The sequence below is a fragment of the Perognathus longimembris genome, chromosome 9 (assembly GCF_023159225.1).
Source record: "Perognathus longimembris pacificus isolate PPM17 chromosome 9, ASM2315922v1, whole genome shotgun sequence".
Classification (NCBI taxonomy): Eukaryota; Metazoa; Chordata; class Mammalia; order Rodentia; family Heteromyidae; genus Perognathus; species Perognathus longimembris.
In genome coordinates this window covers 19564055-19636143 of record NC_063169.1, presented here as the reverse complement: position 1 = coordinate 19636143, position 72089 = coordinate 19564055, and positions in this window count along the sequence as shown.

Genomic DNA, 72089 nt, shown 5'->3' with positions numbered 1-72089 from the left:
AAATTGCACAGCAATATTCACAAGACAATGTGTTGGAAATTAACTGTACAACTTGGGGGGTTTGGGAGGAGGGTAAGTGGGAGAAAAATGAGAGAGAGGGTAACAAGTTTGACAAGAAATGTTTACTACCTTACTTATATAACTGTAACCCCTATGTACATTACCTTGACAATAACTTTTTTAAAAGTAGAAATATGGCTGTAGCTCATGTGGTAGAGCTCCAACCTGGAACACAAAAGCTCAGGGACAGTGCTCAGACCTTGAGTTCAAGCCTTAGGACTGACACCAAAAAGAAGAAAGAAACAGTTAAATGGAACATATAGCTATACATGTATATTCAAGAAATTAATATGTCCACTCATATAATTAAAATACATAAGCTTCACAGACAGAACTATACAAAAGACTGACAAATCACAGCTTGAAAATATTTTAACACATTTTTCTTAGTAACGGACAGAGGCTACATTTGTTGAGACCCTTTAGAAATACATAGACATTTATTTTCAAGTACTCATTTAATAGTTTGGCTGAGTGAGAAACATGGAACATTACGTAGAAGAGACACTGAGCTAATGAACAAAGAACAAAAAGGAAGAACATGGCTAATATGTATAGAGGTACAGGGAAACCAAGGCATTCAGGCCCAAGCTGAGAAGAGCTGGACATGAGAATGGAAGCTTTCAGTGTGGGACGCACTGAATCAGTCTCTTTCAGGAAGTTCATCTGGATAAGAATTTGGAAACTGCTATGAGTGCATTGAGAACACCATTTGGGAGACCATTTTAGTAGTTGAGGCCTTTAGTGAGGTCCTAAATTAAGATAATTAAGAGAGATTATTTGGTTTGGTCAATATTATAGCTACAGAATTGTTGAAACAGTGACTCATTGAATGGGAAAGTAGCTAGTTGGCTCTCTACTGTCTGAGATAAATGGTTGATAGTGTGGAGGACAGCTTCAAGGAGATACCAGTGATACTTGAGTAATATGATACATTTTGACTAAAAATTACTATTATGGGTCTAGGCATGCTAGATTGCCAGCTACCTGAGGGTGGAGTGAGAGGATCTCAAGTTAAGGCCAGCCCCAGAAAAAAAAAAAAGTTAAGACCCTGTCTGCATCTGAAAAATGAACTAAAGATAAGAACAACAACAACAACAAAAACAAAACAAAACTGTAGAGTGGCCCAAACAATCCAGCACTTACCTAGCAAGTGTGAGGCCTTAAGTTCAAACCCAGTACTACCAAAAACCCTTAGCATTATCATTTAAAATAACATATAGGTTTCTGTCTCATATAAGCATGATATCCCTGATTGATGTATGTTAAATACGATCAGCAAGATACCTTTACCTGGAATTCACAGATATGAAGTTAAGTCTGGATATAGAGCGTTCATTATGTGCTAGTTTATGTGATGCTGTCTTTTTGTTAAACAATGCCCAATATGTAGCAGAATCCCTTTCTCTCCTCCCTTTTCTTTGCTTTCTTTTCCTCTCCTTTCTCCCCTCCTCTTCCCTCTGTTCCCTTTCCCTCCTCTGTTTTTCTTTTCTTTCCCACTAGAGAGGTACTGTACTGATTAAACTACATTTCCAATCCTGTAGTAAATTTCTTTCTGTAATTCTTTTTTTTCCATGACTTCAAACTGATGTACAGAGAGGTTACAGTTTCATACGTTAGGCATTGGATACATTTTTGTACTGTTTGTTCCCTCTTCCCTCATTCCCCCCTCCCCATTTCTGTATTTCGTAAAGAATATTTTCTATAAACCATCTCGATTTAGGTTGTCTTCTGATATACAAGATTTGAATCAGTGAGTGTGTGTTGCTTGTACTGGTTGCTTGTACTAAGTTTAATACAGTTCTACCAATATTTAGTATGTCAAACTTTCCTGTTTTACATGTCATATTTTTTGTAAGAATTGATCTTCATAATGTAAAACAGTTTGACCATATTGTAGGCAACTATAAAGATCATGTGGATTGATAAGAGTAGAGTTTTCTTATGGCTGATTAAGTATTTTAAATGTAATCCTTACAACAACATTATATTATATACATGACTAGGTATGTCTCATTGTGAGGATACTGAGGGTCTGATAAGCTAAAACCTTTTTTAGAGCTTACTTAGCAAGCAAAAGATGAGAGTAAAATGTAATTTCAGTTCTCAGTCCCTAATACTTGCATTTTTACTAATTGTGCAACAAACTGTGAGAGATTTGATTTGGATTTAATTGATCAAAAGATATTTATATGGGCCGGGAATGTGGTTTAGCAGTAGCAGTGCCTAGCATGCATGAAGCCCTGGGTTCGATTCCTCAGGACCACATAAACAGAAAAAGCCAGAAGTGGTGTTGTGGCTCAAGAGGTAGAGTGCTAGCCTTGTGCAAAAAGAAGCCAACGACAGTGTTCAGGCCCTAAATCCAAGCCCCAGGACTGGCCAAAAAAAAAAAAAAAAAAGCTATTTATAAAGTATCTTTCAAATTTTTCAGAATATACTTTCTGACTTGAGTTTTTCAGACAACATGCTGTATTCTTATATTTCAAACCATAATTGTGTAGCTCCTTTCTGCTATAGGAGATTAAAAATAGTACAAACTTCTTCATAATATTGATCTCTTTCATTAGTATGAAAATGTCATAATAAATTTACAAAGAAATAATAATTTTGGCTTTTGTGCCTTTTTAAAAGTGGTGATGTGTGGCTTACACCATGTAAGTTTCTTGATAGGAACAACCCCAAAATCTTATATTTGTTATTAGGACTAAAACAAATAGACACTGATGGTGATCATTGTTTAGTGTTCAGTTTAATATTGTACTTATACAAATCAGCCGTGGTAATGTATATTCTAGGGTGCCAGAAGAATATGATGCTTTGTAATTACCATTAAGTCTTAAGTTTTCTAATACTGACCTTCCTGAATATCATAGCTATGTTGGGGTTTATGTCAAACAAGGGTCAAGTTCTGAAAATCTATTTACACATTTTTAATGTTATAAAATTAAAAACCTCTTGTAAATTGTCTTTCGCTCTTGCCATATTCTGGGAAAGGGTCCAAAATTCTGTCAGATCATATGGTACATTTTTGCTTAGTATTAATAACATTAGCCATAATAATAAGAGTTATGGCAGCTAACTATGTACCATGAACCTGGAATGGTGGTGAGTGGTAAAGACGCCTTAACCACTAGGTCCACAGGACAGCATTTCATGCTAGATACAGTGGACTGTAAACTACAAAACAAAGTAACTTGTCCAAGGTCACCCCATTGCATTGGGCTGGACTGGTATTTAGTCAATAATTTGCTCAAGGATGTTCAGAGGCTCTGTGAATGGAATCTGCGCACTTTCAGACAGCAGTGGAGGCAGGAAGCAGGACTGTTGTTTTCCATGGGCATGACCTGGCTTATTACTCAGGACAATTTGATGCTCACTTACCTGATTCCAAGTGTCAGTTGAGAATGGCTGAAGCCATGGTCTCACAACATTCACACTCGTTGGATGATTTTACATTGATCTTATTTTAAAAAATAGAAAAAGGAAAAGCACAGTTGCTTAAGCTTCCGAGGTTGGCTTTTTCGGTCATGGTGCATAATTCTGAGAGTTGAGGAACTGGCATGCCTGAGGTGTGAAGGTGATGATGTCCCCACTTCCTGTAGGCACGGAGGCACTCAGAAATAAAGCAAGGCCTTCGAACTGTCATTTGTTGTTCTTCCTACTCGGGCTTTTAAAAAAGCAATTAAGGTCAATTAACTGGGAAGCTTAACCTTTCTTAGCACGTCTTTTATTTTTTTTCCATAGGCTTTTAGCCTTTTACATAAATCAGTATTCTCTCCTTTCTCTCCTTCCCAACCCCCTATCCGTTTCGAACACGTTCTTGGATTTCTCATGCTGGGCCTAAGGAGCAGACTGCTTATATTCAAGAATTATTTGGAGGGGATAAAGTGTGCAAGATTTTGAATTCTTGCCATAAGTCCCTGGCAGACAGCCAGGCAGCCTCAGAGGAATAAGGCTAATGAAGGGAGAGTAAGGAAGATCCGGGAGTGCGGCTGGTAATGCAGTATTCATTTAATTGGGAGCAGGTACTGGTGCAAACTTCTCCATTTTAATTGGAAAAAAAAGGGAAGGGGATTGTTAAGGAAGAAGGGAAAAAAGAATGCATAAAGTTTTCAAGCCGAGGAGCCAAAGGCAGCCCTGTCTATGCCAGAGAAAGAACTCAATTTAGGGCAATTTGCTCTGCAAGCTGGGCTGCAGCCTCCCCTGGGAATAGGGATGAGGAAGAAAATGAAACCAAAAGAGAACTTGATAAAATCACCTAGCACAGACAATCTCAGTAGAATAGGTTTTACTGAGTTAAATCTGCCCCAATCAATATGATTCTTTTCATATAAGTTACAAATAAAAAGCCACAAGATTACAATAAAAATCGAGACTGGAGCTCTGCTGATGTTGCACCTGGGAGTCTTAAGAACTTGTTATGGAATATATGTTTTTTGTTTTTTTTTTTTTGCGACGATAATGTTTGTTTTTCTTTTCACCCTGGTCACCACAATCAAAGTCTTTGCTTTCCTTCCCCTCCACCCCCTATCCTTTCAATCTTAGATATTGTTTTGAAAAACCAACAGAAGCAAGCCTTTGTGCTTAATTTCTCTTGAACTAGCAGTTGGGAATCGGTAGTTTTTGTTTGCCTTCACATGTATTGGATCTAGCATGGGGCTGATTTCCCATACTCGTGATAAACAAAGAGATTTCTTCCTATGGTGCATTTTGTGAATGAGGACCTATAAATGTTAATATATGAGACATATATTAATGATGACAATATATAACTAATGTACACAATACAATAACTAATATATAACTTATATAATACATAATTTATGTATTAAGACAATGAAAGAGGTGGAATTTCATGTGAGAAAACAATGCTTTTGTGTGTACACAGCAATGTATTAAAAATAAAGCATCTTGTATAATAGCGGTCAGTTCTTAATAATAGTTAGTTGTGTTGTAGAAATAGCACTTCTAAGCAGCTAATCGGTTTCATGTGATTACTTTAATTTTGATCTTTAATAAGTAAGAAGTTAGAAGTCCAGACAGAAGTCCTTCCAATACTGTTGACTAATTGACTGAGATCTTGGAGATCAGTCTCAGTCTTATTTCAGTGCATTTATTTATATGTTCATTGAATGTAAATATAAAGGATTTACTTAGATTTATATTTTCTGGTAATCTTTTAAATTAAATTTCTTTAAAATGTTGCACAAATGAGAATAAAAGAAGACTATGGGCCTCTGATGAGATAGAATCAATTTTAAGTCTGATTAGTGATATATTCACTATTGATAAACCAGAAAGAAAAGTTGAGTATGAACATCTTGTCTCACTGACACTTATGTATGTGGGATGGGAATCTTTCCTCCATTAAATGAGAGTAGATGGTGATATGAATCTTAAATTTTGTCCCAGTCATTAGAAATGTAGAAAGTGGAAATGTAGAAGTAGACACAGGTAAAAGGACAACATCTCAAAATATGATGCCACTGTCACCCTAAATAGCCCATCTAATTTTTATTAACACTTGTTGGATAAATGGATCAACTGATTTTACTAAGAATACTTATATAGAGAGAAACTCCCCTATGTTTAGTATTGTGGAAGCTACAACAAGGTACCCATCATCAAGAAACTTACTACCTCAAGGAGAAAACCAGACAGAAAATACAAAATTAAAGAAAGATGTTCTTAAACAATACAGACTCTGTAAAGTTTCGAGTCCTAGTTTTACAGTTTGAAATGCATATACCTGAATAGCTGAATATGGCAAATCTGTGTCATATACATATATATGTATGCAGGAACATTTATTCACTACCCCACAAGTCCTCATTTACTTGCTTGTGGGTATTCTTTTTTATTTCAATTATCTGTATTCTTTTTGTGTTTTTTTTGTTTACATATTCTTTTTTATTGTAAAGGTGATGTACAGAGGAGTTACAATTATGTAAGTCAGATACTGAGTATGATCCACATAGTCTTTGAAAACTTAGGGGGAATCTATGGAAGCAATGACATGTCACTTACCTCATATAGAAAAGGCAAGAGATGATATGGATGTTATACCAAATTCAGGAAATGATATGTGAAAATCAAAATAAGCTAGAAGGAGAGAGAGAGAGGAATGGCACATTGATCATATCATGGATTCTTATAGAGATTAATGGCAATTAGTTTAGGTAGAAATTGTGGTTACAATATTTTCCAGTGCAGAACTATATAGTTTTGCTTAAATTAAAAAAAAATGGTCTTTGAAAAAAGAAGGTCTACTTAGTGGCAGCACATAAATCTGATACCTTTGCATTTTTTTTAAAATCACAATCTCGTTTTTTCCCATGTGATCAAACATACTATTTTTCTCTTGTGTTGCTTTTCATCGACACTCCCTACCTGCAAAATGCTTCCTAGAGCTTCATTTCCTGTGTTGACAGTGGCCTTCCTCTTTTTCCTCCCTCTTCTCTCCCTCTTCTCTTTTCTCTCCCCCTCCTCCTTCTCTACCCCTCTTGCCTTTGGCTAATAGTGTCCACAGATGCAAGTCCTCATTGGCCCAGGAGAACATAGTGTAGCCGGATTGTAGAACAAGAGACCTTTCTCCAATTGTACTTTAGTTGAGCAACCCTAAGACTTCCATGAAAATACCCCATCAGCTTCTGTGTCTCAGACTGCTAAAATCACAGTAAATCTATCACCTCTTCACCTTTACCTCTGGAATCTGAATAATCTAAGCTGCAAATGCGGGTAATTCCTCTATTATTATTGTCTCCATGAACTTGTTTGCTTTTGGCCCCAACTAGAAGTTTACTGTGTTCCTCAATTTTAAAACAAAATATCCACATAAAGCAGAGATGAAACTCAGCGCTAGTATGTGCTTAGAATGTAAATGGGAAGAGGCACCTTCTTCTGGGTTCAGCCACCCCACAGGTTGCTTGACTCTGGTTTTATAAACAACTAGTCATGTGATTAGGTTTAGAATTTGGAGAAAAAAAGGTTTATTAGAGGGGTTTTCTTTCCTTTATTTTTTCCTTAATATACATTTACCCTTGATTCTCACTTAAGAGAGATACAAACAGAATTAACTTGGAAACAGGGAGAGGCCTTTACATTTCTTTCCTTCTGTAGCTTATTTGAGTGCTTTGCACTGTACTTTCTTTTATTTTATGTAGTAGAATGAGACTAAGGGTCTTGAAGGCATGACATTTCTTAATGATAGACTGCCACCCACTTTGATCATGTGTGAGATGATTTTGTTCAGATAACTTGCCCATTTCTGTAACAAAAGGGTGCTATCCATTTCTACTAGCTTAGAAGGGATCTAATAATTACAGCATTGAATTGTAATAGAACTGAACATGCTGCTTGGTTAACTGAAAACGAAGTAGAATTATTTTAGGTGTATTTATGCATTTGGAATGACATTATTTTATAATGTTTTATCCCAATAGTACTAATGTTACCACTAACCACCTCTTACAGCAATGTTCTAATTAAAAACCTATTTGTGTATCCATTGTAGGGAATTTCTTGTTTGTTTACATAAGGCCTCATGCATTTTTAAGAACTGTCATTTTGTATAAATTTTAATGGAAGATGTATCACTGGTGGGGATAACACATTCATGAAATTCTACTTGTTCTTGTTATAGGCAGTGTTAATGTTGTATTTATATAGAAAAATAAGGAACATCATTGATTTTAAGTAGAGGATACAAAACACACATTCAATTAACATTTATGATACTCCAATGCTGGCCAGAGATTGTGCTTTTACATGGATATATTATCTAACTTACAGTTCCTCAGGGTAAGGACTGAAATAGTTGTTCATATTCATATTTCACAGATGAGAAATGCATGCCCTCTAGTTAATGCTACAGGTGAGACTTGAGGTTTGGGTTTCCTGATTCCAATGAAAAAATTAACAGTGATTTTGCTATAATTGAGTTTATGACTTGGCCAGTGTTTTCTTTTAAAAAAAACATGTATTTTAATTGTCTTTAAGTAGTTATACATATTTAAAGGAGTTATACTTAAGTAGTTATGCTTGAGGGTTCCCACTCAACAAATCTATCAATATATATAAAGCATCTTGATCACTATCACCCCTCTCATCTTTCTTTCCACCCTCTCAACCCTAATCCTCCACTCAATTTTCTTAGTTTCACAGGCAATGCATCAAATATTACTACATTCTCCATCTTCTCTACATCCAACCACCTCCTTTCTCTTAACCTCCCATCCCACACTTTTCAACTGCTAGTTTCTTGATATTCATTTTGTTGCACTGTAAGCTCTTTTTTTTTCTAAGAAATTACAACTTTTGAATTCTCCCCTGAAAATACCATTCTTTATTTCTGGATCCACATTACTCTTCAGGAGCTTCAAAAACTGAAATTATTGTGAATTTTCTAATTTATAATGAATGAGAGCTAAATACGAATATAACATATTCCTACTTATATTTTCCTTAATATACAAATAATGAAGTGAGAAGCAAATAGAACTTGCTTCCTCTTAAGAATGAACTGCAATAACTTGATTATAATAGCCAATAATAAACTTTAATAAATTGATTATAATTTTATTATGATGTATTGTATTTTGTTTTCTGATGAATAAAATAATTTGTAACACTCTATGAAACATGACCCTTAAAAATTTGTTAATGATAAATAATGGTTTAGTTTTCTACTATTTTTGAAAACCAATCAGAAATTTGAGAAAATTCAAGCCTATGAGTTAAAAGAAGTATCTGATATCCACTCCTGTGTTCTGTATTCACCAATTGTAACTAAGTCACCACATTTTGGCATCCCTATCTCATTCTCTGTCTTTCTCATCAACAAATATATACTTGCTGAGTTATTTGAAGCCAGTTACAGACTGAGTAATATTTCACCACTAAGTACTTCAGCATCTGTCTCCTAAAGACAAATTAATTCATCTTTATAACCTTAAAGCTATTGTCAAATATCAAGCAGAAACCATACCTGATTCATCCAATATTAAGCTTTTCTAATTTTTAATTAAGATTCCATAATTCTTTTATACTCATATTTGTGTTTAGTGCCATATCTAATTTATTTTTAATTAAAATTAAATGACCTTATTTTATTATTGTTTAATTTTGGTTTGTTTATTTTTGCCAGGATTTGGGATTTTAAACTCAGGGTCTTATACATGAGTGGTTGATTTGCTGGATGGGCTGGTGCTATTACCACTTGAGCCATGCCTCCAGCCTGGCTTATTGCAATTTATTGTGGCTATTTTAGAGTCTATGATTCTCCAGATCTCAATCTCCAAGTCTAGGATTATAGACATGAGTTACAATTGCTCAGCTAAATTTACTTTTTAAGATACACATAGAAACATAAAAGTTGCCTATTTCGTAGGGATTCCATGAAGTATTTATATCACAGAAACAGGGGGACAAAGAGTGACTAATTCGGCTGGGAATATGGCCTAGTGGCAAGAACGCTTGCCTCCTACACATGAAGCTCTCGGTTTGATTCCCCAGCACCACATATATGGAAAACGGCCAGAAGGGGCGCTGTGGCTCAGGTGGCAGAGTGCTAGCCTTGAGCGGGAAGAAGCCAGGATGGTGCTCAGGCCCTGAGTCCAAGGCCCAGGACTGGCAAAAAAAAAAAAAAAGAGTGACTAATTCGGCAGTGATTCTCACTGGATACTATGTAGGAGAGGGGTGTTGGGAGGGGAAAACTGGGAGAAAATGAGGGAGGGGTGACACTGTTCAAAAAGGAATGTACTCAATAAGGATGTATTTTCTCAAACATGTATCATTTCTCTGACATTTTCATGGATAACACAAATAGGTGATTTTTTTGTCCTCCTCAGTGTATCACACCAGCAATTTGCTCCATTATTGGTTTTTGGTGATGCTTAAATTATTAGATTAAGAAGGTACTTAATCAAATCTTTAGAGTAACTTTATTTTGCTATTGCAGTTTATTAATTGCTGGTGATGCTTCGAGACTATGAAAATTTTGTTCTCAACAAAATTATATTCAGTATTTTTAGCATTCAATATGATTTTTTCCTTGGATCAATTATTACATTGGTGCTTTACTGAAATACCTTCTTGGAGGAAGAACTTTCTCCTCCTCTCTGTTTATTTATTTTTAAATGCCATGTGGATGTAAGAATTTTTTAATATTTGATTATCAGCAATTCCTATTATCTTTGTATGCTCATATGGTTACAAAGTGTGAGAGACATCCCTCCAAGGTGATCTCTGGCTAAGATATTTCCTTAACAATCTTTGAGTAGTTCTTCATTTCCTGGTGAAGCAAGCTAGCCCCACTTCTGCCTGAGATCTGGAATCATGTATTGCTCTAAGGAGCCCTTTGTCTTTTTTGTGAGGAATTGCATTTAGAAATCAAGATTTGGATTCATATTATGGTTATTGTTCCTGTGTATTGTACAAGGCATACATTTAGAAAAAATAAATGCATACATTTACATCTATAAATATACACATCTGGAAATATACCCATGAAATGTTGTATATATATATCACATATATATATTTCTTATGTTTAAACTTTTAAAATATTTTTTTCTTTCACATTTGATTGTGTGTGTGTGTGTGTGTGTGTGTGTGTGTGTGCATTTTCATATTCAAGATTAGAACTCTGTCACTTGGAGCCACAGCTCTTCAAACTTTTTGATAGTTAACTGGAACTAAGAGTTTCCTAGACTTCCCTGCCCAGGCTGGCCTTTGATCTGCCATCCTCAGATCTGTATCCTAAATAGTTTGAGCCATGGTGCCCTGCTTGCACAGATTATTCTGAGATCGGTATTCCTGTTTGTCTGTGCACTCTCCCAGATGGCAATCTACCTACTTTACACTTCTTGTAGCTGGGATGAAAAGGGTTTGTGTGTATACCCTAGCTGGCCGGGAATTTAGAGTCTCTCAATCTCAGCCTCCCAAGTATCTGGGACTACAGATGTGAATCAGCAGCACTTAGAGATAACACATATCTTAGTTGTGAAATTTGTTCTCCAATATTACAAAAATCAAATGTAATGCTTCCTGCTTTGCATTATGCCTTCTCTGTTAAAATATCACCCAGGGATTTCTGTTGGGAAATTTGCTAATATACTTTTGCCCATGTCTGCTTTTAGCATCATAGAGTAGCAATAGAATTTTGTCTTCTGAGTCAACATGAAAATCTTTTTAAAAATATGCTAAGAACATTCAATCGATCAGCTGCCATATTATTTTGTATTCTATACATGGTAAATAACATATATCTTGTTACATATTGTCAGGTTTATGTTATTGTATGTATTTAGATTATTTCCATCATTTCAGCATGAAATGACACATCCTTGGACTTCCTGCTATTTTTTTTAAATTTAGTGAGTAAACAGCTTATTTGGTTTCCTTTTCTGTGACCATCCCCTTATTTATCAGTTGCTTGCTTTATGTGTCAGACAACACAATATTATCATTCATATACATTTGTCTACAGGTTTGTTGATCACCAATTTTATATATAGTAAATGTTGATCAGTTATTCTGAAATATTTTTCTCAGACATTTCTAAATTGAATGGGGTTTCTGGACATAATATCCCCTGAAATCTCCCACATTTAAATTGGTTTTTCTTCCCTCAAGTTTTTGAATATATTATTTCTTTTTTTGTTTGGTTTTATATTATGCTGCAAAAGTTTTTAACTATGTATCATTTCCTTTGTCTCTAGATTTTTTTTGTGGAGATCATAAAAAAGTTTTTTCTTTGTCTTTACGATCTAATAGTTCTGTAAAAATGTTGTCCAATCTTGATCCACCTTTCTAACTGCATGTTGAGCTCTTTCAAAGAAGCACAATATTAGCCTTATGCTTTTATGTTTTCTTCTCCATGAACTCCAGTTTGATGTGTGCAGGATATTCTCATCCTATTGTGCATATCACTAAGTCAGTTTCCTTGCCTTTTCATCTCTTCAGTTTACTGTTATTCTCTTGGTTGTTTGTATTCATCTCTGAAATGTATCTTAATACATTTTTACCCAACATATCCAACTTTGTTCATGTTATAGGTTAGCTTTCATTTCAGACTTGACTCTTAGTTATTGAAGACTCTAAACCTTTGTTCTGTGTGGAATATTTCCACACAGTATGGGGGAGGGGTAGAATTAGAAAATCACATATGGGAAGCAAATGTTATACCACTAGTTACAACCCCAGACATTTAATTCTGCTTCACACCATTATTATTATTATTATTATTATTGACACTAATAACAATACTTTTGCATTTTAAGATTTTCAGCTTCAAGGTTATTATAATTATCATTTTGAGAACATTCTGAAAGTTGTATCTGAGGGTGTTAATTTATAAGATCTCTAATGTTCAAGATTGTTTGGGTAGAAATGAGAATAATTTTATTCTCATGTACTATTTTAGGTATTGTAGTTCTGACTGATATTTTGACATTTACTATTGTGTCTTCACACGGAATGGGGAAACATATTTTACTAGATTTATTAACTCATATGTGCTGTCTAGAAGATACTTTTGCAAAGTATCAATTACTTAAAGGATTACACTTATGAGTAGGGGAATTGTATTTCTTTGGTTTTGTGAGTTTTGTATGCCTTTTTTGGCTTTTAATTTTGGCCTCTTTGCTTATTGTTTTCATTTTTATTCTCCATCACTATCATTCTATAGATAATGTATACCTAAAAGTCCTTTTCTTCCAGCTCCCCAACAGCCAGTTGCTAATCTACCTGGCAGGACTTATTACTTATTTGTGTGTGATTCTTTCTCTGGGTAGTGATGTATCTAGACAAATCCAGATAGTTTCCTGATTTCCTCTTTTACTTCTGACTTCATAGGTTTTAAATTTATGTGAATTTTAGCTATATTGTAGCATGGATTTTGAATGGTACCTACTCTCATATGATCTTTCTCTTACACACACGCACACACACACACGCACACACGCACACACACAAATATTCCTTGGCTGTGGCTTCCTATAGAAACTCAGAAATCTTCTGGTATCTTCAAAGGCACTTAAGTTTAATTTATTTATTTAATTTTCTAGTGGCATTGGTGTTTGAACTCATGACCTTGTGCCTGCTAGGCAAATGCTCTGCCACTTAAGCTGTACCTTCAGACTCTTTTGAGTTTAGTTTTTTAGGTTGGGTTTTTTAACCTGGGGCTAGCTTTAGACCGTGATCTTCTCTCTCATCTCTACATCCTACATAGCTGGGATTATAGGAATGTACTACTACACCTAAAGAATAACATTTATTTTTGCACTGTGGAAATTACTTTATTTTTTCCTAAAATTAACTCAATTTTGTAGATACCAGCATTCTGTATTACAAAACCCCTGTCTTCTCTGAAAATACTCTAAATTCCTGGACTAAAATTTTCTTCACAGTCATGTAGAATAAAATAAATGCTCCCATTCTCATTATTATCAGTTCTTTCCTCCCAAACTTGAAAATCAGTATTTTACTATAATTACAAACCATTGATCTGTAGGGGCACTACCTGAGGCATTAGCCCGGTTTGGCCACTTGGAGGCTTTAGGTGTACACAGTTTACTCAATCTCTCAATACATCCGATACTCCCTACTAAACTGAGGTAAAAGTGATAACCAGGTATGCACCTATTAACAAACAGAAGACAGAAAAGTTGGCATAATAATCAACTTTTTCTCATTTTTATGAAACGAATAGTTTTGGTTAATATGATAAGAGAGATATAAGAACTAAATTTGTAAGCAATATGTCCAGAATTCTCCTGTACTAATAAAACATTTCTTTGAAAATCTTGGGCAAGTAATAAAAATTACTGATTTTCATAAGCAATTTTGAAGTTAGGTTTCCTCAGAGTAGATGAACTCTGAAGTAATAAAAAAAGTGGTTAGAGTTACTGTTGTAAAGTTATTGGTAAGGCTGTCAGGTCTTATTCACAATTCACATCCTTTTTCTCAAAAAGCTTCTTAAATATGTTTTATAATTGATAGTAAAAGTGAATGATTTTTTCTTAATTGTTATGACCAAACTCTTACACATTTAAGTAGTATTATTTTAATTTTTATTTATTTTAACTTGTAGTTAGGGCTGTAAGAGTTGTACAAAGTAATGAGCTAATGTGATGTTTCAATACACATACACATTATATACTGCATAAATCAGTTTTAACTTATCTATCTCCTTGAAAATGAGTCATTATATTTTTTGTTCCGGTTCTAGGACTTGAACTCAGGATCTGGGAATGTTTCTGAGCTTTTATGTTAAAGCTAGCACCCTACCACTTTGAGCCATAGCTCCTTTCCAAGCTCTTTGGTAGTTAGTTAATGGTAAGAATCTAAAGGACTTTACTGCCTGGGCAGGCTTTGAACTGTAATAATCAGATGTCAGACTCCTGAGTAGGATTATAAGCATGTGTCACTAGTGTCTGGCTAGCACATCATTTTTATCTAGAGTCACTATAGTCTACAACAGCACTTTTAGTCCTGTTGGTGCTTTAACTTAGAACTAATTGATTAACTTTTCCCCAACTCTCCCTCCCTTTGCTTTTACCAATTTTTGGTAATAACCATTCTACTGGCAAATTCTATGACATCCCCCTTTTTGGTACTACAAGACAATAAAGTCACTTGATATGTTGTCTTTCTGTGCTTAGCTCATTTCACTTAACATAATTATAAATATTTCTACCCACATTGTGGCAAATAAAAAGTTTTCATACTTTCGGAATTGTCAGGCATTGTTGTGCTTTGATAAAACTTTCTCTTTATTCATTTATCAATTGATGAACATTGGTTATTTCCAGACCTTGGCTATTGTATATAATGCAGTTAACAGGCTAGTAAACATATGTGTCTTGTCACATATGATTTCATTCTTTTTCTATATACATCCACTAGTGGGTTTTCTGAATTAAATGATTTTGTGATCTTAATATTTTTGAAGATTAGGCCTATTTTTTTCGCACAATCATTGCTGAAAATAATTAGACCATTGTATATAATCTCATTGTGTTCTGTATGCAGGGAGAGTTTTGTAGATGATTTCCCTGTGATTTGCTAACAACTTCAAATAGGGTATTACTTCAAATTCAATACTTTATTAAAGGTATAGTCATGTCAACACACATTTATTTGGAATTGGATATTTATCTGAATCTATATAAAAGAAATCTTTGTCCTTTGAATCCTTGCAGATAACAGTGAATTACTATTGATAGCCCTTACAGACACACTTGGGTCTCTTTCACCAGGTCTGTGCACAGTTTGCCTCTGCTCAGGTCAGAGGGCATTGCCAACCCAGACCTACTGTAATTGAATCTTGCAGACTGGCAATTTCATAACCAAGAAGGAGTATGAATTTGAACAGGAGAGCTGTATGTTAACAGGCTTAACACGGCACATTCTCAGAGGATATTATTTCTCTATTCTAAAGGTCTGATTCTCTGTCTCGGGTTTGATTCAAAGCCAGTACTGCTGTTGGATGTAAATTTACATTGTAGTGATTTCAGTTTACTCTTCATCTTTTTTTTTTCTGGCTCTTAATTATTTTCTCTAATTGTGAACTTACAAAGCTTTGTAGAATATATTGGTGTCAAATCCAGGAAGGGGTGGTTTTTCTTACTAATGGAACTTTGCTGAATATCACTGCAAGACAATTCTGACTTACAGGCTTTTAATTCTTTTAAGGGGCTTTTTAAATATTTAAATTTTAAATAATGTTTTATATTAACCACATACACATAATCTATACATTTTAGATTCATTTTTAGTATCTGAGTTTCTGTTTGGTATAATTTTCCCTTCAACAAGTGAGATTCTTTAATCCATCCTTTACTTATTTTAAGTTATAAAAAATATTCTATTTATTTTCCATTTTCTATTTTGTGGTTGTACAAAGTGGTTCAATGAAGGGTGTACAATGCTTCATCATCCATGTTACCTCTTCTGTTGTCCTCCCGTATCTCTCCCAACCCCATCCTCATTCATTACTTAGAAAAGTTGTTAGTGATAATTTTTTTTCCTCCATTTTTATTTTATTTAATATATTATATCTTTGGGATGGGAATATGGCCTTGTGGCAAGAGTGCTTGCCTTGTATACATGAAGCCCTGGCTTTTGAAATTTTTATTTTTTTATTGGTGTATATTCATTAAACATAGTAGAGTGTTTATTTTGCCATTTACAAACATACATACAATATATTTTCATCTTATTTACTCTTTATTCTACTTTGGCTTTATTTTCTAATTCTGGTGTTTTGGGGCAGTTCTCAAATTCTTGTTGTTTTTTACTGATAGATGTTGTTTAGTGGTAGTTGTTGTTGTTTTTTAGTGGTATATGTTTGAGGATTTCTTTTCCTTACCTATAGAATATTTTTGCCTGCTTGTTGTTATAAACTATTTTAGTGCAATACTGAATTGTTGAAATCTCATTTTTATGTAAAAGCATATTACTACAGTTCTTTTGATCTTTAATGCTATAAAGAACTTTTCCTTTATTCCTGAGGATTCACAATTTTAACATTTCCATCACTAGTAGTATTATAATTCAAAGATGTTACTAAGTTGTATAAATATTATCATGCCTCTAAAACTCTTTTCTAAGAAATACAAATTTCTAACAAGTTTGTTTGCCATTACATGAGGAATGAATTTCATTACTGGGAAATTCATCTTTCTACTCAAAAGGTATGTGCATGAGAAATGGCATAAGAAATCTAGTGTGTAGAGATATATAACTTCTATGTTGCAGATTCAGGAAAGACAAAGAATCAATTCCAAATTTGTATTCTTTGATGTGGTTTTCATGTCAGTTTTAGTCTGGTTTGGTTTTATTTTGTATCTTCCACATTCCCATGTGTATTTTAACCATACATTTCCAAAAGAGGGTGCTTTGGGGGTGGGGCAAATAAGATTTAAAATAATAATATGCTTACATTTTAATCACATGCAGTTTGTTATTCAGATGATGTCTAGACTTCCATTGGCTTAAAGCTGTTTTATGCATACATTCCACACAATAGCTCTAAATATTTTAAGGTCCTGTGTCTTTGTCACATCTATTTTGGTCATTGACTTTTGTAAATTACTTATTTTGCCATTTTCACTGCAAATGTTGATGTTTTATCAGCAACATCAGAATTCTAATTGCATAAAAATATTTTTTTCTTGAAATGTGGACTGTAGTCAAAATAAGAAAGAAAATTACATTTGTAAAATTTTGATTGTCTGCATTACGTTTCTATTTTTGATGGGATATGTAATTGTAATTACTGTCATAAAGGAAAGCATGAATTTAATTTTGAATTAAGAAATTAATAAAAAGCAAAAATATCACATCTTAAGCAATAATTGTTAATTTCAGGAAATACTAACAAAATATTTTTGAATAAAGTAATATGGTAGTTTATATGAACATTTAAGTAGAAGTTAATGATTAAAACTCCTAACACTATCTAGCTTCAGTGCACTTCTCTGAAATACCTCATTCTTATCTTTAATGTGTCGTTCGAAATAATACAGTAAGCTCTCTAGCAAGATCTAATTCTGGATATCAGACATTGATTTCCTAATATGATGCATTCAAGAAAAGCAATCGGGAAATGACTGAAATGGGTTATTTCCTAAACTCCACTGTAGTACATTTGGTTTCCTGTAATTGAGACTAAATTTTCCATCTGCCTTGCTGCTCTGTTAATGAGTTCAGTTAAAACCATCACGTTTCCTCTTTTGTATTTCTGCTACAATAACCCTTGATTAAATGTCAGGTTTTTGTTTTCATTGTTTTACTTTTTCCCTCCCTTATTTACATTTTTGACAGCCTTCTCTCTCAACTGAATACTGTTATCACTTCTTCATTTAATCCTTTCCCAAGCTGCCTATATTATCACCCCTGAGTTTCAGAACTCAGATTCTTACCCTTTAATACACTAATTGGCTTTTTACCCCAGCTTGTCTTCTCTAGTTTTTGTTCCTCGGACCCTTCTTTTTTCTGCAAAACCTGTCCACCAGGCTGTAGGTCTTGCTGAGATTGTCCTATCCTGTGCCTGGCTATTTCACTTGATGGCTTTCTTATTTTTTTCTTTACACCTCTCTCGAAAGTTCCAGTGAATATGGTATCCACCACAAACTATTCCTAGAATTCATAGCACATTTTCTTATTTTTCAAATAAGTTTTTAAAAGAAGATACATACTGTGTGAAGCCAGTATGTTTTGGCTAAGTATAGGAATTGGTTTCACTTGCTGAGAAAATGTATGTAATTAACAAACATTTATTTCATTCTATTCATTTCCATTTATATCTTCCTTTGGTGAGGAAAGGCTAGATGCTTATTATTCATTTAATGAATACTTTTCTCTTTAAATACGAATGTAGTCTAAATATTGTTGAAGAGCATAAATATTTAGACTTTTTAGTGAGTTTGAACAGGTGGGAATATATATTTTATATTATATATATGGCCTAAGACAATATTTCTCATAAAGTTTCTATAGCTACACTGACTGGTGTCAAGTTTTACTATTTGCAAAGTATTCTTCATTCTTCATATAGCATACTCAATTTGAATGTCTGAGTACAAGACAAATAGTAGTGGATTATATTAGCATACACACAACTTATATCTAATCACATCTAAAGAAACTCAAAATTAATTTTAAAAATTTGAAATCAGTTAAAAAGTTTGAAATTTGTATTATTTTCTTTGGATCTTATAAAAATACATATTTTCCTTCACCATGATCTTATATTTGTATCACATGCATAGGCTGAAATAGCTATAGTTTCCACCATTATAAAGCTACAATTTAGGCTAATTTTAGATATTAAGGGCAATTTTCAAATATTTGACTTGGAAGGAAGATATCTCCAATATATCTTCACCAGGAAAAAGCACAATAGGGATCCAAATTAACAAGAGTTTCCAAGAATTATGGACTTCATCTAGTAAGATGGTGGCCAAGGGCAATAGAAGCAGGGAACAAACAGTCTAAGGTAAAGAAAAACTCAGGATGATACAACAAATGAATTAGTCAGTGTATAATCCTCATAGAAAAAGACAAATGAGACCAAACAGAATACACATTGTTTCTCTCCTAATAATTAAGCATTAGGATAGCTATGCCCAAAAGGTATGAAGAAGACAAATTAATACTGATTCATAGGAAGGAACAAGGAGGATGAATTAATATAAAGTCTTACATTACAATCAGCAGACTAAAACTATAATTGATTAGATTTAAGGAGCAATATATGGAATTAGATCGGACTCAGAAGAATGTAATAGTTACAACTAGTATTTTCCCACAGATATTCAGAAGTTCAAGTCTGAGTAAAAAATGTAGATTGGAAATGGGTACAAATAATACACCTATTTTCTTCAATAATTTCACAATAAAAATTCCATGAAGCAGGATATTTTGTAACTTGACTCACAATACTACTCTATGAACTTGCTTTTAAAATATATCTCCAGTTTTGACTCATGGTTGGAATATTTTCTCCCTTGTTTTATCTACATATTTTGCTAGGAAACTTTTGTGAAGACAGGGAAACCTTTGGGTACAGAAGGATCTAATTAAGAGTTTATCTGTCTGTTCTTTTCTCATCAATCTGTTTTGTCCCTTTCATTTCTTTATTGTCAAAGTGGTCTAGAGAGGGGTTGCAGTGAGTACATTTCTTATCCAACTTGTTACCTCCTCCCTCATTTCCCCTGCCTCTTCCCTCCTCATTTCCTTCTCTCCCCCACCCCCACCACCGTGAGTTGTATAGTTGGTTTACACCATATAGTTTTGTAAGTATTGCTGTTGCATTGGTTTGTCTTTTTAACTGTTGTCTCCCCGATTTTGGTATTCCTTTTCCTTCCCTAGTTCCAGTACATGCATATATAATATGTGGGGTACTAAAATCAGTTATGATGATATCAGGGGTAAAACCATGGGGAAGAAATACAAAAGAAAAAGGGGATAATTTCACATGGCATGTTGAAAATAACCACAACGATGATATACCACTTGTTTCCATAACTTGGAGTTCACTTCTCTTAGCATAATCTGATGTGCTCGTATCGAAATAGCTATTGAGCTATTGTGATCTGCTTTCTTGTTATACCTACCAATAAATGAAGAGGAGTGGGTATGGAAGCTACTGAGTCTCTGAATTTCCCATTGGTGGGCACTAGCCCCATGTCTTTACTGAACACTAAAAGCAGTTTGTCTGAAATCATTTTACCTTGAAGTAACATTTGAGATACAGTGTGTTAAATAGGTGGCAAATTAACCCTCTTTTCTGTTTGTGTGTACATGGCTAATAGAATGTTTTAAAATTATTTATGTAGCTGAAATTATATATCTGTTGGAAAGTACAGTTGCAAAAAGTGCCAGATTTCTTTAGCATATGTGTTTAATATATGTTTATTTACCATAGATCAAACATAATTTTAAGCTTTATTATACTATCTTCAACTATATTTTACGATATGCTTGGGATACTGTGAGTAAAAATCTTGGTTCTACAATATATTTTCATTGAGCTTAAAAATTATAGAGGAAGAGATCTAAATGAAAACTGTTTAGTATATTGGTGCCAAAGTTTGATATTCCACAATATGTTCTTGCTATTTCCTTTAAATCATTCATCATTCACATATCAATTATTTTCAGAACTAGGAGAAATATGGCAATATTAAATTAAATGTCATATCTTCTTTCTCTTATTTTCTGAGGGCAATGTACAAATGTGATATTCAAAAGGATTGGGCCAAAGGGAAATTGTGAGGAGATCACCTAGAGTCTTGAACTGAATTTCCAGATAAGAATTATGAGAGCAGGGAACTTGTATATGAATAAACTTAGAAAAACATTTGTTTTAAAACAGAGGTAATCTTCCTAAGTTAAAGAAGAGGAATTGCTGTCTGGTGTCTCTGTTCTCAGAAACATTTATCCATTTACTTCTTGAAAACATGTTTGCATTTTTGTTACAAACTGTCTACCTTTGGTTTGCTTTGCAGACTGTAATTTCCCTTTCAATCCAAGTGTTAGAAATAAGCCTTTCATTTTCAAGTATGCAAGATCTTTTTAGCCTGCAGTATGTAAATATATTTTGCTTTTAAATCTGACCGAGTATTTTGTTTATAGTAAAAAAGTTTATTATTTAATGAAATGATTAATATATTTTATTTGTATTTTTCCTACTTTTTGAAACCCATGTCAATTGATAATTGTACTTTGAACTCATGTTAGTTTGTAAGTTCTACATTAATTTTCCATTCCTACTTCTATAATAATCCTATATCTCTGCCACTTATTTGAAAAGTAGTAGTTTTCTTCCACTAATATGCATTTTCATTTTATTAGTATGCATTGTTTCCTTTTATATTATACACTGTGGTAGATATGTTAAAAGTGGTGTTCAGAGCATACTCTGCTAGGTTCTTTATCCTAGTTCTGAGAGAATTTTTCCCAATATGTTTTGTCAAAAGAGGGTTAAGGAACAGTAGTTACTTAACATAGCTATAATTCTTTGGCCTTTTCAATCTTCCCATTTCCTTTACAAGCAGAGACTTTCTTCTGTGTGATATGTAAATCACACAGCTCCTAGGAGCAACTGTATAGGGATATGAGTTTCATCTTAAAACAAAGACCAAAGAAAACTAATATGATGAAGTTATTCAAAGGATTTCAGAAACAGGTGTTCTAAGACTATGTTAATTGGATTTCAGTTAATTATTCCTTTTACTTTAGGGAACATAAGTAAGAAATATTAAAAAAAATGTACCTGAAAATCTTCCCTGCTAATTGTTCTAATATTATTTAATCTAGGCCAAAAATATGCCTTAACATGGCAGAATCTTAATTTCCTTAATTATATTCCTAGATTTTTAAGATACAAATTGTAAGGTTTCTCATATTCTAAGCATCTCAGCATATGGCATACACCATTTTTCATCTATATGTAATTTCCCATTGATAATTCATGAAAAAATTCATAGGATTTAAAAATTGGATCTTTTACTTAAGCTCAAACATATCAGAGTACATCTTTGTCAGGCTTTTGGGTCAAGGAATCTGTGATTCTTTAAGTTTAGTTAAATTCATTCTGCTTTAATTTCTATTCCCTTACAGAAGAGTACTTTTTATGTATTACTGTCACCAGTAGCATCACTCATTGGTGTGGGTTGAAGGAAGGAAAGTCTTGTTTGCAAGCTAAACTATGAATTCAGTTGTTAACTTCGTGAAGACTTGAATTCTGTTCTTCATTCATCTCCCCCCCCCCCCCCGCGGACAGAACCCTGTCAAGTATGTAGTTCGAGGTAACAAACAGTACAAGTAATGTATCCAATGCCAAAAGTATGAAGCTGTAACCTCTCTGTACATCAGTTTGATAATAAAAATTTGAAATAAATAAATAAATAAATAAATAAAAATATTTTCCAAATAAATGTGTAAACAAATGAGACATATTGAAGGATTGCAGCAATGGATGATTATTGTTTAGGATACCAAGATATCTGAAAATAGGTGGTTGATAGGATTGCTGTAAGTAGAAAGGGAATGATGAATCAATTCTTTATTTGCTTTTATTTCTAAAGTAACATTATAACGCTGATCTCGTGATAATCATCAACTTGATCTGTGAAGGTGAAGAATTTGGTGGTTAGGTGAAATGATATGTGTTCATAGAACATGGAACATACTTAGTAAGCCCTTATAAAATAAAGGTGTACTTACAGTATTACATAATCGATCATATTGCTCTATGAAAGTGAGATCAATGTATCACGTATCTTTTCACCAGACAATTTCAGGAGTTCTTCCTTAGTTTGACACAATGGAAAATGGAAAATGTTCCATTTCTACCACCATTCTCAGTTTTATATTTTAATTATCTTGGCATCAGTTTAACTTACTTACTCAATTCTGGTCCTCATTCTAATAGTCACTATTTTTTCAAGGTTTGGGATTTTTGCTGTTACTACTTAAATAAGTTCTACAAAGGGAATTGTGACAAGATAAAGACAGCTCTGAAACATGGTTTTTTTTTTTTTTTTTTTTTTTTGCCAATCCTGGGGCTTGCACTCAGGACTTGGGGCCTGAGCACTGTCCCTGGCTTCTTTCTGCTCAAAGGTAGAACTCTACCACTTGAGCCACAGTGCCATGTCTGGCTTTTTCTGTACATATGTGGTGCCAAGGAATCAAACCCAGGGCTTCATGTATATAAGGCAAGCACTCTTGCCACTAGGCCATATTCCCAGCCCTAAAACATGTTGTTATTCTTAAGGAATAAAGAAAAAATGATTTCTTCTTTATGCCGCTAGCAAAATGATTATTATTATTTTTTTCTTTTCTTTTTTGCCAGTCCTGGGCCTTGGACTCAGAGCCTGAGCACTGTCCCTGGCTTCCTTTTGCTCAAGGCTAGCACTCTGCCACTTGAGTCACAGCGCCACTTCTGGCCATTTTCTGTATATGTGGTGCTGGGGAATCGAACCCAGGGCTTCAAGTATACGAGGCAAGCGCTCTTGCCACTAGGCCAATATCCCCAGCCCCGCAAAATGATTATTGTAAATTAATATTGATACATGAAAAATAATTTAAATGGAATAAAAAATATATAATGGACACTTTCCTCAAGTGTCAGATTCTACCTTCAAAGGTAATTGTTCTTGTTTCTATTAAAATATTTTGAAGTTTCAAGTATATTTTATAAACATAATGAATTGCTATCTTGTCAGTATTTTTGAGTAATATCAGAAATCTGGAAAATTTACAACATTAATTCCTTCCTCCTTTCCTGCTTTTAATTACTACTTTTTGTAGTTAAAAATTTCACATTGCCAAAGTTTGATGTGTGGCCTGATTAAAAATTCTAAACCTTGCCAGGAGTTGGTGGTTCATGTTTATAATACTAGCTACTCAGGAGGTCGACATCTCAGGATCCCAGTTCAAAGCCAGATGGGATAAGATAAGTCTGTGAGACTCTTAACTCCAATGAATCCCCAGAAAACTGAAAGTAGTCCTGTGGCTCAAAGTGTTAGAGAGCCAGGCTTGAGCAATGAAGCTCAGGGACAGTACCCAGGCCCTGAGTTCAAACCCCAGTTCTGGAAAAGAAAAAAAATTCTAAACCTTAGGTGAACCCTGATAGCTTTTGATTTTTATGTTGGTTTGTTTGGCTTCATTTTCTTCTGAAGCAGAAAATAAAGACTGTATAATAAATTACTACAATTAATTTTGGCTCCAAAATTATTACTCTAGGAATTACTAGAAACTTTTCTATGTGAAAATCAAATGCTCAGTGTAAAATGATTATAGGTAATGTTAAAAGACATTCATGTCTTTAGCTCTAATGTTTGTTTTCAACTTAGGTATTTAAAGTTGACCATTACATATTTTTGTCAATTCTGAAATTATAGCTTATGGATACATGTGAAATTATACAATAATGAGTCATGAGTAAAGTATGAAGAATTAATTATAAACAATCTATTTTGGAGGGCTGGGAATATGGCCTAGTGGCAAGAGTGCTTGCCTTGTATACATGAAGCCCTAGGTTTGATTCCTCAGCACCACATATATAGAAAAGGCCAGAAGTGGCGCTGTGGCTCAAGTGGCCGAGTGCTAGCCTTGAGCAAAAAGAAGCCATGGACAGTGCTCAGGCCCTGAGTGCAAGCCCCAGGACTGGCAAAAAAATGAAAATAAAAAAAATTAAGAAAAAAAATTCTGTCTCCAGTGTCTTAAGAGGAGAGGCTACAATGGAATAACAATAAACAAGCGATGCTTCAGGAGGGTTGTAAAGAGAAACAGTCCTGATGAGGTAAGACTAGAGACAAAGAATACTATGAAGGTACTAGTTGAGTATAGAAGGAATGGTGTGATGAACAAATTAAAGCCAAGCAGAATATGCTTGAATGCCACACATTTGAGGATTTGCCTAGGTTTGTGGATGGACCTTTGTCGTAATACTCCTACAGATTTGGAAATACATTGTATAAAGAAGGTGATTTCATGAAAAGAATCAGTGTTTGGAAGAAGGTAGCTATAATTTGGAATTGGATTTAATTTGGGTTTGTGCCTTGAACAATTTAGTTTGCTTGATTCTGTTTCCTTATATTACAAAGTAGACATCAAAATATGTTCCTTACAGTAATATTATAAGAATTAAATGAGATAGCCACACAAAAATGGCCTGCCATGGAATCTATGTTTAATAAAAGTTACTTATATTTTCTTCCCTGGTAGAAAAGAAAACTGAAATAATGTGAAAAACATGTCTCAGACTACAAGCAGAGTGCCTAAAGATTGGTAATTTTACAACTTTCTCCCTTTCTTTTCCTCATCAGTCAGGTCCTTCCTTCCTTCTTTCCTTCCTTCCTTCCTTCCTTCCTTCCTTCCTTCCTTCCTTCCTTCCTTCCTTCCTTCCTTCCTTCCTTCCTTCCTTCCTTCTTTCCTTCCTTCCTTCCTTCCTTCCTTCCTTCCTTCCTTCCTTCCTTCCTTCCTTCCTTCCTTCCTTCCTTCCTTCCTTCCTTCCTTCCTTCCCTTACATTTACCGTTGGGGTTCAATCAGTTTCTTGATTCCAAATTTTATCTAAAATATAAAGAAGGGCACTATCAGGTTGTATTGTTACAGATCCAAAAGGTCAATATGCATGCTATAATTCTTTTTTTTAAAGAATGAAAACAAGGAGTATGTCTAAGCAGGACATGGTGTTGCGAACTCATGTAGGTTTGGAGCCTTTGGTGGTTGGGATACCTCAAGCAATATCCTCTAAGGGCAGAAGCAAACCTTGGACCAAGAGCTCCATTGCGATGTGACCATGTCTGGGTTGTGGGCCAGAGTCTAAGGAAGTAGAAGCCATAGCTGTTTAGATTACTAGAAGACACAGGAATTTTACTAGTAGCAAATAGTATTTTCTGCAGTTATGTGCTCTGCTGAAGTAAACTGTGGCTTCTCAGCATCTAACCTATCTTCTTTTCAAATTTTTATTTATGATAGTTATGCATAATTGCAATTGACACATGGAGAAGTTTGTTATCTGGTTTTCACCAAATAAGAATCATCATAATGTCAGCTTTATTAAAGTTTTCAGTGTTTGTTGTTGTTGTTGTTCCAGTAGTTGGCTTTGGACTTAGATTTCATACTTGTTAGTGAAGCAACCACTTGAGCTCTTTTTTGTTTGTTTTATTTTAGCTATTTTTTTTGATAGTGTCTCACCATATTCCCTGGGGTCAGATTAAGACTTTGATCTTCTTAAACTATTGATTTAGCTGATGGAAGTAGGAGCAGATTCTTGCATTTTTCCTTGTCTGGTCTTAAATTATGATTTCCCCAATAACCACTTCTTGGGTATTTGTGACTATAGGTATGCACCACTATGCCTAGCCTTTTTTGTTGATTTTATTTACAGGCTTGTCAGGTTGTTTTTCTGTACTATATATGTTTTTTGTAATTCATCAGTGTAGCTTACCTTATGACTCTTAGATATTTTTAACTATGAATCTTCTATGTTATAACACTTAACAAAATGTACTTTTAAAGGTAAGGACAAATCTACAAGCTATGAATTGGGATTCATTATTTCTGGATATTTTTTTCTTGGTAGGACTAAGAAAATAGTCACTAATGAACAATATCTCTTGCTTTCTGTGATAGTAGATAGCACTCCATTTTTTTTGAGAAAGCAAGTTAAGATAGTCATAGTGGTCCATGACAGTATGAGATATATAATTTTCTGAGTGTATTTCCAGGATTATTTTTAACCTTTTTTTCAAAAACAGTGATATTTATTATTTCAATAAAAGAAAATCATCACATAAGCGAGAACTCTTGCTTAAAATTTTGTATATTTCATGCATTCTACTTGTAAAATATAGTAGGAGAAATATTTATGAGCACCATGAGATAGGGAACTGAAACTGCAATCATTTCTAAATGAAAATTATGTGACAGTTCATCAGTATTTAATGCTAACATTGGTTAATGTGAGCATGAAGAATTTAGCAGCTATTTGTCATAAACCCATGTGTGGTTCATTCGCTGACATCTTTCCTTAGAGTAGAATGATATTACAATGACAACGTGAGCCACAGCTTCAGTTTGAGACATTAAAACAACGGAAGTGCCAAAGGAGAGTTTGCTTTGTTACCTAGAGAGGGAGCAGAGAGAGAAAGAGAGAAAGAGAGAGAACCGTGTGTGTGAGTGTTAGCGTGTGCACATGTGTATGTGTATACTCATGAGTGTGTGTTATGCACATTCTTGTTAAAAGTAGCCCCCACACCTTGCATGGTTTGGAAGTTAATCCGTACTCCCATAAGCCATGTCTGCGCTCCCATACCAGATGCAGGTGTCCCCTTGTGCTGTCAGCCAGGAATGATTAATGAGGATTTGCCCCTCCTGAAAGCAGTCTTTGGATTGTTCAGGGCATCTGTGGAACTGTCGGGGGAGACAAGGACACAAGTGAACAACCAATTATTTGGCCATCACTGAAGCAGTGTAAAAAAGACATCAAAATGGAAATAAAAACTCACTGCTTTTGTAATGGTCTTAAATATTATTTTTGTAGGTGCTAAAAGTAATATGAGACATAACATAGACATTCACATTGTTTTAAAAGAATTTTTGTTTGGTCTAGACTTTTTTTTTACCAGTAGTAGATTTTTCTTCTTTTAAGTTAAATGAATTCTTTGAAAGTAATAAAAGAGGAATAAAACATCACAAAACGAATTCCTAAGTGATGGACTATTTGTATAGAGATTCATTGACCTACTCTGTTAGCATTGGAAATCAAGGACTAACACTGAAGCAGGAAAGAGGATCTTCTTGCCCCTACTTTCGGGTCAGGATCCAGAGGGATGAGGGGATTTTTCATGTGATCAGAGTCACAAACATTGCTGTGGACTGCTGAGGTGAGAAATAGAAAAGAAGAAAGGAGGAAGGGAGGAAAGGAGAGAGGAGAGAAGAAAAGAGGGAGGAGAGGAAGGAGGAAGGGAAGAAAGGAAGAAGACAAAGCTAGGAAACATTTCAACGAGCTTATTTCATCACTTGTGTATTTCCTTCTTTCTCTTATTACATGTATATGTAAATATTAGTGAGTAGAAAGTGATTTTTTTCAGATTGCTTTAAGCAAAAATTTTAGGCTAAAAGGGTAATATATTTTGAGCACAATTCAAATATAGATTTAGAGGTTTTTGCCTTCAGCAAAGTACTTTTCTTTTATGTTCAGGCCTATTGTCTTTAGGGCATTGAAAATTAAAAGTAAAACTGAAATTACTGAAATCTTCCACGACATGGATAATACTATTTTAATATGTAAAAAATACTAGTCAGTAAAAACTTTAATGTATGTGCCCTCTCTAGCAAAAGCCCTCCCCCCCAAACCCATATTTTTTCAGTAGGTTAATACTCTTGTGGCTTTAAAAAAATTAATGAAAAGGAATTTATGAACAGAATAATTATAAATAGCTTTTAGACTAAAATAGGGTCAAAAGAATATATGTAACAGCTGAACATAAACTGGTTTTACAACTGATTTCCAGGAGAATCCATCCATTAATTTTTGTGAAATAATTTTCACTTGCATTTGCAGTGATCTAGTTGATTAGTGTTTTATATTTGCTTCCTCAGTTCTAGAGTTACATACTTTTGCGCATTTCTCAAGTCAATCTGAATTTATCTTAGCTGTTCAAGTATAAGTAAGACTAAACATGCATGCCATTGCTCATAAACAAAAATTGGCCCATTTGGATAGATTCTCTTCTATATGAAAGAAGGCAAATGGACTGGTCCAAATCCTGAGACCCATTTAAGGATATTATGACTAGAAGCTTTGACATAAAATAGGCTGAAGAATAAATCCCAACCTAAGTGGAGACTATTATTGCTTCTTTTCCATGTCATGGAAACAGAAATTTTAAACTATTTTCCATTTACTGTTCACATAAGAATTGTCTTACAATGACAGAGAACCTCAATGAAATTTTTATTAGCCACCTTATTTTTTTAATGTGTTTGCAGATTCCCTGAACTTGTAATTGCTCAAAAGCATTAAATTAGGGCTTGGTATATTGGCATATGTTAATTTACACATATGGAGTACCATTATGTAATTATTCTGATGCAAATCCTACTCTGGATTTTGAACCTTGTAAATCTTTTTTTTGTTTTTTTTTTTGTTTTTTTGGCCAGTCCTGGGCCTTGGACTCAGGGCCTGAGCACCATCCTGGCTTCTTCCCGCTCAAGGCTAGTACTCTGCCACCTGAGCCACAGCGCCCCTTCTGGCCGTTTTCCATATATGTGGTGCTGGGGAATCGAACTGAGAGCTTCATGTGTAGGAGGCAAGCACTCTTGCCACTAGGCCATATTCCCAGCCCCTGTAAATCATTTTTTTTACTAACAACTATTTTTCAATATGTAGAGTCTTAAAAAGTTTCAATTGCTCTTCCCTATTTTATTTTTTTTAGCTGCTCTCTTCTTGATACCATTATGGTCATTTGAAGTGGCTTTGAGTCAAGATACTCTCAGGGAAGACTAGTCATTTCACTTGCATTGATTATGAGTCACTGAGGATTATGATGGTGATGATGATCTTGCAGCCTGGTGCTCCAAGCACTTAGTCATGAGTGATTTATTTTCCTAGAGTGTTAAAACACAGTAAGCAAAGCAAACACCAACATTGCATCATTCCCCTTGCTTCTTTTCATTTACAATATCTAAATTAAGATTAAATGAGTACGCCATTTTTCAAAATGGCATACTCAATGTTTCTAGTAGCTTTAAACATTCTATGAGATTGACAATTATTCTTTAATATTTGCTTCACTTTCCTTTTGTGTATGAATGGTCAGCTTTTGCTGAATTTTTCTTTTCATTTAAAATAGGAAAAAGAAAAACCTAAGCACAGTAGCTCATGCCTTAATATATGTAGGAAGTGGAGACTGATAGAATCTTTTCTTAAAACCAGGACAGGTAAAAAGTTAGCAAGTTTAGTCTCACTAGATAAGTGGGGTAATGTGTATAAGCCCGTCTATGTGAGAGGCTATAGGCAGGAGGGTCACAGTCCGAGACCAACCTTGAGCAAAAACGCAAGACCTTATCTAGACATTAAAAGGAAATTATAACATTTCAGGAGAGCCAACTGGTGCTAAATGCAACGTGAGGCTAGGGATGTGAGGGGGCAAATAGAGAACAATGGAAGGGTGACATTGATCAAGAACTGTATTAGCTGACTTATGGACTTGCAATGTCTTTGTACAGCTACTTCATGATAAACTAGATTAACACAGATGAGAAACTTTGTTCAAAATAATTTCCTAATTTTCACTCTCAATAGAAATAGAATTATTCAATAAAACCATCTTGTCTATATTTCTCTTCACAGATGGGATAGATTTCATGTTTCCAGATAAGGTACCTAGCAGTTAAATTTGAATTTCTAATAAACAAGGACTTCATTATTATCCCATGATATTTGAATACACTAAAATTGATTTATTCATCTTGATCAATGTCATAAGATTGACTGTATTCCTAAACAGCTTTGGTGAAGGGCAACTCCTTTGCACAACTACTTAAAGATAAGAAAAATATTCAAAAAATTGATTCACAGATCTGAAATTCAAAATTAACTGATAATACTGTATTTTTGTAATAAGTCACTCCATACAAAACCAGAATATGAAGAACTACCTTGAATAATACCCTAGAGTTCTGAGATCCCAGGCTTGGTCTCAGAACTTCATTTGATACTGATCCAAGCCTTTCACTTTTTTACTTTTACCTCTCCTTTGGTAGTAAGTCTCCAATTAACTCATTGAAATGCTATGATGATAATTTTAACTTAAACACACTTACCTTAAACATTTATGTTTATTTGACAATTGGTTCCACATTATAAGTAAAAAAAAAATAGAGTCATTCTTCAATGATCTTTTTAAGACTGGTGAATTCAAGCTACTATTTGAGTTGATACAGATACAGATTTCAGTACTATAAGAGAATGAATAAAATCATTTATAATAGATTATGCTTAATTGGTTCACACCTGTAACTCTAGCTATTCAAGAAGCTGTGTTCTCAGGTTCTTGGCTCAAAGCCAAGTATGATAGGAATGTCAACGAGACTTTTTATCCTCAATTAACCAGAATAAAGTCCAAAAGTGGAGATGTGGCTCAAGTGGTAGAATGCCACCCTTGAGTGGAAAAGCTAAGGGACAGTGCTCAGGTCCTGAGTTCAAGCCCAGTACTGGTATCACAATGACAGAAAGACAGAAATAAAGAGGAAGCAAAGATTGAAGGAAGGAAGGAGGGAGGGAAGGAGGGAAGGAAGGAAGGAGGGAAAGAAAGGAGGAAGGAAGGGAGGAAGGAAGGAAGGATGGAAGTAAGGGAGGAAGGAAGGAAGGGATAAGAAAGAGTAAAGGAATGACCCAGCAGCCCCACTGTTGGGTATCTATCCAAAAGCCCACAAACAAAATCACAGTAATGCCACCAGCACAACAATGTTCATCGCAGCACAATTTGTCATAGCGAGAAGCTGGAACCAACCCAGATGCCCCTCCATAGATGAATGGATCAGGAAAATGTGGTACATTTACACAATGGAATTTTATGCCTCTATCAGAAAGAATGACATTGTTCCATTTGTAAGGAAATGGAAGGACTTGGAAAAAGTTACACTAAGTGAAGTGAGCCAGACCCAAAGAAACATGGACTCTATGGCCTCCCTTATTGGGAATAATTAGTACAGGTTTAGGCAAGCCATAGCAGAGCATCACAAGGCCCAATAGCTATACCCTTAGAAACACATAAGATGATGCTAATTGAAATGAACTCCATGTTATGGAAACAAGTGATATATCACAGTTGTAACCACTTTCAACGTCCTATGTGTATGTGTAGTTTCTATTATAGATAATGTTTTGTATCACCTTCCTATGTTTGTACCTATACTATCTCTGTAATCTTATCTGAGTATATTGGAAACCGTGTTTACTGGTATTGGAAGTAGGAAATTCAAAGGGAATACCAAATTCGAGAGACACAGGGTAAAAAAAGAGAAATAACTACAAAAGCAATACTTGCAAAACTGTTTGGTGTAAGTGAACTGAACACCAGGGGGGAGGAGGGAAAGGGGGGAGGGAGGGGGGCATGAGGGACAAGGCAACAAACAGTACAAGAAATGTATCCAATGCCCAACGTATGATACTGTAACCTCTCTGTACGTCAGTTTGATAATAAAAATTTGAGAAAAAAAAAAAGAAAGTAAAGGAGAGGATTTAGCCCGTTTTTGGTAGAAAATTGAGCTTTCTTACAGAAAACAAAATGTAAAGGAAGATCAAAAGATAAAGGGGCAAAAAAAAGAGGGGAGATTTAAATGAAAACTGGATAACACAAATTTTGTGTGCAAAGCTTATCTTTGATAAGAAATTAAGAAATATGTGACTTTAGGCATTACAATTGATATTGTTAGAGGTGCTGCCAGTGCCCAAGTCCTCAGCTTATTTTAATTTCTATCTTCTTTCTCACAGTATTGCGGCAAAGCAATGGCAATAAAGATATTAAACTCTTGAAGATCTATTTTTTTAGTGAAAGTGGGTGGAATTAATCTTGAGCTATTTTCTTAGAATTTAAAAATTTCACTAGCAAATATGGTTTGCTGGACTTTTGCCAATGAGTCTCACGATTATCATACTGACTAATGTGTAAGCTATACTGCTCAGTTGAGACTGTGCTAATAATTAAGATGAGAGAAAAGTACTGTGTGTTTAAGGCATAAATATAAACAAGGGATTTTATCTATGTTTTGAATACAGTTTAATAAGTATCATTTGGGATTTTTTAGCGTTAATACATAAAATTCAGAGTGAACAACAAATTTTCCTTTACATATAATAAGAAACTTTGTTGTGGCCTTCATCTTCACTACCTTCCCCAAGCAATAGAAATTCTGAAGTGACATGCTTGAAGCTTTATTCATTTATTTTTATTTTTACTTGTTGTTTGTAGGACTTGAATTCATGGCCTGTCCCTGCACTCTTTTGCTCAAGGTTAGTGCTCTACCACTTTGAGCCACAGCTCTACTTTGTTTTTGGGTAGTTAAGTGGAGATAAGAGCCTCACTGGCACTTTTATGCCTGGGCTGGCCTTGAACCATGAGCGTGGGATCTCAGCCTCCTGAGTAGCTAGGGTTACAGATATGAGCCACTGGTGTCCAACTTCTTGAAGTTTTATTTACTTTTATTTTCTGCACATGGCAGACACAAAAGAGTATCTTAAAATAACTTTTAGTCCCATCCCCCCCCTTTTTCTCTCATTGACTAGAAGAAAGAGAAAATTTTATATCACAGGGGAGCTTTGGTTGGCAAAACTGTGGCAAAACTGGGTTCAGTTTCACTGCTACATGGCATGCTGTTGCTCAGGGCTCACCCTGCTTAGAATCTTTCTCACACACTAGACCTATTTGTTTCTTAGTTTCTCATGACTTTAAAGTCTAGTTGCTTGTCCATAGCAGCTTACTGCTTTGGGTTTTCCCTCAAGTGTTTCCATTCCCATTCTGTATCCCGTGTTTTCAGACCATAACCATTTGCTATGTGAGATGACAAGCTTACTCTATTCTTTCCAGGAATGCATCTGGGTTAAATATTATAAAGGAGGGTTATGATCATTTTCTGTTAGCTTTCTGGTACCTTTTATTGTTTATATTACTTAGGATAAAGTTAATTGTTGGAAATCTCAGGAAAAGTATCCAGAACTCTCTAATCTGCCTTCCTTGAAACTTTCATGATGTGTAAAGACAGATGAGCTTGATATATAGCTATTGATGTGCAAACACCTGAGAAAAATAGAGATAAAATTGCATATTTGGAAAATGTTAGATTTAGAAAGCAACGGTGAAAAGTACTTTTTAACCTATTTTTGTTGTTTATAAAGTACTTTCATGCACTTTTATCTCTGGTAATGTTCAAGATAATTTTGCAAGGTAAATCAGGCATTAAATGTTGTAAAGGTATTTTAAAAATCACCTGTATTGGCTCAGAAAACATGAGATTTACCTTGTCAGGTTGAAGAGAAAAGGAAGTTACTTCTAATAAAAATTTACATTTTAATCATTTGATTTTTTTACACAGAAATTTTCTTAAAATCTGAATTTCTAAAATACAGAAACAATTTGTATTTGAGCATCCCAAAGAAACATATAATTTAAAGCAAATAATACTCAAGCTTATGATAGTATTTAAGTTTAAAGCAGTGATACTGGCTCTGTCTTGTCTAGTTATGAATCAGAGTTAATGAGAGATATGAACACAGAAGTAATGCTCTAAGTCAGACTTTTAAAAGATGCTTTGCATTCTTGTGGACAGTTATTGATTATTTGAGGGTCCTTATTTTACTAATATATGAGGTATGTCTTTCAGTTTTAAAGAAGACCTTCTTAGAACCTTGTAACAGGTTAGGCATTATTAAGAAAAGTAATTACAGTGAAGTTTGTGTTTTCATTGTTTCTAAGAATATTTCTTAGGTATGCCTTCAACAATACTAAAAATTAGCAACCATTCTCAACCTGGAAACAATATATACTAATTGTAAAGCCAAATTACACCAGAAGATTTAGGTATTCACTGGAAATATTAAACCAGAACTTTCTGTAATAAAGTTAACCTTCACTATTTCTTTTAAATAATTGGTTACAAGTTTGTAATAATTGCTTACTGCTTCTATTTTATTTTGTAAAAAAAAAGAAAGTAATAGTGAAGTAATTAATGAATTCTGTGAATATCTTCAGAAACTATACCCTTGATTTGCATTATTATAAGATTTTAAAGTTTTCTAACATCTTTGCAACCCAAATTGTATGTTGCCATAGACAGTGTTTCTGAGTTTGGAAAGCAATTATAAAATGGTTCCTAGGTTATGCAGTGTTTCAGGATGCAAGATGTCATGAAAAGTGCCCTGACTGTTTTCTCAACTTTCATATTTCAATATAAATGGTAACAAAAATATTTCTCCAAGTGTTGGTGGTTGAGATTTTCCAGAGTCCAAGATGACAACCATACAATTCTGAAAATGTTTTATTTTTTTTTCATAGTAACATTCATATACCTCTCTATAAATTCTTTGATGTAGAAGAAAACAATTTGGGGTAGGGGAGAATAAATTATAGACAAATTAAGTTAGTGTTGAATTATGCTCATGAGAGCGATATTTATACTAACTTTTGCCTTACGTCTTTTACCTTTGTGCTAATCATTTATTGAAAGAATCTTCTGAGCACTCTTAAAATTTTGACTAGGTAATATTGCCTGTGACCACAGAAAATTGGAGCTTAATTCTTAGATGGCTTACAGTATCTCAGAGTCAGAGGCCTAGATTGAAAGGTGATGGCTTTGAAATAGAGGCCAGGCATTTTCTTCTTCTCCTTGCTGCCTCTTAACCTTGCATCCTCCAGGAGGAGTTCTGAGACTGTCGATAATCATCATAGCTCATGGGTCCAGGTCTTCCTCTTCTCATTATTTCAAGGGCTTTTTAATCAGCAAGCAGTAGAAGACAATTAGTGTATAGATCGGTTTAATTCATTTATTTGATGTCCAATGCATGTAAATTTGCAGCTAAGTTGTTTCTGCTAGCTATAGAATCATAAATGAATGGCCATGTTCTGGGTGGAGAAAGATGATGCCTAGTGTGTGTACCCACTAGTACAATTCCCATGGGTTAGGAAGAAGGTTGCAATCCATGGGGTCTTATGTTAAAGCAGGGTACTCATATCTTGACAGTGTTTGGCCATCACCAACCATAATTTCTTTCCACCATCATTTATTACTGCATTTCTAGTTTCCACTAGAATATTGACACATATAATTCTTTTAAACATATATTAAATATGTTGAATATTTATTCTCCATGACATTTCTAGTACTTACAGGATTTTATATAATAAATTGTATGTGAAATGTATATAATAATTTCTGTAGATTTGAGGACTATTGATTAAAATTGATGCTTCTTTATTTTGTAGTAGGCATACTTAGTGACTTTAAATTATGTTACTAACTTATTAACCCAAGATAACACTTGACTTCTCATTATGGCCCAATTTTTATATTTGGTTTCCAGACCATGAAGTAAAGAAAACTCATGTTTTCTTTCTCAGAAAAATGCTGTTCTTGCAAAAATGCAAATTAGTTTGCGATAAACTGAACAAAACAGAAACAGCAAGAAGAAAGAGAGCATCATTAAAGCCTTTGACTGAAAGCATGAGCATTGTTCAATGAATAGACATGGTCACATCATGGGGCTGTGTCTAGGAGCAGACTTTTTAAAAAAAATTTTGTGAACCATATATGAGGAACGAACAAACTTCAACATTTTTATACTTTCTTTCTTCCCTGGGTATGGATTTGAAAAACAGCCATGGAGACTGGAGTCAGAGATCTTCTGACAACCTTCTTTTATAATGCAGTCCTTTCTTCAGTATAATTAATTGCCATTAATAGAAGATCCTGGGGATATAGGTGATATTACACAATGAGTCCTTTGCTACTAATTCATTATTTCTCTTCATATCAAATCCAACTTCTTCCTAATTCTGACATATGAGGCCCTTTCTGACCTGATTGATGTTGGCCAATGTGCTGTGAGACCAAATAGAGCAGAAACAAAATGAATTTATTTCTATAACTTCTGAAACTGAGATTCAAGCCACACTGATTTGTGTTAAACTCACCTGAAAAATCCTGCATCTACAGGATCTTCTCTCTTCCTGACTCTGTTTCTGTGGTAGACAATGAGCTTTTACTGAATGCTATAGTCTTAAAAATCCAGAACAATCCATTATAATATGGAACCAATTGACAATCTTTCCAGAACAATTAATAATCATATGGAACCATTTGATAAACAATCTTTCCACAGTTAACAGCTACATTTTTCCAAATTTAATTCCTTAGTTCAAATTTGAACTAAATGATTATAAAAATGAAGTCCCTGCCTGGAGTCTGACTCTTGCTTGCAATCCTAGCTGCTCAGTAAGTTGAGATCTGAGGACTGAGGTTCCAAGCCAGCCCAAGCCAGAAAGCTTCTTGACCACAAACTGGGGGATAGTATCCAGTCCTTGAATTCAAGCCCCAGTCCTAGCAAACACATAAATGGCCAAAAGTAAACTAAAAGCAAAACAAAACCTCAATAGTCAGAAAGGGACCAATGTCTCATACCTCTAATCCTAGCTACTCAGGAGACTGAGATCTTAGGACAGTGGTTTGAAGCCAGCCTGGGCAGGAAAGTCTGTGAAACTATTATCTTCAATTAGTCACAGAAAAAGCTAGAAGTAGCACTGTGGCTCAAGTGGTAGAGCACTGGCTTGGACAAAAGGAGCTCAGGGACAGCACCCAGGCCCAGAGTTCAAGCCCCTGGGTTGGGGGAGGATGGGGAGGGGAGGGGAATACTCCAATGAAAAGTACTATTTCCAAGGTGTCCTCTAAGGAAATCAAAGTAGACTTTTTATGATGATTTAATCTGTGCACAATATAATGCCTATCCTGTATTTACTTTTAGTTCTTTGGCACCAGTGCTTGTAGAAATGATACTTACACCTTAGTATAAAATGAAAATGAAATAAAAACTGACTTGTGCCACTATTTGAAACAGATGAATGAAGTGAAAGTCACCTCATATTGGAAACAAACTATGTTACTGTGACAAATTATCTGAGCTGTCAATATCAGAAGACCGGCTACCTACTAATGTATCTTAAAAGTCTGAAGTCATTTTTCTATGAATCTTTGGAACAGCAATTAGAAATATATAACAAACAGGGAATTATAAAACATGTCTTTCTCCAAAAGCTTTATGCATTATCTGTTTTTCCATAGCAATGGTTGCAAAGTAGATATTTTTTCCATGCTAAAGGATAAGTTTAGAGTAACTAATGTTAAGGTTAACTTTCTTAAGGCCATGCAGCTAGAAATTAGAAGACCCTGTGTTTTGTTCCTAAGACTCCTTTACCTATCTGCTCCATCAAGTCTTGATTTCGTGGCTTCTTAATATTTCCAAAAATTTTATTTTACTTTAAAAATTTATAATATTGTTAGGATTATACTAGGCTTGTTAAGAGTATACTCAAAAACTCCACAGGTAATATATTTTCTTATAAGTTTATTTATTTATACAACAAGAGAGCTGAATTTTATTATCCTCATACATTTTGTAGATAACTGACAAAAAACAGAGGATTTCATCCAAGTAGGGGTATCTCTGAGAAAAGCTTTACAATATTGGTGGAATCTAACAGGGGACTTCAGATAGCACAAGAGAGAAATCAGGTTGACATTGTCCAAAAGGAACTGTACTCTTTTTCCTGGCTTATGTAACTGTAACCCTTCAGCTTTATGATGATTTTTTAAAATAAAAAAAGAACTCATGTTGGCAAAAAATGACAGGACTGAAAAAGGGTAGCAATTTCACATAAAAGTCAAAGAACCAGAAAACTTCCTGCTCCAACACCTCAGTAAAATTTCAATGCCATCTCATTATTTCCACGATAGCAACAACCACAAAATAAGATCTAGGCTCCCTTTGTGTGCTTCCAGGATGCAAAGCTTCCTGATGCAGAGTTTGTAGCTTATGCTGAGAATTTGGTTGCCTGGAGTATGGTGTGGGTTGGGGAATCCATTGTAGGTTTGGTTGCACACCATCTAAACAAAATCCCTCTGTCCTGGATAGGAGAAAGGAGGTTATCACTGGTAATTTGTTATTATACCATTCAAACAATATTCCAAAGATGCCTTGGCATTTTAATTTCTAAAATAAATAACAAAAATTGTATCATTTGGTAACAAGGAGAAAGCTCTGTGACTATCCTATCTATTATGGGTCCTTTATCATTATAGGAATGTGTTGAGAGAAGCTATTGGCATGCTGAAAGAACACCACTTTAATGATAATCCATGCATAAAAGAACTAGGAGAGAAGAACCTAGAGAGAACTAATAAATTCTGGGTTGTCTTCATACTTACCATTCCTGGGAAGGGTGGAGAATGCAATGGCAAATATTAAATTATAATGTCTACAGGTTAAAAACTAAAATCTGTAATATTTAAAAGGTACTGGGATTGTGTAAATGTTAACTTTTTAATTTAAATGTGTTTTTATATTATTTCTATTCCAACCAGGCGCCTGATTGTAAATACAGGGCAGTTGTAATATTCTAAGCACATATTTTAGGGACTTCCTCCCTTTTCCAAATCTCACTCATGTGGAACATACACTCATTTCTGTAACAAAAATTCTTTCTACTCTATTGGCAAAATGAATAGCATCAACTCAAAATATTTAAAAATTTAGTCACATCCACATCCTGCAGCCTATAAGGAGCTTTCACGCTTTTGGGCTCGCTTTAGATCTTTAATACCCTTTTCTTTTGTGTCAAGGAGCTCACGAGGCGTAAAGAAGCACTGATAAACCCACTTAGATCCCTTCCTGGGCCGTCACCTCTCGCTGCCAAGCGGCTTTAGGTGGTAACTGATCTGTGACAGGCTGCCAGTCAAACAGAGCATTTCTGAAAGCTGACACAAAAGAATGGAGAGGGGGAAAAATAAGAAAAGGACCTAAACTGTATCAGTGCCCCCCACTCCATCTTGCTCTGTTCCTCTTCACTACAGCCCCCACCCTCTGGCCCACCCCTTACACTCCCTCTCCTTTTTGGGGTTGGTTTTTCCCTCTTCTCTTTTTCCTCCTCTCTGCCCTCCCAGTGTAGGCCTCCTCCCACCCCCAGTGCCCTTCCTTGAGAGCAGTGCCCCCCCTCCCCTCCTCCTGCTGTCTGTTGGTCAGGTTCATGGCAGGGGCAGGGTAGAGTGGAGAGATAGAGATCAGCTGCCCTTCCAAGCAGGGACTGCCCCAGTGCACTGCTGATAATAGAGGCAGAAGTGAGAGTGACAGTCAGATGGAAACTGACACAGGCCTTCTGTCAATGCCACAGCTGCCCATGGGATTGAGGGGGGAAGAGAGAGGAGACAGGGAGGGAGGGAGGAGAGCTGAAATGTCAGGGCCCATAACTGCACCAGCTTGCTTTCTTTTCTTTTCTTTTCTTTTCTTTTCTTTTCTTTTCTTTTCTTTTCTTTTCTTTTCTTTTCTTTTCTTTTCTTTTCTTTTCTTTCCTTTCCTTTCCTTTCCTTTCCTTCCTTTCCCTCCCTCCTTTCCTACCTCCCTTCCTTTCCCTTTCCCTCCCTCTCTCCCTCCCTTTTCTTTCTTTCCTTTTTCTTGTGGAGGTGTCATGCTATTGCAACATGTAAGCCCAGGTTTTTGTTTGCTTGTTTGTTTATTTCCAATGGCATAGCACTTGCTGTTTCCTCTTTTGGCTGGTGTGAGTAGAAGAGTAAAGAGTTCTTTGGTGACATCCTCGTTTAATTTCTTCTCGTGCTGTGGAGCCCTGCTGCTGTGATTGTGTTTGACAGTTTTTGTTCTCACAGTCTTGTGAGCATTTTAAAGATTGATAAATTTTGTCATAGGAGAAATGTGAGTGATGCTTGCATGTTTCATATGCTTACAGCTGTAAATTGTTTACATATTTTCCTACATTAAAATAAGGCTGGTAGATATTAGCTGAGGAATATAGGTGGTGACTCATGTTTCTGTTCAGCAGTAGGGTGTGCTGGAAACATCTGTAACAAGTGAATGCTTATGATGACTTTGGAGGTTTTCTGGAGAAGTCAATGTTAAACTCATTGAGGATAATTGTTACCTTGATTTGGACTAGATAGGACAATATTATAATTTAGCAATAGGTCCTGCATTGCTGTTTCAGAAGGTAAACTGTTCCTGTAACTTGAACAAAATGCTCTGATTCTCTATCATTTATTTCTCCCTGTGTATCTATCTCTTTCCCTATTTCTCTCTCTCATCTCTTTCACTGTGTTTCTCTCACCTCTCTTCCCCCCTCCATTCTCTCTCTCTCTCACACCCTCTTCTCTTTCTTTATCTCTCTTTTCCTAGGTTTCTCTCTCTCAATTCCTTTTTCCATCTCTGGTCCACACACACGCACACGCGCACACACACACACACACAACACAAAGTATATGAAATAGCAGTGACTAATTGTAACTACTGTCTCATTCATACAACGAAGTGCTAAGCAAGCCATGAAGATGCTTCAGTCCTGATTAATCTCTACCTAACATCTCTAGGTACTGAGAATCTCCTGAAGGCTGTAGAGGTTTGAAGTTTGAAAGTTCTCTCTATGCTACAAAGAAGCATCACCATGTGTTTCTCCTTGAGCTCTCATTATTATAAATTATCTCTGCTTTTCCTTCTGAGAACGTCATCAAAAGCAAGGGACAGAAGAATATCCCATAGGAGAATATTGATTGTTTAAATGGTGCATTAGTGTCTCAATTTAGATTTTTGCCTAAAAGAAGTGGTAAGCAATTATGAACCAGTTCTTCCTATTCTCAATAGATTCCTCTAAATCTTAAGGATTATTTTTTCCTGTCTTTGATCCTTTGCCATCATACTCACCTTGCCCAAATAGAGATGATATCCCACTTAGAAAGTTCAGATGAAATTTTATCTGTAAAAACTTGCTAATGGCCTGGGAATATGGCCTAGTGGCAGAGTGCTTGCCTCGTGTACATGAAGCCCTGGGTTCAATTCCTCAGCACCACATATATAGAAAAAGTTGGAAGTAGCATTCTGGCTTAAGAACTAGAGTGCTTCCCTTGAGCAAAATGAAGCCAGTGACAGGCTCAGAAGCCAGTGCTCAGGCTTTGAGTTCAAGCCCCACAACTGGCAAAAACAAACAAAAAACCTACTAATGACATTTATTAATGTATCTTACATATGAAGTATTGCTATATACTTATTAAAATCATAATCTTTCCAGTAACCTTACAAGCTAAGTGTTATTATATGTACATCATTGGATTGAAAGGGAAGACTCAGGGCTGTGACATGCTTTGCTGGAAAATAAGTAGATAATAAAGCAGAAGTGTTTTTCAACAGAGTCCATCAACCTCTCTCCCTATGCTACAGCAATGTCACATGCAGAGCCACCTACCCTCCATGAGATTCCTGCAAGACTCAATAATATTCATGAGCATTTTCTCAATGAACCACAAAGGCTACAGACTTTTAATTATACCTTGCCCCAAGGTTAATTTTCCAATAAAACCACAATTCTTTAAAAAATGTTCTTTTCCAAACTTGAGCAAGTAGCTAGAAGTCTTACTGGAGAGAGATGTTTTATCCTTTCCAGAGTTTCTGATTTGTTAAGTGTGGCATGTGTTTAAAAATTTTCAAGTTTTAAGATGACACTGATGCTACTAATATAGGGGCAAAAAAATTTGAAAAGAAATAGAGAAGTCAAATGTCATTCCAAATTTTTGCCTTGAGCATTGTTAGAGGCATGGAGTCACCAGAGATTATGACAGGGATGATGTAATTTTAGTTCAGAGATTATACATTTGAAATATCTTTTTGATATACCCTTGGAAGAAAAATAGGCATTTGAATGTATACAGAAAAGTAGAAACAAACTTGAGTGCTATTGGAATATAGGTACACTTGAAGATATTTATAATGAATGGGATCACTTATTATGTCAGTGTAAGGAGAACAGAAAAGGGCAGAAATAACTAAGCTCTTGGCCAGTTGAACTTTAAGTGTTTGGAAGAGGGCCAAGTGTGAAAGCTCATACCTTTAATCCCAGCTCTGTGAAAGACAGGTAGCAGTACTGGAAGATCACAGTCAGCGCTGGATAAAAATGTGAAATCCTGTTTTTTAAGCCAAAAAAGGTCATTTGGGCATGACTCAAGTGATAGAATGTCTGCCTGGAAAGCATATAACCTTAAATTCTTAAAAACTTTTGGGAGAAAGAGTAAAACAAGAAAAATATTGAAAGAGAACAACTATCAAATTAGAAAAAAACTAAAAAAGTCATTATTTCAGAAGCTGTGTGATGTGATTTCCAGTAGAAGAATCATTTTGAAAACTGTCTTGAGGGCCATGGCAGAAGCAGCAAGATCAGTTAAATGAATACTCCAGGAATCTAGATAGTATCAAGTGTAACATTTGTTATTAAAGGGAATGACATATTTCTGTGTTAATAAGGGTGAGCTAGTAGGAAAACCTTGATGATACAGGAGAAAGAGAATTTTTCTTGGAAAGTGAGAGGGAGGGAATCTAATCCATAGGGGAAGGTGTTAGGCTTAAGCTTACTCTTAGTAGAGTAGGGAAGGAAGTAGTTGTGTCTGAGGCAAGGTTGTTGTGGTGTGAGACTTCAGAAGGTTTATTTTCTTTGTCTTAGAGCAGTAATGTGCTTTCTCAGAGTTAAAGATAAGAGATGTGGTCAGGGGAAACAATGGAGGCCAAAGAAAATTCTTATGTAAAAATTTACTGTCTCCTTATATAAAATTGATCCAGTACACTAATAATATTTAGGGTAAAAGTAGGACGGAAGTAAGCTGCTTGCCATTCCCACTATATTTGATACCCATATAACTCCACTGCACGCTTTCTCTGAAGACCAGGTTGTCTGAAAGGGGGGAGGGTAAAGAACGGCAATAGAAATCACTTTGCTCCAGTCACCACTGTTTTTTCCTTTAATAATATTTTTTATTGTGAAGGTGATGTACAGAGGGGTTGCAGTTATATAAGTAAGGTAATGAGTACATTTCCTGTGGAACAGTGTTAACTCCTCCCTCCATTTTTCCCACTTTCCCTATCCCCAACTTCCCTTCCCTCAAAGTTTAAAGTCATTTCTAACATAGTGTCTGGTTAGTATCATTGTTGCCTTGGTTTGCCCTTTGTTCTTTGTCTCACCATTTTGTTCCTCAAATCAGATAAATGTATATACAAGAAACAAGGTACTAAAATAAAAAAGACAGTGGTGACAGGGGATTAACCAAAGGATTAAAACTAAAAGGAGAAAAATAACTGGTCAATCCTAAAGATGTCCTTAACTATCTGGCCTTGTCCCCCTCTCCTTCTCCTCTGGCTTTCTAGACAATGGTAGGAGGTTCCATGAAGTTACATTTCATTCACATAATAATAATGACGAGATCTTATTATCCCTTGGTAATTTAAGGGGCTAAATATGGTTAAGTATATTCTGCTATAGGAACAAGTCTAGAAAATTAAGTGGATCACCTAGTGCTATTCTCATAATTTTATTTTGGAATTTACAACCTGCAATTTAACAGGTTTTCTTTCTCAGTACTTAGTGAAGGACATGAATAATTGATTCAAATCACATGAGTGATCATAGGAGAATTGGTGTAGATTGTATATAAATTAATCATGGTAAGCTAAATGCTGCTCTTCTGGGAATAAAATGTTTTAATCTGTGAGGAATCGAGGGAATATATGTAGTAAAAATTATGATTCATAGAGACCTAGAATGGCTAAATACTTGAGAGAAGCCCAGAAACGATTGGTTTATATTGTTTTTGAAAGGTCAAAGCACCTGTAAACTTTCTGTGACATGTCAGAATGCTTGCTATGATAAAATACCTAAGATTGGGTGATCTTTTCTGATGAAGAGTTTATTTGGCTCATGTTGCTGGAGGCTTCGAAGTTGAAGAGCATGGCACAGTCTACTGCTCAGCATCTGATGAAGGTCTTCTAGCTTTGTGTGGCAGAGGGCATTACATGGAAAAGAGCAAGAGAATATGCATGGGAGAGAGCATACTCTTATAACCAACTGCCCCCAAGATATTGGCTTTAGTTCATTCATGAGGATGAAACCTTCATGATCTCAGCAACTCTTAGTAGGCTTCACCTTTGAATACTGCCCCAGGAAAACTTAAGATGCCAACCCATGAGTTTTGGGGGTATACATTAAACCATTTATATAATGAAGAGAATAGTGTCCATACAAACCTACTCAATAATCTACTCTGTGAGGTAGAAGTCTCATTAAGATTTTAGAATTAATAGATTCATTGCATACCACATGATGCCAGGGGTTTAGTTAACAGTATTAATGAATATAAATGCATGGTATAGAATACCAAGAAGAAAATTGTACCATATGGTTGTTTCTCCTAGTTGAATCATTGATTTGATTAAGGTTCTCCTAGGTTTCAGTTATGAAATAGTGATTTGCTCATGAAAGTTGTTCAATAAACATAAATGGTTATTTGATCACTTAAATTATCTTTATTTCTTATTTATTAAGTGCTTTCTAAGCTGCACAGATTTTCTTCTCAATTAGAATTTTATGTCAGATTGTTTTTTCTTTTTTCTACTTTTCTTTCTCCCTCTCAACCTCATTTATTTCTTTCCTCCCTGCATTCCTTGCTTCCATCCTTCCTTTGAAATAATCTAAAATTGATTGCTAATATTATTCTTTTTTCTTTTTTGCTGGTCTTGGGGCTTGAACTCAGGGCCTGAGCACTGTCCCTGGCTTCTTTTTTGCTCAAGGCTAGCACTGTACCACTTGAGTCATAGCGCCACTTCCGGCTTTTTCTGTGTATGTGGTGCTAAGGAATGGAACCCAGGGCTTCATGTATACTGGGCAAGCACTTTACCACTAGGCCATATTCCCATCCTGATTGCAAATATTATGAAAGAAGAGAATATGGTATTCTTAGATTTTGTGGTGGCAGCATTTTTTTTTTACAAAATGTGTTTGGATCATATTGTTATTTTAAGAGTATACATAGCTCAGATTTGTATATTGAAGAGAAATATCAAATAAGAATCTTAAAAACAATCATTAAAATTATTTGTTTTTTTTTTATTCTGGGATTTTGTAAGAGACTATGTTCTATCATGTAGCTAGCATACATCCCTGCCCCATCAAAATCGCAGGTATTCTTTCCCATATCTTGGTATGCAATATTTAAGGCATGTCTATTTTTCCATCGGAAATGTATTCATGCCTTCTCCAGGGAGCATGAAAATGATTTGAAAGAACCGAAATAGTAATAAATGAATATGAGAGTATTTTATATGTACTTGAAATGATTTTGAATCCTCTTAAGCAGTTCAGAAGAATATTACCAAATTTAGAGGCTTTGGATCTTGGAAGAAGTAATGTTTTTTCTATAATATCACTTGTATATAATAATTGTACAAAATAGAAATATACACTCTGAATTTGGTAATTTAATAGAACTTGAGAGAAAATTTTGATTTGGGATTTTGGCTTTAGTCTTTGGAGTAGGCCTGGAGTCTAGTTCTATGAAGGCAGACTCTCTGGGTTATGGGGCCACTCTAGTACTGGACAAGCCTTCAAACTATATCCTTAAAGGTTGGAGTAGATGAGAATTAACTGAGATGTCTCTTGGCCTTGGCCTAATGTCCTAGGCTTGACTCTTGTTGAATAAAGTATGCTCCCCTGGGAGCCAGCCAGGAGTCAGGACTGGCTTAAGGGTCCTGGTCTGCAATTATAGACACAAATGAGCCCACCTGGTTGGTGGGGTAGGGATGAAGGCTAAGATTACAGAGGGATATTAGCCCTGAATATGGGGCTAGAGGAGCTAGGCTAATGTTTGTTTCGTCTAGACCCTGATGTGGGCCTACAGCCTGAGGGATCTTCCTGTCCTACCAGAATCTATCCTATCTGTGAGGAATTGCATTAGTCTTTTTTTTCAAGTTCTACTTCTTGCCATAAATACTGAAATTTGAATTTTATCTGACTATAAAAAGTTCAAGTTTAAAATTCAGTTTATTTAGTCTAACAGTCTTATTTTTAAAATTCAAGTAAATTTACTTTCATAATCAAAACTATGACACTGAATTTTTAAGCCTGCATATTAAATGATAAAATATTTTTAGGGAAGATGAGGTTTTAAACTCTTGTTTGAATTAGACAAAATAAAATAGTTCAAAAATTAACATATCCAGATCCCTTCAAGAGAAATGGGGGGAAAAGAAACTTTCTTATGATATATTGAAACATACTAGCAGTTTAATATAATTTTGGTCCTAAACAAATAAATAACTGGGATTCACATCAGTCAAATCAATCTAGAATACTCATTCATTCAAATGGTCTGTACCTTATCATTTTAAATCTCATAAAAGGAATCAAAGAATGCACAAAAAGTTAGACTAAGCCATTGTTATGTATGTCATCAAGTGAATCAGAATCATTATTGGATGAGCTACATTATTAGACCCCTTCATTTTCTGTCTCTCTGTTTAGTGTTTTTTCCTGATAATTATGGTTGGGTTGCTCCTTCTAAATAGAATTTATTGTTTCTGGTAAAGCAGAAAATCCTGACTCCAGAATTTTCTAACTATATTTCTACATTACTGTTGTTTTGCTGCTCAGTGAACTCAAAGAGGCCGTATGAGCCACTTCCTTATTTTTAAGTCACATTTACATCTTTTTGCTTTTAGTTTGCTTTCCAAATAGGATCTTGCATTCATTTTGCCCAGGGTTGGTTGCCTCAACCAAAATCCTACCTCTGCCTCCCAAGTGTCAGGAACTTCAGGCATTCAGTTTGTTTTTGGGATAGAATCTCACTCATGGTTGGTTGTCAAGGATAGCCTTGGACTGCACTGTTGTTTCTGCCTCCCAAGAAGCGGAATTTCCTGTTTTTAAATAAAAGTTTTCAAACTGCTGCACTTCTTTTCAACTTTATCTCTTTTCTGACTAGCTGCTGGCTGCCCATGCAGGACTTACTGGTCTTATTTCCTATCCCTCATTGCTCTATAAATTGTTCTTTAGCATTCTGGAATTGCTTATAATTTTTCCTATTTTGTATGATGTTTCTATTTCTGTGACTTTATTCGTGATTTCTTTAGTCCAGAAAGTATTTCCCATTCTCTTTACATATTTATTCCTTCTTACCTTTAAGTCTATCTTGACCTGATACAGGATTCTCTCCAAATTAGTTTTTTACCTCTGACCCTGGCTCCCATCTTTGGTGTTTTCCTGATGCCTGTTTCAATTTAAGGCACATCGCAAACTGTCTCTTGCCTGTGAGCTTCCTTAAGCTATCTTAAAGAAAAACAATCCCGCAGGAACAAAGGAACAGCATATAAATTCTTGCTTATTTGCATGTCAAACCCTACTCTATAGGTAATTGGATTAGAAAATATGGCTTAGATCAAGAGGTTTAGATTAAGTTTCTTAATTCTAACTCCCTGCGCAAACTCCCCTACCTCTGTTGAATTGTGAGCCAGTAATGACTACCTTTTTCTCTTTCTGTTTAATCTACCTATCCATATGGTTGCTAGAAATAATTAGACTGCTTACATTCAACAAAAAGAGAATGAGGATTGAAAAACACAGCCTATACATCTTGACCCAAGTCTCATTCTTGAGTCCAGCTGACTCAAGGCACTCCATAGCATTTCACTGGCTGACTTCGAATGCCAGCACTTGTCCAGGGCTTCCATTCAACCCAGTCAGTGTCTTTGCATTGTTTACACCTCTATGTGCTATTCTTCTGGATATGGGAGATTCAACTGTGATAAACTTAGAAATTAAGGTCCTTTTTTTTCTAATTCGGTTTGGTTTGGAGATTTTAACTGATCTGTGATTCCTAAGGCCTCTCATTTTCTGTGTTTTCCATCTGCATCCTATGTAAGTTCTGAATCTGTCTAGATACTGGCTTCTGTGTTTAGGTCTCCCTCTAACACCATACAATTATCTCTCCATGACCTGTCAGTAGACATAACACAGCCAAATATGCTTGGCAATATGATGCATAGGATTTGTTTTACTTTGTGTAAGTAATGTGTAATGAATATGGAAAATAACAGATTATATAGTTGCAAGAAATAAAAATATTGAAAGAAAAAAATCTATAACCCAGATGTCCTACTGTATGAATAATCTGTTCAAGATAATAGCTGTGTTAGAGTTACAAATGTAATCAAATTGTTTTTATGTAGCACCAAACTTAAGGTTGACAATGATTGTTATAATAATAATAATGATGGGTCCATAAAATAGCAAGTATTTTATATAACTCACTGTATATCTGGCTGTTTTGTGGGCTGCATACTCATCTGAACTTCACACAATGCTGTTAAAATAGAATTACTATCTCCATTAAATACTTGTAGAGGCAGATTCAAGGGAAACACACACGCACACAGAGGCTGAGCAAACGTAACTTTTGAGGAGCTGCAGTTTGTATGTTTTAGGGAAGTATACACAATTCATCTAAATACAGAACAGCTTTATAAAGGTCACAGGGTATGTGGGAAGGAATCCTGAGATAATTTTAGAGTAATAGCTCAAGAAGAATTTAAAATAAATAAGTAATCTTCTTTGATAGTGGGAACAATTCCTCATGTCAGAAACCCTAGGTTGGGAGAAATAATAGTTAGAATGATTTGACATATGAATTGGAAGGAACAGATTGTTGTTCCATTGTGGACAGGCTTTTTATATTTTAAAAGTTGTAGTGTTTTTATTTAGAGAGAATGAATTGGATTTCTGGTTGAATTTATGGTATATGCTGCAATTTTAAATTATTGAGGATTTCTTCTTATTTTAAGTGTTTGTCAGTTTGGAAAAAAAAATAGGCCTTTCCTACTAGTGCCAGACAAATTACCCCATGGGCTGTGCTAGTTCATCACCTCTGAATGGAAACGCTTACCGAAGTGCTGAAGTGTTCCTGTAATTTTTCAGCCTCTCTGAGTTGTATTCCTAAGCCCCACTTTCAAATTGAAACATACTTATAATTTTGAAATTTCCTCAGTTCATAAAAAATGTTCAATATTTAGTAACTATTTTTATATAAATTTAAAAGAAAATAACACATGCAAAGTCTCTTATGTTGATATGTGGTTAGAACACTATCATTTGTGCAGATCAAATCAAATTAATTGTAGAGTACCAATAAAGGACATTAAGTAGTCATTTTTAGTAAATATCCCCAAAATAAAAAATAAAGGTCAAAAGATAATCTTGATTTTTTTGTGTGAATTAAAACAGGTAGAATAAAAATTAACAGACAACTTTACAAATGATCCTTACAAAATATTATAAATGAGTGCTACATATAACAATGTGACAAAAGGGAGACACAATCTTTTAACATGGGTCCAAAGTTATTGAAAGGGACAAAATCAAGTATAGCTACAATTTCTGCAGCTGCTCTTTTTTTGCTACAGAATTATTCAGAAAAACAATGTGGGCTCATTTATATCCAGTGACCTTACTGTATGTCCTAGAGATATCATAGTTATCTTGTGCTATTAAGCTTTCTTTAGAAAATGTAAGAATAATATTAGTTTAATTGAAAGATTGAATGGAAACACTGACATCCATTCAACCAAATCATTAAATTCACCACTCCATATGGACACAAAGAACATCTAATTTATCCAATTAAAATAATTTCTGTGCCCTTCAAAGGTATATTGCCATAACAAGGGATAGACTATTTTTTAATAATGCTGCAGCATGTCCTCTTACGATGACTTTAACAGAAAAGACATGTTTTATTTGATAGACTAGGTAACATATCTTAAGCCTAAGCATCATATAACAACAACAAAAAAGAAAATAGATTCCCCTTTAATAATGCTCCTGCAAAAAATTTGGCAAATAAATGTACTTGCCTTTTTTTCCACATGAATTATTGGCAGGTATATTTATTAATTATCCAGAGCAATGGTTTTGAGAATCTCAGGCAATCCTACTGAATAATAGATAATGTAGTCATTCCAGTGAGTCCACCAGGAATATTCAAGTTATTCCTAGTAATAACAAAAACCTTTCTGAAACAGAACAACTTATGAAAAAGAAACTCTGAAACTTGAATTCAGGAGCATATTATAAAAGTATTCTATTATTTTTCTAAGTGAAATGTACAAATCCACAAGAAAACAAAACAATAAATAGCATATGTACTTCTAGGAAACTGTAATATAAAAATACCACTAATTGCTTTGAAAAAATTGACAAATATTGTAGTTGTACAAATGTAAAGCCTAAGGAAACTAAACATATTTTTTTCTGAACAAATAGAGTAAATATATTACCCTGGATGAGTTAAGTCCCCATTGATACAATTTAAAGTTGATATTATTGTAAATAGCAGAAATAAGGGAAGACTGAAATATCAAGTTTTCTTTCTTTTCTTTTTCTATTGGTCATGGGGTTTGAATTCAGGGCCTGGGAGTGGTCCCTGAACTCTTTTGCTCAAGGATAGCATTCTACCACTTTGACTTTCCTGCTATCTTAGAACCACTCTCCTCAGACCTCAGTCTCCTAAGTAGCTAGGATTATAGGTGTGAGCCACTAGCACCCAGCTAGTGTTTTGGTTTTGAGAAAGGCAACTCTACCAACCATAGAGAATAACCCATATTTTTCACATAAAGACATTCTAGTCCATATTATTTAAGATATAATTATGAATAGGTAGAAAATAAAGTTCTAACTACTATAAATTAGATGGGCTCACGGTACAGTATATTATTATTATTATTATTATTATTATTACTTTGCTATTTTCAAGTAGTCATGTCTATACAAGAAATATGGTAGTATTAATGTAAGTAGATATCTACAAGATATTTGAGTATGTTAATCCCAAATTGTTGAGTAGTCTAGATGTAAATAGTTTATGAATAGCTCTGGTAAGTGATTAAGTAACTTATTGACTGATTATACTCTAAACATTATTCTTTTTTTTTTTTTTTTTTTTTTTTTGGCCAGTCGTGGGCCTTGGACTCAGGGCCTGAGCACTGTCCCTGGCTTCTTCCCGCTCAAGGCTAGCACTCTGCCACTTGAGCCACAGCGCCGCTTCTGGACGTTTTCTGTATATGTGGTGCTGGGGAATCGAACCTAGGGCCTCGTGTATCCGAGGCAGGCACTCTTGCCACTAGGCTATATCCCCAGCCCCCCTAAACATTATTCTTAATAGATAAAGTTCTATAACTTGAGATCTCATTGGTGAGCTCTGGGCCATATCTTGGTCTTCATTAACGATATAGATGAAGACAATGAACAGCATATTCTCAGAGGTAATTCAAAAGTAGAAAATAAAGTAGAGTCTACCAAAAAAATCATTGCTTGACATATTAAACAAAACAGTACAGTGTCTATTCTTTGTGCATTTGCTAAATGAGTGATTGATTTTTATAAAGAAATCTTAGCTTGAGCAGGGGTTAAAACTCCAGTAAATACAAACAACTAAAAAAAGTGTCAATTTACAAGTGAAGGGTCATAGAAAAAGAGCATGAACTTGGAGGAGACTTAAGTTTTGACCTGAATGTTTTATAGATCATTTTTGAATTTTAAATTATTTTCCTTTTAGCTTTTAAATCTCTGTCTCTCTCTCTATCTCTCTGTCTCTCTGTCTCTCTGCCTCTGTCTCTTTTTCTCTCTCTCTCTCTCTCTGTCTCTCTCTCTGTTTTTGAATACTTTCATTTTCTTTGGGTAGTTGCACAAAGAAGTTACCATTCAACAGAGCAGATTCTGAATACAGTGCTTCTTTATCAATGTCACCCTTTTAACATTCTCACCCACCCCTCCCAAGACAACCTTTCCCTCACTTCTCTAAAATTTTGGTTATGTATTGAACTTTTGTCATTTGACAAAATGATTTATTTATACATTGCATCTTCATCTGTGTCATCTCCTCTACATCTTCACCCTCCTTTGACCAATCCCTTCTCTTATTTTTCTCCATTCTGTGGTATAGACAATGCATTCTTACTTGCATTCTACTCATTTTCCTTGTTCATTCTTTTCCCTCTCTCATCTTGCCCTCTTCCCCTCCCCATTGCAAGTACTCACTTTGTGGTACTTATTTTACTGAGCTTTGACTTTGTCCTTCTAAAGATTTACACTATTTGCTTTGTCCTTAGAGTCTATTGGACTTCACTTAATTCATATATCTATCTCTATCTCTATCTCTATCTCTATCTCTATCTCTATCTCTATCTCTATCTCTATCTCTATATCTATATCTCCACTTGGATATTGACCTGTGTGTTTACTTACAGATTTATATGCATATTCTAGCTCCCACAAATGAGGGAAGCCATGCAACCTATGTTTCTTTGGGTCTGGCTTACTTCACTTAATATAATTTTTCCAATTATTTCCAAGGGCACAATATCATTCTTTCTGATGGATGAGTAGAATCCCATTGTGTGTATATATACCACATTTTCTTGATCCATTTGTCCACTGTGGAGCAGATGAACTGATTCCATATTTTGGCTATGGTAAATAATGCTGCAATGAAAATGGTTGTGCTGCTGGTTTTAGTGAGGACTTGTTTGTGATCTACTGGATAAATGTCCATTAAACAATATCTTGCCTTGGTTTCTAGGACAACACATTGTTGTAACTTACTTTCTGTTCCTGGCCAAGATTTTTTATCATTCATTAAAGGGAAGTTTTCTCTTTCTCCTTTGTTACTGACATTTTTTACTCCTTTGGGCAATCTCATTATTCCCTTTTATCTAGAACCATCTTCAATTGTTATCTATGTACAGAAAACTCCAGTTTTTCAGTTCCAGATTTTTCTCCTGAACTACAGATCCACTGATCCAGTAAGTTAAATGAATGACTGAAAATATGAGGGCATCATCAGGACCAAACATTTCTCCACTTTATATTTTTCTACTGCAGTACCATTGGTCAAAGCCATCACTATTCGTCACTTGAGACTCAGAAGGTGAATCTCACCTGAATCTTCCTATAAACCATCTTGCTTTTAGAAAGCATTTATAAACCAATCTCTGTGGGGGAAAAGCAACCAAAAGTTAGCCTCTTAAAACACAAATCTTAATAGGTTATATTTTTCATACATTTCAATGGATTTCTATAGTTAATAAGCAGAAAAAAAAATCAACATTCTTAAGCTTTGTCTACAGGAGTTATAGAACTTGTTTTCTGATTTCCTATATATGTTAGTGTTCCCTCCACCACATTTTATACCAAAGTTCTGGTTCTTCAACTTCTTTAAATGGACCTTACATTTGTTCATAATGGCTATGCATCCTGGCCAATTGTCTTTTAATTGTTGGGTTAAAATTACTTCCTCCAGAGATCTTCTCTGAGTTTTTTATGACACATATGCTTTCCTTTGATATCCAAAGATACTCTATGCATTTTGGTAATACTTAATTTAACCCTAAGTCCTTTGCACTAGCTTTCCCTTCTTTGTAGAGTAGGGCCAGGGCAATCATATTTATGTTTAGTGTCCTACTTCTGAGGTAGTACAATATTTCTGAACAGAGCTACTGTAGAATACTCATAGGTTGCCCTTCTTGTTTCTATTGGATTGTACTATTCACCTAGATTTGATATAATTTAATGCATGACAAAGAAAATCAAACACCACAGAAATCATTCTGTACAATACAGTAATATGTTTACTGACCAGAGATTTAATAATAGTAAATGACTTTTGTAAAGAAATGTAAAATTGGATTCACAGAACATTAGTATATAGTCAGTTAAATCTAGTATTTGTAATGTAGTGTGGCACACACTATGTCTAAAAGAGGGACAGTGCAAGTGTTAAAACAACAGGAATAAAAGAAAACTAGTACAACATGAATAACATAATCTCAATTTGGTATCTACCATTAAATTTTTAGTTTATATGTTCTTAAACCTTACTCCATTAGTTACTTACTTAGGACCCCTATGAGATTTATGATGCATTAAAGAAATGAAATTTATATAGTCCTGAGACTAAATTGTGCAAATTAAGCTAATAAGTGGTGGAATTGTACCTCAAAACTAAGTCTTCCAAACTCCTCACCCCATATTTTATGCACAAGTCTAAATAGAGCATCTTGTAACTCTCTTTACATCATTTTCTGGTCCATTTACTCACTTGCTTCAGTAAATGTGCTTCTCCATTAGTTCTCTTACTACTATATTTTGCCTTCTGTGTATCTCCATTTTAGCCCAGAGCAAATAGTTCATTTTAAGGAAAATGTCGGAAGAGGAGAAGGGGATCTTCTAAAGACCCAACAACCATCTTTCTGAAGAAATAATAGGCAAGCACTTACATGGGAAAGTTAGTTCTTTTCAAGTTAATGAAAAATTGAGAACTACATTAAACAATCAATACATATCAGATGATTATCAAAATTTTAATAGTCCAGATGTATTATTTTAGGTAATCCTCAGCATAATTCTTATGGAGCAGGTAACACTAGTGCTCTCATTTTACATCTGAAGAAACTGAGGCACAGGGAAGTTTAGTAACTTTCCCCTAAGTGTTGAACACATGAAGTTCTAACCTAAGCCCTGAGGATCCAGAGTCCAATTTTAATCTCTATAACAAACCACTTCTCATTAGATGTTAGGCCTCAGCTTTCTCAGATATTTAGAATTCATTTTAAAAACATGCATATATTTAGTAAGCACCTAATATCAGTCAGGTAGTGGAAAGGCGAATCAGTTAGAACTCTGCCTTTATGGAATTTTATTAGCTATTTCTACCAATCTTGACTATTTCTTGGAATGTATATTTTTCCCTTCTCTTAGCGATCCAACTATGTAACTAGAAATTGATGATGTTTGAAAAGCTATTACAGTATAATAAGAATAATCAAGATATATTGTATTCATAAACTGCTTTATAAAATGGCAATTCCTTTGTACAGCTACTTAAAAATTATTTTTAAAACTCAAAAAAGTGTTTTTTTATTGAGAAAAAGTTGTTACATTTGAATGTGAATTTTCTTTGCAAATATGAGCATAATCACCTGAGATTAGAGACCATTGAAGTGTAATTGAGGAAAATAGGACAAATCTCCATGAAATATTGTTTTGTTTGCTTGTTTTTGTTTCCATTTTGGTGCTTGGAATTGAATCCAGGGCCTTGTGTGTACTAGCTGGGAGCATTGCAACACTGTGGAGTCAGGCAAAACTGACTTAAAAAGCTTTTGTAAATATTTCATATACTTATTCATTATAATTAAATTTATTATGAGATACTATGTACATTTGTGAAGCCATTGCACACTTTTGGTGAATTCTTATTATAATAATGAGCTCATTAGGGAGAGCCTCTTTTCCTTTAAATTGTGGCATTTGGGTAGCAGACCAAGTCATTTAACACGAAGTTTCTTTTTACTTTTAACTCTTTAGCCATCTGGATTTGTTTTAATTTATATTGTAAAGTGAGAAGATTATGTTCTAAGCCTACTTTTTGTGTAACTCACGCTATGCACTGATGGATCTCTTTTTTAAAATGGCATCTTATATCATTTTCTAGATTCTTGTATCCCCTGGGCTCTCTTCTAACATTTTTTTGTCATTGATTAGTTTGTTGCCTATAACTTATTTTATTTTATTTATTTATTTATTTATTTTTTGCCAGTCCTGGGCCTTGGACTCAGGGCCTGAGCACCGTCCCTGGCTTCTTCCCGCTCAAGGCTAGCACTCTGCCACTTGAGCCACAGCGCCACTTCTGGCCGTTTTCTGTATATGTGGTGCTGGGGAATCGAACCTAGGGCCTCGTGTATCCGAGGCAGGCACTCTTGCCACTAGGCTATATCCCCAGCCCAGGATATAACTTATTTTAATCATTGACTTTTTACAATGCATTTTAATATATGATAACCTAAGTGTTCTGGATTATTCATATTCTTCCATACCCGATATTGGTTGTCTTTCCAACCTGTGTACTTAGTTAGATGCAATACAAACTTTTTGGTAATACAAAATTTAGACTAAAAAGTAAGTATTTGAAATATAAAGTTTCCTTTTAACTTTTTGTTTTTTTGCCAGTCCTGGGGCTTGAACTCAGGGTCTGAGCACTTCCCTGGTTTCTTTTTGCTCAAGGCTAGCATTCTACCTTTTGAGCCACAGCTCCATTTCCAGCTTTTTCTGTTTATGTGGTGCTGAGGAATCGAACCCAGGGCTTCATGAATGCTAGGCAAGCACTCTACCACTAAGCTATATCCCCATCTCTCATCTTCTAAGGATTAAAAAGAATTGGGGCTGGGGATATAGCCTAGTGGCAAGAGTGCCTGCCTCGGATACACGAGGCCCTAGGTTCGATTCCCCAGCACCACATATACAGAAAACGGCCAGAAGCGGTGCTGTGGCTCAAGTGGCAGAGTGCTAGCCTTGAGCGGGAAGAAGCCAAGGACAGTGCTCAGGCCCTGAGTCCAAGGCCCAGGACTGGCCAAAAAAAAAAAAAAAGAATTGCAACATTTGTAACATTAAGTCCTCCACAACCCCCTCCATAACAATATTTATATGTCACTATCATTTAGAGGTCTTGCTTATTAGTAAAAATTAAATTTCCTTAATGTTTTTTCCTAGGTAGCTGATGTGTTTATCATTTATGAAAATATTTTACTGCGCTTTTGTTAATTCTTAAAGATGCAGTAGAGGAAAGTAGCAGGGTTTTATTTGTATTACTATTCTATCGAATAACTGAATTATCTTGTTAGTAATACCATTTACTTACTTTATCTTGTGTTTACTTTGGCACAAACAATAGTTTGTTCTAACTCCCCCCTCAATAACTCTGCATAGTTATATTAAATAATATCCCTGTCAGCATGAATAAAATGATGACTGGTGTGATGGGTTTTAGTACAAATGTTATTAGTGAGGGGTTCCATTTTGGGAGGCATTAGATGAGTAAATTCGGATTCTTTAAAACATTTTTTTTATTATCAAACTGATGTACAGAGAGGTTACAGTTTCATATGTTAGGCATTGGATACATTTCTTGTACTGTTTGTTACCTCATCCCTCATTCCTCCCCCCTTCCCTTTTTCCCTTTCTCCCCCATGAATTGTTCAGTTCATTTACACCAAACAGTTTTGCAAGTATTGCTTTTGTAGTTGTTTGTCTTTTTTAACCCTATGTCTCTCGGTTTTGGTATTCCCTTTCAATTTCCTAGTTCTTTTTTTTTATACTTTGAGATTTTATACACTTTACACAATGCAAAATGAGAAAAATATGAACACTTATAAAATTACACACAAATAATGTATCTACAAAGTATTAAATTACAAAGTGAAAGCTCCCATTGCTGGGCAGACAGATGCCAGAGTTCAAGCTTTCTGTCAAATATAACTCTTTGTATCTATCTCTTTAAACATAAGTGGCATTTTGTAATAATACCCTTGAGAGGTAGTATCGAGATAATATTCTTACCAGTAAACTCAACACAGAATAAAACTTTTGTTGGTCTGACTCTTGGAGTCATTTGGCTTGGGTTCTTGCAAACTAAATTTATCTAATCTTACTTATAAAATCTCTAACTGCCCAATACTTGACATGAGCTCAAAAGTAAATGATAAATTTAAGATAAAATGGTTTTTACTCCTAATCCTCTATTTAGAGGTAGAAAGTTAGTTTTCAAAAATGATTTTCTTCCCTCTCAAACCAAAAACATCTATTCCCCTTCATCGTCTTCCCCTTCTAGAGCTGGAGACACGGACTGCTCTACAAAGAGCAAGTCACCCAATCGAGTATATTAAGATCAACAAAAATAGTTGGTATTCTCTTTCAGGAAACAAATCCTAAAAGGGATATTTGGTCAACAAGTTTTTTTCCCCCACAAGTCCATTACTACCAAAAGCTTCCAAAGGCCCCTGGGATAAGACTAATACGTGCACTTCTACTAACCCTCCACCATTTAAACCAGAGGATGGCTTTCCAGTGTTTAAAAGAATTTAGAGCAGCTGTGGTTTTCAAGTGCAACAACTTCAAGATACAAGTGTACACACACACACACACACACACACACACCTACCCACCCCCCCCCACACACACAATGTCCCAAAGAATAAACACTACCTAGACCTTTGCTGAAATGATATACTCATGGAAAAAAATGTTTTGGGAAATAGTTCCAGAACTTCAGCTTTTTACAATAGAGACTTCTGTTATGTAGTTAACAAGGGGAATAATTCTAAGATTTAGCCAAGATTCTATGACTTAACTAGTATCTACGAAAATATATGCATTTAAAACAAACTCCAAACAAACTACTTATGAATGTTTTGGCATTTTGAAAACAGAGCCAATACTTTACAGCTTAACTTCTTCAAGGGAATTTGACAATATACCAAACTTTTGTTTCTTAACTGCTTAAATGTTTTCTAAAAACCTAATAGATTTATAAGCTTGAATAGTGAGGGGAAATGCAGGAGTTATAGAAGAGGCTATGATTTCAATTACTGAACTCTGTTCTAAGCTTTCCCTTTGTCTCCTAAAATAACCAAGAGTAAAAACTAAACAGGAACTTTGTCTTGTTTCTATGTTCAACACAAGTTGGTAAACTCTTTTCTTCCTTAGTTCTCTAATACCAGTATACACGGTTTCCAAAATACTCAGATAAGATACAGAGATAGTGTAGGTACAACCACAGGAAGAGGACACAAGAAGATCATCAGTAATAGAAGCTACAGTAACTACTTTCAACGTCCTGTGTGTAACTGTAGCTTCTAAATTCGGATTCTTATTGCCTAGGATTGTGTTTGGTTTTGCCATTTGCTAGTAAAGCAATGTTGACTGCAAAGATCACCTTTATATTACCTTTACAATGTAACTTCATCTGTAAAATCGGTTAACAATGACACCTACAATTTAATAACTGTAAGGATATTAAATGAGTTAATAAACATTATATAATAATGCTTGTAGCATAATAACTTCTGTACTTGGATATTAGTTATTATTAAATAATGTTACTGTTGTATCAATGGAAGACATTTATGTGCAAGACAGAAATAATAAATCCATTTGATTATACAAGCAGTGCAAGCAACCCCTGAGCCCAGATGTTGTGAAAGCACAAATGAATGTGCTTGGCTGTGTTCCAGTAAACTCCACCTATCGAAGCAGACTGAAAGTCAGATTTGGTCCTGGGTTATACTTTGCTGATTTTTATTTTGAATGATCAAATCTGCTTTTTACTTATTTAAAGTCAAAGGTTTTAATCTTACTTTCAGAGTTAATTTGTAGTGTGTGTACTCTGTTTGGAAAATACTATTTTTAATTTAATTTTATTGTCAAGACTATATACAGAGGGGTTACAGTTACATACAAACTGTAGTGAGCATATTTCTCGGACTTCTTATCTCCTCCCTCATTTTTCTCCCATCTTCCTTACTCCTCAATCCTCTCTAAGTTTTACAGTTAGTTTACAACATATTGTCTTATAATTATCACTGTTATATAAATATTTTTATTAACACATATTAGTTATACAAGTAAGGCATTTTATTGTGATATTTCTATATGTGCATATAGTATACTTTGATTATATTAATCTTCTCTATTGCTTTCTGATCCACTCTCACCCTAACCTCCTATAGTTTAATTTTATTCAACTTTTTTTTTTTTTTTTGCCAGTCCTGGGCCTTGGACTCAGGGCCTGAGCACTGTCCCTGGCTTCTTCCCGCTCAAGGCTAGCACTCTGCCACTTGAGCCACAGCGCCGCTTCTGGCCGTTTTCTGTATATGTGGTGCTGGGAATCGAACCTAGGGCCTCGTGTATCCGAGGCAGGCACTCTTGCCACTAGGCTATATCCCCAGCCCAATTTTATTCAACTTTTTAATCTTTCTTGCAAAATGGCTTTCAGTATGTCCTTTTAATATAAACATATAGTGCGTTTCAATCATATTCTGTCTTGTTTATTTTCTTTCTCTCCTCTATTTCCTACCAGTAGTTCTCCCCCACTCCCAAATAGAGTCCCTGTTTGGCATTCATATCCTTTAAAAATGTTTTATAATTTTTATTGTAAAGGTAATGGACAGAAGGGTTACAGTTACATAAGCTAGGTAATGACTACATTTCTTTTTTAACATTTTCTCCCAGTTTTATTCCTCCCCAACCTTCCTCCTCCACAAGTAGTATATTTCATTTTCAACACAGTGAGTATCATTACTGAATTAGTTCATCCTTTGTCCTACCATTTCTCTGTTTCCTTTTACCCTCACCAAGTTAGATAAACTTACATACAAGACAAACAATATAGAAATCAAAAACAGTGCCAAAGTGGGGGAAGGGGGGGAAGCTAAAGAAAACACTACCCCCTCAACTCACAAAAAGTAAAATAAAAAGAATTTGGTACAATTTCTTGGAGTTCATTTTGATATGCATCATTTTATATGATTGTATGCATATAGCTATTGAGCCTTTCTGATCCTTTCCTAAGAATATCCTCCACTGTTCTCATCTTGTGAATGTTTAGAGTCTTGTTTATCATGTCCAAATGTATTTTACCTTTGACTATTCATATGTCTACTTTTCTACTTAAAGGCACATTATAATTACTAGAAATGAGGGAAACCATGCAGTCTGTGTTTCTTTGGGTGTGCCTTATTTTATTTAATATAATTCTTTCCATTTCCTTACAAAAGAGGCAGTATCATTCTTTCTGTTGGAAGCATAGAATTCCATTGTATAAATATACTGAATTTTCTTGATCCACTCATCCACTGAGGACCATCTGGGTTGATTCCATATCTTGGCTTTGGTAAAGAATACTGCAGTGAACATGATTGTGCTGATGGCTTTATGGTGGCCTAGTTTGTGGTCATTTGGATAAATGCCCAGGATTGGGATTGCTAAGTCACAGGGAAGCTCTATGTTTAGTCTTTTGAGAAACCTCTATACAGATTTTCAGAGTGGTTGAATCAGTTTTCATTCCCACCAACAGTGTGGTAAGCTTCCCTTTTGTCTACATCCCCTCCAGCATCTGTTAGTGTTAGTTTTCTTGACAAAGGTAAGCCCACAAAACAAACCCTCAAAGAAACAACTCAATTAATAAGTGGACTTAATTTTTTGAGCTCTATTTTAGATATCAGGCCCTTATCTGATACATAGCTCCTAATGATCTCCTATTCTGTGGGCTTACCTTTCTAGCTGTGTCCAATGCCATGCAGAATCTCTTCAGTTTGATGCAATCCCATTTTTGAGTCTTTCTTTGATTAATTATTATTCTGGATCTTTACTTAGGAAGTTTCCATACTTTCCCAGGAGCCCGAGTGTTTCCCCTACCCATTCCTGTAGTATTTTCATGGTACTGACTTTATATTGAAATCTTTTATCCATTTGGAATTGATTCTGGTGTAAGGGTAATATATAAAGATCTAGCTTCAGTTTTCTGCATTTCCTTCTTTTTTTAAGATCTAGATTACACAGAGGGAAATCATATAGTTGATTTTCTAAGTCTGACTTTTTTCCCTTAACATGATAATCTCTAGTTCTATCCATTTTTCTGCAAGCGATATACTTTTATCTTTCTTTATGGCAGAAAAATAGTCTATAGTGTGTATACCATACTTCCTTACTAATCCACTAACTACGTTTTGTGTGTGTGTGTGTGTGTGTGTGTGTGTGTATGTGTGTCCATTTTGGAGCTTGAACTTGGCCTGGGTGGTATCCCTTAACTTCTTTTCCTCAAGGCCTGTGCTCTTCCATGTGAACCACAGATCTAATTCCGCTTTTATTTTTGGTAGTTTGCTAGGGAAAAGTCTCATGGACTTTCCTCCCAGAGCTGGCTTAGAACCATCTTCAGATATCAGCCTCCTGAGTAGCTACAATAACAGACATGAGCCACTGACACCCATCTTCACTTTGATTTTAATTTTTTATATACTACAAATATATCTTTTCTTCTTTAATGGCACAAGTATGAGTGAAGTACCTATTGACTAGTCACTTACAATTAAGAACACTGGATAGTTCTTACAGTCGTGGTAATAAATCATTAAAATCATAGTGCTTAATCTTTTTAATGTGCAGTTGGGTTCATTTTATAAATATTTTATTGAGAAAGTTACCTTCATGTTCAGGGAAATGGGCCTGTAACTTTTTCTTTTTATTGTCGGTGCATCTTCATCTGATTTTAGTATTATATTAATACTGTTTTCAGAGAATGAGTTTTAAAGTGTTCTTTCCACTTCTACTCTTAAGGATAGTTTAAAGATCATTGGCATTAATTAAAGATGTGTTTTAATTCTCTTGTGAATCCATCCATTGTGGGCTTTGCTTTCTTGAGAGGCTATAACTTTCAGTCTTACTATTCATTGTAGATCTGTCTAACCTGTTTATGTCTTCTTGGTTTAAGTTCGGTATGTCATATATGTTCAAAAGTTTACATATTTCTTCTTAATTTTCAAGTTTGCTGGATGCAAAATCAGAGAGATTCAAGGCTAAGATAGGCAAATTAACATATGAAAATCCATCAATAAATGCAACACAACCAGAATCCAGGAGTAAAACTACATGACCATCTCAGTGCAGAAGCAAAAGATTCTGACAATATTCCACATCCTTTCATAATAAACTTCATAACAGAAATAGAGAGATCATATCTCAACATTATAGGCTATATATTGCAAAACTGTAGCCAATATCATACATCAGGGAAATCCTAACCCATGTTTATTAAAGTCAGCAATGAAACCAAGATGTTCACTCTCTCTTCACTCTTGTTTAATATAGCATTAGAATTCTGCCCGTAGCAATTAGAGAAGGTAATAACAAGTATTCAAAAAAGGGTAGGAAGCAGTTAAATCACTCCTATTTGCAGGGGATATGTTCTTATACCTTAGACACCCTAAAAACTCTATCCCTAAACCCTCTTAGAATGTATAAACACTTTGAGTGAAGTAGAAGAATTCAAAATAAATACGGAAAAACCACTAGCTTTTACATATATCAACAATGAACACATTAAGAAATAAATCATGTTTGTAATTGTGAGGCTATTTGAGGGGTTAAGGAGAGGGAAAGCCAAAGAGAATGATAGAAGATGAACTAACTGTATGAAAATAGGGAAGGTGGCCTAACAAAACTCACTGCAGGTTGTTGAATAGTAGACATAGGGGTTTGAGAGAGTAATAGAGAAGAATAATATCATTAAATTACAATGTATTTTTGTGAAATATCATGATCAAAAACATTGAACAGCTTATGTACACCTAATAGCCAATGATAGGAATGTAAAAATAGTTCCTGTTCTGAGGTGAGTACATACCTTAGATGTATTAAGAATGATTGCCTATATTTTGCTTTGCACACATTATTTGCTTCCTTAGTTTTTGATTTGTATTTCAAGTTATTTTTTTTTTTTATTTTTTTTTTTTTGGCCAGTCCTGGGCCTTGGACTCCGGGCCTGAGCACTGTCCCTGGCTTCTTCCCGCTCAAGGCTAGCACTCTGCCACTTGAGCCACAGCGCCGCTTCTGGCCGTTTTCTGTATATGTGGTGCTGGGGAATCGAACCTAGGGCCTCGTGTATCCGAGGCAGGCACTCTTGCCACTAGGCTATATCCCCAGCCCCTGTATTTCAAGTTATTGTACACTTCTCAAATATTTTTCTTTCTCCTTCCTTTCTTCCTTGCTCCCTCCCTTCTTTCAGTCCTTCCCTCTGTGGTAATATTAGGGTTAAACTCAGGGACTTGTCATGGGCTGGCTTTTGAATTGTAATCCTCAGATCTTATCCCCCTTAGTAGCTTCGATTACAAGATTACAAGCATGAGCCTGTAATCAACACACAGCTTTATTGACACACATTAATTTGTACTTTTCAGTGGTTTTTTAAGAAAATAGGAAGTCTATTAAATTTTAGATAAAAGTTTATTGACGTCATCTCCCTGAATCTACAGAATGCATTCTTGTAGGATTTTGATAATTACATGTCTTAGCTGTCTATGTACTCTCTAAATCATCCTTGATTTATATTTTCTTTCACTGAGACAGTACAAGAAACTAGAGAAAGTAAACAACTGAAGGTGGTGAGTTCAACAAAACTATATATTTTTGACTCAAACAAGTGTTTGGGATATAATTTAAAATGATGCTTATCAAAATCAACTCCAAGAAATGTTAGCAAGAAGTTTTTTTTTATTGTACTGTTTGCAGTTCTTTCTTTCTTTCACCTTTTATTTGGTTTATTCTCTTCTGTCACTGTTTGTGATATCTTTACCCTTTATCTGATTTGGGGAGGGGAAGAGGAAGCACGGAAATGGTGGGATAAATGGCAAACCAATTCAGCAGTGAAACCCACTAGATACTATGATGGAAATCAACTATTCAACTTGGGAGAGAATGAAGGAGGGTGTGGCACTGTTCAAAAAGAAATGTATTCATTACCTGACTTATGTAACTGTAAACCCTCAGTTCATCACATTCACAATAAAAATTTAAAAACTGGAAAAAATGAGGAAGCATTGAGTGGTGACACACACCTATAATTCCTGTCTGGGGATGCTAGAGATAGGATGATTCATTTTTGTATTAATATGGGATCTATAGGAAGACCCTAGTTGACACAAAACCAAATAAAAGAAGGATAAGAAGGTATAATGCTGCTCAATGTACATTAGTTTCCTAGAATGTGAAGGTCTTATTTGAGGTTTAAATCCTAGTATCATAAAGAAAGGGAAAGACAAAAGGATATAAAGATAGCCTCTTTAACAAGTAGTGCTGGCAAAACTGGCTCAACACATGCAACAAACTAAAACTAGATCCTTATATATCACCCTGAACCAAAACCAATTCCAAATGGATTAAAGACCTCGAAATCAAAACAGACACCCTGAAAACACTAAAGGAAGGAGTAGGAGAAACACTTGGGCTCCTTGGCGGAGGACGGAACGTCCTTAACAATGACCCAGAAAGGCTACAAATCAAAGAAAGGTTGGACAAATGGGACTGCATCAAACTGCAGAGCTTCTGCAAGGCAAAGGACATAGCTCGCAAGATAAACAGAAAGCCCACAGACTGGGAGAAGATCTTTACCGGACGTTCAACAGACAAAGGCCTCATCTCTAAAATATATGCAGAACTAAAAAAATTACCTTCTTCCAAAACAAAACCGCAAAGAACCAGTAGCCCTCTCATCAAGTGGGCTAAAGACTTACAAAGAGACTTCTCTGATGAGGAAATGAGAATGACCAAGAGACAGCCATAAAAGAAATGCAAATCAAAACAACATTGAGATTCCATCTCAATCCCAGTAAGAATGTCATATATCAAGAAAACTAACAATAACAATTGTTGGACGGGATGTGGCCAAAAGGGAACCCTACTTCATTGTTGGTGGGAATGTAAACTGGTTCATCCACTCTGGCAAGCAGTATGGAGATTCCTCAGAAGGCTAAATATAGAACTCCACTAAGACCCAGCAGCCCCACTTTTGGGTATCTATCCAAAAGACCACAAACAAAATCACAATAATGCCACCAGCACAACAATGTTCATCGCAGCACAATTTGTCATAGCGAGAGTCTGGAACCAACCCAGATGCCCCTCAGTTGACGAATGGATCAGGAAAATGTGGTACATATACACAATGGAATTTTATGCCTCTATCAGAAAGAATGACATTGTCCCATTTGTAAGGAAATGGAAGGACTTGGAAAAAATTATACTAAGTGAAGTGAGCCAGACCCAAAGAAACATGGACTCTATGGTCTCCCTTATTGGGAATAATTAGTACAGGTTTAGGCAAGTCATAGCAGAGCATCACAAGGTCCAATAGCTATACCCTTATGAACACATAAGATGATGCTAAGTGAAATGAACTCCATGTTATGGAAACAATTGTTATATCACAGTTGTAACTACTTTCAACGTCCCATGTGTATCTGTAGCTCTATTATTGATGATGTTCTTGTATCACCTTCCTGTGGTTGTACCTACACTATCTCTGTAATCTTATCTGAGTATATTGGAAACCGTGTATACTGGTATTGGAAGTAGGAAATTGAAAGGGATTACCAAATTTGACAGACACAGGGTTAAAAAAAAAGACAAACAACTACAAAAGCAATACTTGCAAAACTGTTTGGTATAAGTGAACTGAACACCTCGGAGGGAGGGGAAGGGAAAGGGGGAGGAAGGAAAGGGTATGAGGGACAAGGTAACAAACAGTACAAGAAATGTATCCAATGCCTTACGTATGAAACTGTAACCTCTCTGTACATCAGTTTGATAATAAAAATTTGAAAAAAAAAAAGACCCCACCTGACCAATCCAAAAGTAATGGACTTTCAAACCACCTCTAACTCTGAGCACACCTGTGACTTGGAACTTGTTTAACTATGCATTCCTTTTCACCTCCTCTATTTTTAACCTAAGGCAAATGTCTCAACCCCTTGGTGTGCCCCCATACCTTCAATACAAATTGGCTAAAGATGTGCTGAAGTGCTGTCTTCTGTGTAGCTGTGTTGTAATAATCTCCTTTCTCTGCCCTTTGCCATGTCTCTTCACTTGGCATATACAGGCAAGTGGCCTGAGCTGAGAAAATGCAGAAATTTGGAAAATTTAAAAATAAATAATTAAAAAAAGACAAAAGGATCTACACACACACACACACACACACACACACACATATTGGTTTGGGAAAAAATGATAAATTTTAATACATATTTTTATGTGAAACAAACACATACATCCAATAAAAGCAATACATACAGCTGTGTACATATGGCCAATCAATTCATCCCATGTTTAAGCATTTCTCTTTTATATATCTGTTTATATATATATGTGCAAGAATGAGGAGATTGCCAAATTGTGACAGCTGATGAATATTTATTCTTTGTGATATAGTTTCACATTTATACTCCTATTGGTTGAGGTTTTATAATATGCGTATCCTTTTATCAAAAATTAATGATCCTGAATTTTTCCTTTAAGCGATTATTATGGCCAGATTGCCAATATTTAAACCTCAGGAAATATGCTCACATACTATTAGCATAGTTTTTCAAACTTAATCTAGATTTAATTCTAGCCTTCAAATTAACATGTGATCACACATCAGTATTTTGAATATTATTCAGTAATCTGTAGTTTCTGTTTACATATATGCCCAGAAATTGATACTAATTTTAAATGTTACATTAAAATATGAATGGAACAGTTTATCCTAATTTATTGTTCATGCTTTAAAAATCTTTCCAAACTTAAAGATTCCCAAGGAATGCAGAAATCATGCTTTAAAAAAAGTTACATCTTCAAATACAATTAAGTAACATCTCAACATTGAAATAATAAAGCATTACCATTTGTTCATAATGAACACATTTACTCTGTAGTTCCCAAAACAAGGAAGGCATAGAGTTTCCCTGCAGAAGCTGAGTATTAAATGTTCGGGCTCTGATTGCCAGAACCTTTATTATACTGCAAGACACTTCTGTAATGATGAGCTACTTGTAACATCAAAGCAGAAGAGATGTTATCTCTTCCTCCACATAGACTATGACCTAAAAGCTTTCCTTTTTATCTTTATATGAAAGGAAAACATACTCAAAGTCATGTATATTTGTGAAGTATATTTTATCAGACTTAAGGGAAAGATTCAGAATGCATACTTCGCATAGATATTTCTTAAGATGAGTGTTGGAAACAGATTTTACACTTGTAATGGAATTAGAGTCCCAAGAAGGTGGTAGGGAATCCAGTGTGCCATCCTCTGTCTCATGCTCCATCAAATACAAAATTTGAGGCACTCGCAAAGATCAGTAGTGTTTAGAACTGGAACACAGGTTTAGGGAAGGCTTTACAGATATTACCTCAAAGTTTGCTTTTCCCCCACCTAAACTGTACCTCTTAGTAGTATATATGTAAAGACTGTGTTAAATCAATTACTTCCGTTTTCATGGAGACACACAAGGGTAAGTAATTTATCAATGTTTTTAGTGAAAAATTTCCAAATTGCATGACAATGAATACATGGATTCTCTAGAAGTACATTTGATCTGGTATATAAAATATTTATACTCCATTATTTATTCTGCTACTATAGAATCACTATTAAAATGAAGGGAAAAATGAAGCAAAGAGATATTTTTGGTGGAAATTAAACAAATTTGATTCTTGGAGTTATCCTCTCTTTGACTTATTAAGTAAATAATGAGCATCAGTTAGAAGGATAATCAGTATAATCTGGACAGTTCCACAGTAGTCCAGAGTTGTCTGGCATGAGATCATCACCAGGAAAGGATCAGAAACTGGTGTAACTGAGTGACTCACAACTCAATTGGCTTTCAATTGTGTTTCACCACATGGGAAAGAATAATCCTTGTGTGGTCCCAAGTGTAGTATGTAAGGAAGTATTTAATGAAGAAGTTTAAGGTAACACTGAGTATCTTCAAGAATCATTGGTGAGTTGGTCACCAAGGATAACAGATTACTTTATATAGATAATATAGAACATTAAAAATATATTGCGTATGAATGGGATGATAAAGAAATAAAAATACAAACAAAAGGACTAGGGAGCTCAAATGCTAGAGTGCTTGCCTAGTATGTGGCAAGATGTGAGTTCAATCCTTAGTGACAAGAGAAAAAAAAATCAATTATCTAGAGAAGAAAGTTTACCTCACAAAAGATATGAGTGTCCTGGTATAAGCCACAAAGGACTAAATTATTTTGTGTGTCTGTAATAACACATGACATATTTCTTTCTGTACAGATTTTATTTAATATGTCAGATATTTCAATTGTGATCAAAAGTTTTTGGGAAAATATTGCCTTGGGTAAATTTTAATTTATGTTGAGAAGTTTTACATGCGTATTATTTTGCATCAAAATCACATCGCATCACATGCTGACTACTTTAGCTCCTTAAAACTTCTTGCACAAGAATAATATTTTTATTTGCAGCTTGCTAATATGCCAGCCTTTATTCTTGTTTGCCACAAGTAAAATAGATGGAAGATCAGACAGCTCATTAGAGAGACAAGAAAACTCCTTTCCCAAAGTTAGATGACAGAACAAGTTATGGTGCATATTGTAATTTTAGTGCTCCTCTACATCTTCAAGCTGTCTGGGGTAAAACGCTTACTAAGCATTACATTGAGCTGTCAGAATGCTACTCGGGATGGCAATTAAATAAAGGCGGTGCTATGGTTTTGTGGAGACAAGCCAATCTCTGATGCATTCTAGAAATGTAGAGAGCTTTTACTTTGGACCTTAAGTTTGGAAAAAGTGCCGTTCACATTTATTGATGGATTTTCATTAAAAACACACTTTCCTTTATTAGTACTATGGTTTGAGCATAGAATCTTTCAATTGCTAGGCAGATGCTCTTGAACTATTATCTTTAGTATGCCCTACCTCTACTTCTGGTTGACATGAGGTATTTCAATACCTTGAATAGTAAATTTATTGATCACTGTCTCCCAAGTGGCTGATATTTATAATTATGAGCCTCTGGAACCAGCTTCAAAAGCATATTTTCAAAGTGTACTGAAATTATCTGTTTCTGATTTGCTGTGACCCATGTCTGGTTTACCTAGAAAAAATCCCTTTTCCTGCCCTTTGCAAGGTGAATTTTCTCTCGTGAGTCCTGTGGCCAGTAGTGGTTTTAAAATACTTAACAAAAGATTTTATTGTAAGTAAAAATCCTAGAAAGTACCATAATCATCTATGTTACTTTTAACTTTTTCCCCCCAAGAATTTAGTCTACTTTAAGAGTTAAATGCACATGTGCCTTAGTAGACAACATTTTTACACTAAAATATAGATGTGGATATTGATAATTGTAAGTGGTATCATTAGTAGTTTTAAGTGTTTCTAGGTTTGATAGACTATGGTCTAAAAGTGAAAAGTCAAGTTAGGCACTGGTGGCTCAGGCCTGTAATCCTAGCTACTCAGGAGACTGAGATCTGAGGATTGTGGTTTGAAGCCAGCCCTGGCAGGAAAGCTGAGAGGACTCTTATCTTAAATTAACCACTCAAAAACTGGAAGTGGAGATATGGCTCAAAGTAGTAGAGCACCAGCCTTGAGCAGAAAAGGTCAGGGACAGCACCTACTCCCTGAATTCAAGCCCTTTGACCACCACCACCAATGACAACAAAAGTAAAAAACGAAGTCCTGCCCACACTAGTTTTTGTAAAAGTTTTATTGGAATAAGGCTTATTTGTTTATGTATTGTGTGTTGCTACATTTCTGCTACAATACCAAAGTGGTCAAAATTATTTACTAATTGGCCCTTTACAGAAAAGAAATATATGCTGACTGCCAGATTGACACATAGATTTGAAAATTTATGAAGGAACACAAATGCTTTTGCTTGTTTGTAGCTAGTTTTATGCAAGAGTGAAACTGCTATTTTTGGATGGTATTTTTTGGCACAAAATATTTGTATTGTTTCTTTAAATTTATTAAAAGGCTTCACAATATTTTCCATAATCAGAACTTGGGCTTGGGCTGCAATTTTTAGACATGTAGGTTGCATTTCTTCAAAGTAAACTATTTTCTAATGCATGCATGAGATTGGCCTAGAAGGGAAATTGAGAACAGGGCTCAGGTGAGTCAGGAAGTGGCTTCGAGCCATGCAGTTTTTCCATGCCTTAAAGCTGCATGTATTAAGGTGGTCTGCACGCCTATCCAGCCTGCTGTTGGCGAGAGTTCCAGACCTCTGACTGTATTATAACTGTGGATTCGTTCTCTATCACAAACTATTCCTCATGGCTGCCTCAAAGATAGTCCCTGGGCCAACTTACATTTTTTTTTCTGTCACATTTACTTTCCTAAAAATAAAAGTAAGAGAAATTTGCTAAGAAATAAAAAGTGTATGCGTGCTAAGTTATTTTTCAGCTCTTTTCAGTTCCTTCATTTACTTGTGAAATTACTCTCCATTCCGTGTGTGTGTGTGTGTGTGTGTGTGTGTGTGTGTGTGTGTGTGTACATGCATGATTGAAAAAAGCTGCTGGTAGGATTCTGAAATAATGTACTAATTTCTAAAATACAGCTTTTCTGTGTGACATCTAGCAGAAGGCAATGATACTATGGTTAACATTAGTATTTTCAAAAATTGAAAAGAAATAATCTCCCATAGCTAGTTTGAAATTCTCCTACAAGACATCCTATTTAGGGCTTTGCAGCTCAGCTCTGCAGTTCTGTGAATTTGAATCCAACAGAGAAGATGTAGCTTTCTTACAATTTTCTCCCCTTATAAGAACCATAATCATTCCAATGAGATGCTGCAAGCCTGGGTCACTTAACTCATTTCTGAAGACAGCAGGTGCTCTTCGGGAAGATGAGATGCACAGGGCAAGTGTTATTCATAGTGTCTCAGCATTACCACGGAGGCAGTGTGGGCTGGAGTGCCCAGCAATTGGTCATGTAGAGGATACGAAAATGGGACAGTTAGCAAATGAGCTCAAACA